The sequence below is a fragment of the Pistacia vera genome, unplaced genomic scaffold (assembly GCF_008641045.1).
Source record: "Pistacia vera cultivar Batoury unplaced genomic scaffold, PisVer_v2 Contig259, whole genome shotgun sequence".
Classification (NCBI taxonomy): domain Eukaryota; kingdom Viridiplantae; phylum Streptophyta; class Magnoliopsida; order Sapindales; family Anacardiaceae; genus Pistacia; species Pistacia vera.
In genome coordinates this window covers 1,038,611-1,110,699 of record NW_022196067.1, presented here as the reverse complement: position 1 = coordinate 1,110,699, position 72,089 = coordinate 1,038,611, and the positions used below count along the sequence as shown (strand labels likewise).

Sequence of the window (72,089 nt, the reverse complement as noted above, 5' to 3'; positions counted from 1 at the left end):
TACTGATTGACCCGAACAGCCATCCTCGTTTCAAATTGGTGGGCCGCCATTTGCTATACAATAACAGGTTAGTATTACCTAATCTGGACCTCACATCCAAATGATACTCCACGAATTTCATACTTCCCCATTGGGGGCCACTCTGGATTTTTTCGCACATATAAACGGTCTCGAACGTGTTGTTTTGGGAAGGAATGAAGATATTCAGGCATTGTAGCGGCCTGCAGTGTGTGTCACACAAAAATATACATGCACTTAGTCCCACAGGTTTGCTTCAACCATTGCCGATCCCTACTCAGGTATGGGCTGATGTCTATGGATTTCATTCTGGGGTTACCCAAAGCAAATGGGGTTGATACCATTCTGGTGGTGGTCGATCGTTTGACAAAATACAGCCATTTTCTCACTCTTAAACACCCGTACACGCCAAGGTGGTGGCGATCTGTTCATAAAAGAAGTGGTAATATGCATGGTTTTCCCCGAAGCATTGTTTCCGACCGAACAGAATTTTCATGAGCAATTTTTGGGCTGAATTATTCAAACAGTCTGGGACACATTTACACATGAGTTCAGCTTACCATCCGCAGACAGATGGTCAAACAGAAGTGGTAAACCGCTGCTTAGGACTACCTTCGATGCTTTGTTAATAGCCACCCACAACAGTGGCCTAAATGGGTTCCCTGGGCAGAATTCTGGTTCAACACCACTTACATAGTTCCACAGGTATGTGTCCATTTAAGGCTCTCTATGGCCGCGACCCTCCAACAGTGCTGCGCTATGCTGACCACACATCTTCCGTTGAAGACGTTGACCAGCAACTTCAAACTACGAAACGGGTTCTTGAGGAGCTAAAGGCCAATCTTCTCAAAGCTCAAAACCGCATGAAAGTGTATGCCGATCGCCATCGCCGGGAAGTGACATTTGAGTGCGGCGACTCTGTCTATTTGAAGTTACAGCCATATAGATTACGTTCTATAGCCCCTCGGTTTAATGAAAAATTGAGCCCCCGGTTTACGGTCCTTTTGAGATCACGGACAGAATTGGGCGTGGGCCTACAGGCTGGCTCTACCTTCTTCAGCTCGTATACACAACGTTTTTCATGTTTCACATTAGAAAGCAACTTTCCAATTCCAAATAGTCAACCTTAACCGGCAGCCCTCAATAGATTTAGTGTTACAATTGGAACCTGAAGCGATTTCTCAAAAAAAGAAACTTCTGAATGGCCAGTGGAGTGTTGATCACTGGAAGCTTACCGTCCTATGAAAACACATGGGAGGATTTTGACATCATTCACAACCAATTTCCTTCTTTCCACCTTGAGGACAAGGTGTTTCTCCTTGGGGAGGTAATGATGACAACCAGGAGACTGGTATACCGTAGAAGAGCGGGGGTAAAGCAGAAGAATATTGCTGCACTTGTGCGTAAAAGGTTGAGTTTGTTAGAAGGACAGATGGCTTGAGGGAGTGAATATAGGAGAATTCAGTTAGGAGCACAATAGGTGCCAGGAAAGAATAAAAACAGGGGAGAAAGTAAGAAAGGAACTTTTGGAAAAGTAAATTGGAAAGGAGGCTGCTGACCCTCGAAGTCAGTATTTGGAGGTGGCTGACCCTCGAAGTCAGTCTGTTACTTATCCTTTGGGTTGTACTCTTTACTGCATTACGGATTATTTCTGAGTTGTTTTGCTTATTATATCGACTAGGATTGTTGAATATCCATTTTTGTCTGTGGATCTTTTGTCTGCTGAGATTAATACAACAAGTTCCTTACTTGTTTTTGAGTCTTTGGCTTGTGATGTGTATGGTTTGCTGGTATCTGAGTTTTGCAGACAGGTTCTATCAGAATCCAAGATGAATAATTAAAGTTTCAGCAGCACATAAAAAGGAAGACTCACCAAAAGAGAAGAAAGACAAACAAATACCATATAATCCATTGTCCATAGAGATTCCTACAGAACTTTTAAGGTTTTGGAAAGAATAGCATACTCCACATTAAATTTGTCAACACAAGCACATTTCAAAAACACAATGGAACACATTGGGCAGTGACCACAAAAAAGAGGGACCTTCAGCTGTTTAATCCAGACTGTGTGCTCAATCCAATGAAGATGGTCCAATAGATATCAGATCCCACCCTAATTTGAGTAATACTAAAAACAAAAATGACAAGTTTGAATGTTGCCTATAATGTTTCTCACATTCATAATAATAAATCAAATCATTAGTTGTAGTTGGCAGCATCCCCACATGCCATAGATTGAACATCCAAATTTATGAGGATTAATTTAAGATTGAGGTGAGTCAGGAAAGGCATTAAGCTTATCCACAACCAACTTTGTTTTTAATTTCCTTTCCCATCATACTATGGAATTCCAACACATAAATCAATCCAACACGTAACCAATTTATTTAACTTTTATTTTTAATTAACCTGTCAATCCAGCACATAAATCAATCCAACACAAACAAGATTCAAAGAAATCAAACACCAAGAATTACACACTCAATCTGCCGAATCAGAGCAATGCTTTAACCCAAGCCTAATCACTCAATAACTCTCTATAACCTGCAAGAAATCAGAGACCTATCCTAGCCTCAAGAAGGAAACGCAACCCTCTCACGAATCTACCCAGATTACAACGAGAAAGACCCCAGCAAAAAGCCCCAAATCAATTGCTCATTCAACACACAAGAACCCCAACAATATCAGACTAAAAAACCCGATAGTTGTACACCTTCTAGCTATGGTTTGCCTTTAGATTGAAAAATGTAAAGGGTGTTAACTTAAATGTAAAGGAGCGAGGAATGACGTACCTGGGTCGAAGAATGGAGCTATCTTCAACGAATGAAGTTGTCGCCGTCGATTTCCAGCGAGGAACGGAGCTGTCGTCGTCGATTTCTGGCGAGGGAGGAAGACGTCATCGATTTCCGACGAGGGAGGAAGACGTCGTCGATTTCAGAGAGTTCAAATGCGATTTAGGTGGAATTTCAGAGAGAACAGAAGACAGAGCCGAAACCGTGACAATTTTCGCAGAGAACAGAGTGTTTGCTTAGAAATTTTCGTGAGAAAAGAAAGATTGAAAGAGAAGAACTGAAGATTGAAGAAGACGAGAAAGGGGTGTGAGAATGATTGCGTCGCGCTTAGGATTTAGGGATTGTTAATATGGACCAGTTTTTCTGCCGATTCTAATATTATCCGATTTTATCCGGTTTAAAACGTTTTAGTGCTTATAATGGTTTTGAGAGTGAACCGAACCGGATACGTGACCGGTTCACGGTCCAACCGATTGGACTGACCAGTCCGGTCTGGTTTTTAAAACAATGGGCAGGTCACACTGTTCATTCCGTTTGATAACGGGTTTAAACGGTTTTTAATTAATAACGGGTTTTATATTAGTTCAAACCAGACACACAACCGAATCCTGATTGAACCGGTTAGACCGGCCAGTCCGGTCCAGCTTTTAAAACAGAGCAGAGCCCTTGGCTAGTTCAAGGCCCAATTCGGTTTTCAAAACATTGATTAGCATCACTTATAATAACAGAAAATTCAAAACGTAAATATGAAAATTTTGTATTGAAAAGATGTTCAAAATGAAATGATACGCAAAAATGCAACAAAATATGAGTTATACTACAGTATCACAAAATACTAGACATCAATTTGTCTGAAATACGAAACACAAGCATACTCTACCAAAAAACCAACATATAACCACAACCACTTAGCCAGAAAAATAAGTTTTAAGATTGATCACTTAAAGCACTTGGCGTCCAATAGAGCCTCTTCCTCAAAAGGCTCTTGATCTTCGATCATCTGATTCACCCGTTCCTTTTGGGATTCATCTGAGATGTCAACCTTCTTCCATTCATACAACTCCATGTCATAGCACTCATCAATGACAAATTGTGGAATTTCTTGTCCACGGAACAGCCACAACCCCTTGACTTTGAATGGAGGCTCAGAGCCGATCACTAGCATCTTTCCAAATGCATACTTGCGAGCGAGATCCATTCTTTGAAGGAATCCACCAACCTTGTTCAAAGTGACAAATGATACAGTGTTTTCGTCATTGTATTTGTAATCACAGAACCATAGTGAATAACCCTCAGGATCGTACATGTCCCAGAATCCTGAACACAAATTAGGTTCAAACAATGAATAACAATAATTTGGAGACATTACTTATGTAACTTATGTCTATTTCTATAAAAACAAAAAAGATGAATTCCAATAAACTAGGCCACAGAAAACAGGTAAATACTATGTGCATATATTTTGAAAATAGTAACCAGCATCACCGTTAAGCGTGTTAAATGATAAGGGAGGACAGAGTCAAATACCTTTAATAGCAACTTCACGGAAGTTGGTTTTGGTGTTCGAGTACAGTCTCTTCCACTCATCTAGTATCATCTTACTTGGGGGCAGCAGATCAAGAGGGTTCTTTGGCTTGGGCTTTGGTGCCTCTTCCTCCTCAGCAGCTTCAGCTTTGGGTTTCGATGCCTCCTTTTCTTTCTTTGGCACCTCTTTGGGCTTTGGTTTAGTTTCCTTTGCTGAAGCAGGCTTTTTTGCAGACTGAACAACTGGGACAGAATCAGTTTGCTTTACATCACCCATAATCTTCTTAAAATTTGGTTGGTTAACCAAGGTCCAAAAGTATCGCTCTACATGTGGGAACTCAGAGGTGAAACTCTTAGTCATGATACGAGTAAATCCCCAGTACAAGTTGCAAGTCATGATAATGTCAGCCAGGGTGACAGAGTGCCCAACCAAATATGTGTTTGAAGCCAAATATGAATTCAAAGCAGCCAATGCTCTCTTCAGAGCAGTAATAGCTGCTTCTTCAGCCTCCACATGTAAAAAAGTTAGACAAAATTAGGTCAAATTAAGTAGACAATGACATATTGAATAAGAAGTGGAAGATATATTTAAACATTTATAAAGTTTTCAACAAAAAATAAACTACTTAAATAGTGATGGAAACAGCGTGCTCTGTTTGTTTATATTAAACGCCCTTCGTCAACATTCTATAACTGTTTAGCTCCTTTTTTATTCATCCATTTAAATAGTAAGGGAGTATTGGGCTATTCTCTAGCTCTCTTTTATCAATATAACTTTCATAGTTTCTTAGCAGAAAAAATTTATATATATATATATACTCCCACAAAATAATAGTTCATTCAAAAGGTCCAAGTAGAAGCAACACAGTTGACATTTGAAAACACCATCCATGCAGCAATTGACTCACAAGTAGAAGAAATCCCGACAAAGCCAAATTATGAAAGCCTAAGTTAAGATCCAATGTAATATTATAAAGGAACAAGAAGGCAAGCCTTTTTTTTTTCTAATACAAAATTGAACTAGCAGACAAATTCATTCCAACGAAAAGAAATATGGTCAACTAAAATTCCAATAAGAAATAAGAGATAGAGAAAGGGGGGAAAGAGAGAGAAGAATGGCACAATTTAAAAATCTAAATTAAACACATAAGAAATAAGGGTGCACTTGGTTCATTATTCCGATACTTTTTAGATTAATATTTTGAAAAAAATAAAATTGGATGGTTATTACGATGTAGGATTTGAAAATTAACAAAAATACCCTCCTAGGTTTGTTTATTTACTAAACACCCTAATAATAAAATTTTGAAAATTAACAAAAACATCCGCACCCACCCATTAAATACCGACAGCCGGCCATCACCATCGAAGGGTGGCCGAAGTCGCTGTATCAGCGCACGACCAGCGGGATCTAGCCGATCGTGCGCCGATTTGGTCTTTTCCGACCAGATCCACGGTGGATCTAGTTGGAAAAGGCCAGATCTACAACTAGATCTAGCCATTGACGGAAGATCTGGCCGCATTTGGTCGTTAACGACGGCCAAAGATATGGTGGATCTGGTCGAGAAATGCCAAATCGGCAGCTAGATCTAGCCATTGACGGAAGATCTAGCCGCATTTGGTCGTTAACGACGGCCAAAGATATGGCCATCGTTGACGACTGGCTATAGCCAAAGATCTGACCGTCAACAACCAGATCTTTGGCCATAGATCTGGCCTTTTCTGGCCAGATCCATAGTGGATCTGACCACCTTCTAGTGGTGGTGGCCGAAATCTAGCAAATGTGGGTTGGTGGGGTGTTTTTGTCAATTTCTAAAAAAAAATTTTGAGGGGTGTTTAGTTTAATTAACAAACCTAGGGGGTTTAAAAAGAATTGAATAAAGTAGAATAATATTTTGAGAATAAGGAAATAAATGTTTATTTTGGATAGAATAGGGAATAGAGTAGTGAAAAATTGTGTACCAAAGGGGCCCTAATTATTTCTGGATATTTAAAAAAAAAAAAATTTGTTATTTGATTAAACCTTAGAAGGTCGAGAAAAACCCCTTTTCAATATTTGACATTAGCAAGATTTTTTTTTTTTAATTTTTTGATAGTATGTACTTAAGATAATTACACTATCATGAAAAAATTCCTCTTTGATTTGTATTTATCATTTAGAGAACACTTATTTTAAAACCTAAAAAGAGAAAAAAGATACAAGTTATATTTTATTACTTCATAAACACTTTAGGGTCGTTTGGTTCAAGGAATATTGTATTACTGGAAATGTTATATTAATGGGAAAATAGATTACCTTGAAGATTATTGAGAATGTTATTTTAAACATGTTTAGTCAGATTGGAATAAACTGATGGGTATATCATATTGATATGTTTGGTTGGGAGGAATAAAAGAATTATGTGAGAAACCTTTTACTGAATTGCCCTTCTTTTTTAATATTATTATTATTTGGATTATCTTTAACCCCCCACATTTGAGAATTTAGCTAAAACACCTTTGCCACAATAAAAATTTAAAATTTAACAAAATACCCCTAGCCACCCAAGACCATTGCCTGCTGTCGTTGGAACGGCACACGACCAGTCAGATATGGCTGGACATGCACCAATTTAGTCGTTTCCGGCCAGATTCATGGTCATTTCTGTTAGAGTATGTGTCTTAAAGCCAATTGTATATTGTAAATTGACTCTATGTATTGTGTTATTCTATTAATAAAAGACATTATTTATATTATATAAATCATATTCTATATGTAATAATAGATGTCCTTAGAGTGGTGGAATTGTGATGAGGGAACCAAGCAGTTATAAGTCTTGATTGTGAGATCCCTATGAGCACATATGGTAACCGTTCTAGAAACATCTATAGCCCCATTATTATTCTTGTTAGAGTTGGTGCCCTAGAGTCAATTAGATATTGTATATTGACTCTATGCATCGTGTTATTTTATTAATAAAAGGTATTGTTTATATTATGTAAATCATATTCCATATGTATGTGATAATATATGTCCTTAGAGTGGTAGAAATGTGACAAGGGAATCAATCAGTGATAAGTCTTGATTGTGACATTCTTATGAACATATTTGGTGGCCATTCTAGAAACGTTCATAACCCCAGTATTATTCTAACTTAGGGAACAACTAATACAGTAAGGCTATCATAGCGTTAAACGACTCCGCCGGAAGGTATTGACATATCTCGCATGTCAAAGTTGTTTGGTGACAATTTGGTGTGACACATAAGTGCTTGTTATTCACAAGTTCACTAGATTGGCCCATATAGAGGATTCCATATAGATGGTAGCCTCAATGTCTATGGAATACATCCTCTAACGGATGGTGGTGCATTTGATCCTTAGACTTGAGATCACCAGAGCGCCATGTGTAAATATTGGTGTAGTTTGACACTATCTAAATGTAATCCTATCTAATGTTATCAGTATGGCAATGATTGGCTACATTAAGAGATACACTATGGCTATGGTGGGTCGACAAATGATTCATCACTCTTGGGTATAGGAGAAATTATCTCGGTGAAATATTCAATAAAAGGCAACGACTTAAATCTGTGGCCACAGTGGAATCGAGTTGTTGCTCGTTTGGTCGATTGATCCGATAACTGAATATGAATATGTTAAGGTGGTTCATACTTGATGCTGACATTATTTTTGTGCTTCAAATCTTGATGAGATAATAGATGATTAAAGGATTGGATTGCCTGGTAACCATACCGTTGACAGGTAGCGAATTCGCTGAATTCAAATATGTCGGGTGGCCATGATGCCTTGCTAAAGGCAAATCTTGGTCTATGTGTGATGAGACGATTAATAGGGTGTTAATCGCAATATTACTCATTGTCAATATGATGAGGAGCCTATGGGTCACACTCTTAAAAGACAATTTAAGGAAGACAACGAATAAGGGGCAATTTTGTCTTTTCAAGAGGAAAAGGTATTTTGGTAAATCTTATGGAGCAATTGAATTTGCTGGAAATGTTGTCGCATGTATCCAATTTCATATTGGATTTAATTTGTAAGATTGAATAATTATTTAAATATATATATTGGTGTATGTATACTTTAAATAAATAGAGAATCATTATTTAAATATATATTGGTATATATATGTTTTAAATATTGAATTATTATTATTGAATGAATAAAATAATAATTCTTAAATCCAGTCTAACTTCAATTAAACCCCAAGAATTCTTTCTTGGGGACTTAATTATATCTAATTATTTAGGATTAAATATTAGATGGGGGATATTTTTGGAATATATCCCAAATGGGAGATTAGTGTTGCCTTATAAAAAGGGCAACTTTCCCTAATCTCTCATAACATTGAGCCTTGCCGCCCAAGCCAAGAAAGAGAGAAAAATTTCTCTTAGAAAATTTCCTTCTCTTTATCTTCCTTGAACCACCTTCATCACTCTAGCAAATTGATCTTGTGTGGATTCTTGGCTTTGTGTGGATTTTCATTCGTTCACTTCTACTCTTGAAGTGGTAGCGTTTTCTACAATCAGTTGAAGGAGCCACCAACGTTTGGTATGAAATTGAAACCTTGAATGGTTTATTATTATCTTTATGGGATGTAAATAGCATTTAATCTCTTATAAGGATTTTGGGCTTTAGGTTTTGATCAGTAAATTTTTGTTTTCCACTTCGTATTACTATGATTAATTCCTAATAGTGGTATCAAAGCCTCTTTTATCAGATTATGTTATTTAATTTTTGCTTTTAATTGTGTGATTTGTTGATTACATGATTTGGGTTTTAATTTGATTAATTAGATTAAAATTGATTTTGTTGTGTTGATTGAAAAATTGCATCTGTTCTAGATTATTTTAATTTTTGTTGAAATTGAAATTGTTGGAAACCCTGGATGCACCATTGTGTGTAGTGGTGTTGGCTGTCGTGCGTGGTTACGCACGGAAGTGGCATGACAAAGGCAACAACAACGCTCTTGTGCGCTGCTATTGAAGCCAACACCGCGCACAGTCGCGGGCAATTGCTGTGTGTTGGCGCATGCAGCAGCCGTGAGCTGCCATGCGTAGTGGGAGTGTTGATCGCACGTTTTAACAAGCGGCCTTGGCCAACGCCCATTACGGCATTTAGTAGCCATGTGCAAAGGCACATGACCACTACTCCAGTAGCTCCGCGTCACCACGCGGGACTGTTGTTACTTCCACATTTAACGCTGCCGCGTACGGAGGCTGCCTTGGGCTGAAAGTTGTCGCAAAAGGCTCAGTTTTGCTGGCTATGTGCTTTTACATATAGACTTGACCTGCACTTATGTATTCATACAAGTGTTAGACCCGTTGTGTGTTTTTACGCACAACAGTTCTTTTTGGGCAGCCTGCTATTCTCTCCAGGGAAATCGCCCCAATTTTCACTACGGTGCATATTTTTGAGTGATTTAAAATTCCACATCGCTGCATGTATGAGGATCGCGTTGGTTGGTTTTTGGACTTGTGTAGCATTTTCATTTTATTTACAAACAGTCAACGTTGGTGCGCTTTAATTCACTACGTGTTTGTAAATAGAACATAGCAGATGCTTTAATAATAAATAATTAGACTTTACTTAGTACCCAAGAAAATGTCTTTTTGGTATTTTATTATTATTGCTTTAATCATACAATAATAATTCACTATTTAAAAAGAATATACACCAATATATTAATTTAAATAATTATTATTTATTCTTTTAATATATATACACTAATATATGTATTTGAATAAATATGTAATCTTACAAATTAAAATCCAATATTAAAATCGGACATGGCCACAACCTTCAGAAAATTTAATTACACCGTACGAATTATCAAAATACCCTTCACCCTAAAATGACGAAAATGCCCATACTTCAGATCTTCTTTGATTTAGTCTTTTAAGTGTGTGACCCGTAGGCTCCTTATTGTATCGCCAGTGGGTAATATCACAATTGACACTCAATCAATTGTCTCATTACACACCGACTTAGATTGGCCTCTAGCCAAGCATCAGGGCCACCTGATAGATTCGGATTTAGCGTATTAGCTACCTGTCAACGGTATGGTTATTGTGTAATCAAATCATTTCATTATCTATTATCTCATCAAGGTTTGAAGTACATAAATAATGTCAACTTCAAATATGCTACCTTGATAGTTCGTATTCAGTCATTCAAACTAACAACTTAATCGAAGAGCACTAACTCAATTTCACTGTGGCCACAGTTTTTGCGGTCGTTGTCATTATCAAAATACTCAGCAAGATAAATTCTCTTGTACCTAAGAATGATGAATCTTGTGTTGATCCACTATAGCCATAGTGTACTTCTCAATGTAGCCAATCACTCTCGTACTGATAACCCTAAATAGGACTACGTTAGGCAACCTTAAACTACATCGATATTTACACATAGCGCTCTGGTGATTTCAAGTCTAAGGATTACATGCACCACCATCAGTTAGAAGATATATTCGATAGACATTGGGGTTACCATCTATATGTAATCCTCTAGTCGGTCATGTCCAATGAACTTGCCAATTGCAAGCACCCATGCGTTGCACTAAGTTATCACCAAACAACTTTAACATGCAAGATCAGTTACTATCTTTTGATAGGCTCGTTCAACACTATGATAGCCTTATCATATTATCTATGCCCTTACTTCAGGATAATACTAAGGCTCCAAACGATTTCTAGAATGGCCATTTAATGTGATCATAGGATTCTTACAATCTAGATTTAAAGCACTTGATACCCCCATCATAATTCTATCATTCTAAGGAGATATATTATAACATATCTGAAATATGATTTACATAATATAGTTAGACAAAATAAAGTCAAACTGCCTTTTATTAATATCAATATGTTTTTACAAGTAGTCAAATACTACAATTTGATTGGCTCCTAGACACATACTCTAACACATAATACATCTTTTATGTAGGAAATTGAAGTCAAGAGACAAAATCCTTCAAACCCTACAAATTTCTTGTAAGTTGTCTAGGAGGATCTATGTCAAACAAAGACACTGTATATTTTTAAATATTTTGCATTTTCGAAATTTGATTATTCTACTGAATTTTTGGCTTTAATTTTATAGTAAGACTACACTTACTGAGTTGCATACCGACTATTCAGTCCTGACTGACGTGGCAAATGCATTGCTTAAAGGAAATAAAAATTAAAGGCAATTTTGAATTTGGGATTATTCGACTTTTGCTATTATGTTAGTCCTGCCACGTGAGTCGGGTTTGAAGAGTTGGTATGCAGCTCTCAGTAAGCGTAGTCTTATTGTTAATTTTATAATCCTGATCACCTGAAACATTTTTAAGTCATGCATACTTTCACTAACTAGTTGGATATTTGGCTCCCACACCTTTTCTCCACAAAATTTTGCCCTTTGATCTTTTTAATTTGACTTTAATGATGACAAGGCTACAACAAGACGTTCCTTGGAGTGGGCTCTTGTAAGGACGTCGCCCATTTTAATGTTTTATACTATGTGCTTCATGCATTAATGCCTAAATTTGTGAATACCAGAGGAGATGAAAACATATATAACGTTTCTCAAATCAAGAAATTAATTTAATAAAAAGGCATCCATGAAATACTCTTGCATAATATTATATGAATAATGCAAAACTATTTAATGACACAATGATCAACTTTATTCCTTCTTATCTAATCTTGAAAAAAAAAAAGAAAAAAAAAAAGAAAAAAAAAAGAAAAAAGACCTTCATTCACATTGACATTGCAACATTCGTACCCTAAAATTTTGAAATTAAAAAAAGGGTATTCAATGACATCAATCATATTCATATATCATCATTTATCCAACATCAACATCAACAACAACCTAACAACATCAAACTCGAATTACAAAACCGCAATCCTTTTACTATATATAAACCCTAACAAGTACATTAGAGTCCATACATGTTCTGCCAGAGACAATAGTGAAAAAAATGATGTTTTTTCGTTTCTAAATAACATGTTATACAATATTGTCTGGATTAAAAATCACATGTTAAACAGGTTCTTTAACAAAATAAAAAAAAATTCATGTGCAAATTTAATACTCGCAGGCGCACGAATCACTAATAGCTAGCAATAAGTATACTCCCAAGGTCGATCTCTCGTAGAATTGCAGTGGTCTAAATCCTTAATTTATTTTCTTTAACAACTATACTAAACAATTAATTAAATCTTAAACACTTTAACCAAAAGATTGATGAAATTAATCTAAAATAAAACTGTAAATTAATTAAAATTAACTAATGCAATTTGTTGAATGTGAACTAAATCAATGAGAGTGATAGTAGGGATTTAGCTAACTTCTCAATCATGTATTGAAATATTTTGCAAATAAAACAATTAAATCCTAAGTTCAGATTGTTGATTTTTCCACTAAGCCATAGAGTATTCCAATGATCATGTTCATTCTCCGTTTATAATTAACTAATTAACTTCTATGACTAAGTTGTTAACTAATTAATCGTAATCTACACAAGGAAATCACACAACCATCCAAATCAAAACAATGATCATGTATTCAATTTGAACTCTTGTTTAATAGAGTTTAATTAAGGCAAGATGATCACTAGAACCCTAATTCTCAATTTTAATTATAAAAAGTAGTTGGCTAGCCGACAAATTATAATCAAGATCATGAAGCATAATTAAACAAGAAACAATCTAAAACTTTCATAAAACAAATCACCAAATACCCAATACAATCATGATTGTTAGGGGAGTGAGATGAGAAGAAGAAATACATAGAGAATTTAAGGGAGGCAGGACATGCAGATCCTATTTATTTAGAAACTTACAAACAAACCCAAAAAATAAAATTAAACAATAGGTCTAAGGCTCGTGTACCAGACACCATGCAATTATCAAACAAAAACATTGCATATATTCAAAAACAAATATTTTTGAATTGGGTGGGTGAAATTATTAAATTATCTTATTCGATATGCAGAATAATTATTGGCTTCAAAGGTTTTGAAAACTGTAGTTTGGTCCCTACGCTTAAAACACAAAATTGCTCTAGCAGCTTTCTCGCCGCAACTGCGAAATCCCATCACGATAGCACAAAGGTCAAAAACACCATGATCGCCGCGACAAAGGTTTATTTCGCCACAGCGAGCGTAAACCTATAGAAAGCTCTAGGAATTCCAGAATGCATCTTGCTGCAAATAAGTTTTACTTTGCCATGGCGAGACTCACTTTCTCTTAGTTCACTACAGCGAATTGTTATTTCATTGCGGCCAGAGGCCACAATCTACGCCTTAGATCTATGAACGTACAATTCACATTTTTTTTGCAGTTTTTCGCATAACGTCATTGGTGTAGTTTGACACTAGCCCAATGTAGCAAGTGCACTAGTCGTAAAAAGTAATATAATGATGAATATAGTATCGTTCCCAAGAGGACTGAGTACTAAGTACTGATTTTCCTAATTTTATAACTAAGTGAAGGACACAAAAATATTTGGATTTGTGGGAAACTAAAGCAAAATATAAACCAACTAAATTTAAAACAACTAAAGTATTCTAAAAACGATTCCCAATTCACGAAAAGAGGTTAGGGTTTCGCTTTTATGAAGTTACTCCAATACAATCTATAATTCCTATTATTCTCAAATTCACATGCAAGGATTACAAATGAGACTCCCTAGGTTCTAAAATATACCTTCTCAGGCTATATTTCCCTACTTATCCCTATTAAACTTCCTCACCCAACAAAATGAAGTTCAATAGTTTAAAGTCTATTAAGCAAGTGGAATCCTATCAAGATTTCATAGATCCCATTTGTCTATCTCTAGTTTTCACTCAATTTGTGGTGTTTTTCTCAAGAAGCTACAACATGAATAGCTTCTCAGTCTCATCATGTTCAACACTCATTTGAATAAAAAACCCAACATTCAAATGCATTAAGAACAAAGATAAACACTTAATCCATGAATAGAATCCAAAAACAATAAGATATTATAGATTAAATCATTGTAAACTAAGATCCATCAAAACCCTAACCCAAAAATGAGCGAGTTCATGTTCAAAATGAAAATAAACAGCAAATACATAAAGAAATCAGAGTTCAACATCATAATAGAAGAAAGGGAAAAGAAATCTTCTCTAATTTGGAGACCCAAATCCTTCCAATCTTCTTCTCCTCTCCCAATTTCCTAAAATGTCGACCTCCCTCCCAAAATGGGCTAACTTTTCTCTATATAGTACCCTAAAACCCTAAGACAAAAAGCTATAAAAGGAAAACGCCCTGTTTTTACAAAACTAAAATTCTGAATTTTCGCCGTGGTGAAGCTTTTTCTTTACTGCGACAAAGTTAAACAAAAACGCAACACTTAAGCATTCCAGGGGAGACTTTGCCACGATGAAGAAAAACCTTGCTGCGGCAAAGTTATGAATTTGAGGCTTGAATTTATGAAACTATCCTATGCTTGTCTTTTCACTTGAATCTTCACTCTTCTTGGTTTCCAGTCAGATCAAGCTTTAGGGGTGCTTCCAGTCAACCTCAAAACTTCTTTGATCTTTTGAACAACAATCAAAACTAGGTCAATGAGCTCAATTTTGTGTTGTTTCTCTCCAAAACAGGATTTAGGCCTGAAACAATAAAATAGACTAAATTAAGTAACAATTCAGGCCAGAATCCGATGAGAAGTATTAAAAATCCTACTAAAATCATAAGAAAAACAATATAGTCTTTACGATTATCAAATAGCCCCAAACTTAATGCTTGCTTGTCCTCAAGCAACAAAAACAAAATGCAACACAAGAAAATAACAAAAAACATTAAAATGTTTTTAATGTTTTTGTTATTTTCTAGAGTCTACAAACATTATCAAGACTTCACATAACCACATAAAATGTTCCTAAGTATGCCAAAGAATGAAAATGGTGGTTAAACCACTGAATGAACCTCTAGCTAAATCAAGTCAACCATCATTAACTTGAAGCAATGCTTTACATTTTCCATAAATAAAAATCCAACAATAAAAAAAAGTCATCATCAACTCATGCTAATCATCTGGGAAAAAACGCAAATAAAAACTACACACAAAAACTTAAAACAAAAACACACAAAAGCTAAAATAATTTCACACAAACAAAAATTTCAAGTTTTTCTCTACCCCGTAATAGAAAATGACATTGTCCCCAATGTCAAGCAATAATCACCCAAGGAATAGAAAAACAACATTAAAGGGTATGAGATACTCCCCTGATTAACCTTTGAAGATTGAAATGGGTGCAAATCCTGGACATCCCTTCATCGTTTTCCTCATCATCAGAATCTGTCAAAACACATAAAAACTCAAGGATCCAAAATGGGTTAGAAAACCTTTCATAATATAGAAAAATTACATCTCAATCTCAAACCTTAACAAACTAAACCTAAAGCCTAAAAAGAAATAAAAGAACTAAAAAAAAAACAAGAAAATAACATAAGGTTCAAAGTACAAAATAAACACAAAAACATGAAACAAAAACAAAATGTGTTTCAAGCTTTAGTCTTCCTCATTAGCTTCATCATTTTCCTCGTCTTCATCTTCCTCCATGGCATCATTAGGAATTTGATCTTCATCGTCTTGCCAATCCTGCCATTGGTAGTTGGACACATCTATGCCCAGACTGGTGCAACACTGGCGCTACATCTCGTACAACATTCGTATTTGATTTCCCACACAAACTTGGCATTTCTCTATTTTGTTCATGCTGGCTTGAAGTTGTTGCAATTGCTCTATTGTGGTAGCAGGGGCTATAGTTGATGTCGATTTTCTTAAGCTTAAGCTTGCTTCCTTTTGAGTCTTCTTTTTGCTTTGGAGCTTGTCCAAAAATTTGTTGTTCAAAGATGGAGCTAGATGAAGTTTTATTTCATCATCTGTACTCTCAACCCCTACTATTTTGCACAAAGCAGTGATGAGATGGGGAAATGGGTAGCTTGATCGAGTGGGTTTTGCTGTATGCCTGGTATTTTCCATTATGATATGCCCCACATTCATCTTCTTTTTAGTGTGAATGGCATAAATCAGATTGCCCATGCAGCGTCAACAATGTTATAGTGGGTTGCAAGGATCAATCTGGCACATACAAAGTATTTCCATATTATTGTTTCACTCCGCAAGGAGCTTCTAGGAATTTTCCTTATTCCCTTTTTTGTGAGCTGCTAATAAACCAATATTTGTCCTAGTATTTTGTTATTGTTTTTTTTTTTTTTTTTTTTTTTTTTTTGTTGTTATTTGTATTTTACCTTAACAATATGTTACTTTGAGGTGGTTTTTACTATTTTGAAGGTACGTGAGCTTTTGGAATGCATTTGGAAGAAATCGTGCAAAATGGGTCGAGAATCGGAGTTGAAAAAAGGAAGAAAAATGCGAAGCAACTAGATGGTATCGTGGCATACTTTTTCTGTGTCGTGGCATGGCTTTTCTATGTCACAGCATGAGAAGCTGAATTTGGACAGAAATTTCATGCCACGGCGTGAAGAAGTTAGCACCGCAGCGTGACAATGTTTTATGTTTGTGGAAGAATTTGGAGCTGCGGCGTGGATTGCGAGAAAAATAAAACTCTCAACTTCTCCAACTCCGACTTGAATTTGTACTTTCCCCAAAACAACCCTTGCAAAGAAAAACTATAAATAGGACATGTAATTTATTTTAGAGAGAATTCTCTTTGACCTAATTTGAGACTTTTATGCTTTTGAGAGTGTTGTTTTATTGAGAGAAATTGTGAGATCTCAACAAGGGAGAGAAGGAAGTGGATCAATCTACTTCAATTCCTAGGTGACTTCTTTTCAATTATATCTTATTTTACAATATGATTAGCTTTTCATTCATTGAGTTCATTGGTTGAGTTTTATTATGAACAACTAAATCTATTGTGGGAGTTTAGTTTAACTATCATGATTGTATTGGGTATTTGGTGATTTTTTTTATGAAGGTTTTAGATTGTTTCTTGTTTAATTGTTCTTCATGATATTAATTATAATTTGTTGACTGGCCAACAACTTTTTATAATTAAACTTGAGAATTAGCGTTCTAGTGATCATCTTGCCTTAATCAAGCTTTATTAAACAAGAGTTCAAATTGAATACATTATCATTGTTTTGACTTGGATGGTTGTGTGATTTCCTAGTGCAGATTACGGTTAATTAGTTAATAACTTGATCATAGAAGTTAATTAGTTAATTATAAATGGAGAATAAACATGATCATTGGAATTCTCTATGGTTTAGAGGAAAAATCAACAATCTAAATTTAGGGTTTAATTGTTTTATTTGCCAAATATCCCAATACATGATTGAGAAGTTAGCTATATCCCTACTATCACTCTTATTGGTTTACTTAACATTCAACAAATTGTGTTTGTTAGTTTTTATTAATTTATAGTTTTATTTTAGATTAATTTCATCCAACTTTTGGTTAGAGTATTTAGGATTTTATTAATTGTTTAGTTTGGTTGTAAAAGAAAATAAATTAAGAATTTAGACCACTGCAATTCCACGAGAGATCAACCTTGGGAGTAAACTTATCGCTAGCTATTAGTGATTCGTGCACTTGCGAGTATTAAATTTGCACATCAAGTTTTTGGCGCTGCTGCCGGGGAATTGGCATTTAAATTCTATATTTGTTTTCTTAGTTTGGTTTGAATTTTTTTCTTTGTTCTTTGTTTTGTTTTATTTGCATTTTTCTTGGTTTTTGTTTCAGGTATATGCAAGGTCAAAGATCTTTAGGAGGAAACCTCGCACCACCAATTGATAATATTCATAGGATAAGGGAGAAGTTGCAGAAGTTAATTGAAGAACATCAGCTACATCCCGAGGACATCTTTGAAGAAAAGCCATTACATTTCGAGGACGAAAAGGAAAGCTTTGAAGAAACAAAAAATATGGAGCCAGCAGGGAACCAAAGGATGATGAAGGAATATGCAAGACCAATCATTGGGATTGCCACATCTTGCATACAATTGGGGGAAGCAGTAAGGAATTATGAGCTGAAGAATATCCATTATAGCATGTTGCCTTCATTCTATGGAGTTCCTAATGAAGACCCTTTGATGTTCATAAGAGATTTTTATGCCACCGTTTAGACCTTTCCATTGGAAGGACTCAATGAGGATCAATTGAGGATGAGGTGTTTTCCCTACACCTTGAAGGATAGAGCTAAAGCTTGGTTTATGACTCCCTAACCTGGTTCATTGACTACATGGGAGGCGGTTTACAATAAGTTCATGGGAAAATTTAACTCTTATCAAAAGACTATTGACTTGAGGACCAAGATCGTGATGTTTTCTCAAATAGAAGGAGAGCCTTTTCATGAGGCATGGGACAGATTTAAGTTGCTTCTCATCCAATGTCCTCACCATCATTACCAGCTTCAACTACAAAATCAGTTTTTTTATGATGGATTGACACAACAATGTCAATATATGGTGGACAACGCCGCTGGTAGAGCAATGGGTGAGAAAACTGCTACAAAAATGTTTGAGCTATATGAGATGTTAGGTGCTAATTCCTAACAAAAGAGCATGAGAGGAAAAAGATGTTAGAGTAGATGCCTTAAAGCCATTCAATTATTGTAGAATTGACTCTTTGTAATAATGTTCATTAATCCACAAATTTCAAAAATTGATTGTTTTTGAAATGTATGCTTTGTACTTGTTTGTATATTGCATGGTGCCAGGTACATGAGCCTTAGACCTAAGGGTGAATGTTTTAAAATATTTTTTGGGTATGTATGGTTGTATAATTTATTAAATAAGGTCTGCGTGTCCTGCCTTTCTCCTATTCTCGATGTACACTCTCTTCTCATCTCATTCCCCTTGAATGTAAATCGAGGTTTCTAAATTTATTGATGTAAAGAATTTGTATAATTATTTATTGTAAATTTAGAATGATATTTTTGTAATGTACTTGAAGACGGAGCAAAGGACGAGGCAACCATATTTGAAGACTCAAGATGTTTATTACAGGACCCCTAGGTGACCACCAATTCCTCTAGGCTCGAGGAAATCAGTTTTAGTTGGGCCATGTACCGGCACATTTTAGTATTTTGTTTAGAATGCATGATAAGGTTGAATGTTCAATAACATGCCAAACAATGTCATTCTAACAAAGATAATAATCTGATGAGACATTAAATAACAAAACCCTCAATTAAAGTATATTAAGTCACGTAAGCCTTCCATCAACATGGTTTTAATCAAACCACTGTTCGTCGAAACCTTGTTCGCCAAAGCGAAGGGTACACTTTTACCAGTGGGAGGTTAAAATGCATTGGAGTGTTCCTTAATGGTGATGGGTCGACTTAAAATGACGGTTTTGCTTGTTTACCAAAGCAAAGGTTGATAAACGCATGTCATAGGCATAGTAGAGCAGTACACATATTGTGTGTACGTGGTGACATGCAGTGTCCACTCTACTGATACTGAGAATCACACTTGAGGATGATGGCATGTAGTGTCCATTGGATTGTGTGATTGGCTTGTTGGCTTTTTCAAATTTGAGGTTGATGGTAGGAGCTATCAACTGGTGTGGATTAAGTTTGTTGGCCTACCTAATCAACTCATTTTGGCTTGTTTGCCAAAGCGAAGGTTTGAAATGGGCAGGATGGGATCTCGGTCCACTAGGAAAGTCAACGGACTTTCCCGAATTAATGGTGAGGGCTATTGACTTGAGCAAAATAGTGGGAGCTTCGTTTAATAAAAGACCATATTAAACAATAATAATGAACATGGTAATAATGGTTACTTTTTCTGCACTTGTAGATTCACTTAAATTTGAGCAAAATGATCCCAACATCACTGCGACAAATCATCGAACTGGGAGAGAAATGGAATGGTGAAAATTTCGTTGACTGGTATAGAAGTATAAATAATATACTTCAGTCAAGCGATAGATTATACACCATTGAGCAAGCTCTATCACCAGAGCCTGCTGATAGTTCTATCCATGAGACTGGGTATGTATATGTGAAGCATACACATGATGCAAAAGCAGAAATGACTAGATACATTGTGCTTGCATCAATGGCACCATTACTGCGACAGCAGTGCCAGAAAATGGATTTAGCTTCTATTCTTCATTTTCTTCGAAGAAATGAGAAGCATATGGTGTCTCGGTCATTATTCAGATGTAGGATGGAAGAGGGTACCAAAATTGGCGATCATATACTCAAGTGGATCGAGTATATGAACAAGCTTGAGATTTTGGGATGTGGACTTAGAGAAGGTTTAGCAATAAACCTAATATTACAGTCATTACCGGATTCTTATTCTCAATTTGTCTATGACTTTATTGAGGAAGATAAGAAGAATACCCTTTCCGAGCTTCTGGATTTGTTGAAGGCTACTGAGTCAGGCATGAAAATGTCAGAAACATTGACGTTGGTTGAAGCCAACTCAAGTGAAAAGGAAAGGGCTCAGAAGTCGATGGAAAGAACTGTTGCAGAAAGGAAAGGTGTTTGTCCTCACTGTGGGAATCCCAGTCACTGGAGGAAACATTGCAAGGCCTTCCTAGCAAAAGGGAAGAAGAATGTTACTTCTTCGTCAGGTACGTTATTGAGATTAACTTCTCCCGTAAACATCTAGTTGACACAAGATGTGGTACTCACATTTGATTGATGTGTAGGAACTACGGTAGAGTAGATTGCTCGCCGAGGGAGAGGTGGACCTACCAGTTGGAAATGAAGCACGTGCTGCTACATTTGCTGTAGGATCTTATCGTCTGATTTAGCCAATGGGCTTGTTTCTTAGAACTCATGGATCATTATGATTTTTCCTTCAGTTTCTAGAAATTATATTTCTGTGTCCATTTAGGACAAATGAGAATATTAGTTTACTAATGGATAATTGTCCTTGAGTGTAAATAATATTCTTTATGGAACTATTTCATAATAATATGTTCTTAAGAAAGACAATAAGGATAATCTCAAAAATGACAATTATGCCAACTTTGGCAAGTTGAGCTAAACATACCTGAAGGGATGTGGAATAGTATCACAATTCACCCCCTTATACACCCCAATACAAAGGAGTGTCAGAAAGGAGGAATAGGAACTTACTTGACATGGTTAGGTCCATGATGAGTTTTAGTGATTTACCTGTATCATTCTGGGGTTATGCCCTAGAGACTACGACTCACGTTTTGAACCGTGTGCCATCAAAGTCTCTAGATAAGACTCCATATGAATTATGGAGTGGGCGAAAGCCCAACTTGTCTTATCTAAGGATTTGGGGTTACGAAGCTTATGTTAAGAAATTGAATTCGAACAAGCTGGGCCTAAAATCCTTTAAATGTATATTTGTGGGGTATCCAAAGGATACTATTTCTACCACCCAGAAGAGCGCAAAATTTTTGTTGCTCGATCTAGTGTCTTCCTAGAAAAGGAATATTTTCTAAGAAGTACTAGTGGGAGAAAAGTAGAACTTGATGAAGTTCTAGAACCACAAGATATACTAGACGAAAGATGGAATGATGTGCCACAGGAAGTGGTTGAGCATCATGAGGAGGTTACTCCATAGCTTGTGGATCAAAGTGAACTACCTCAGGTAGCACAGGAGCTTCGTAGATTTGGGAGAGTACGCCATGAGCCCGAGAGATATGGTTATCTCGTGACTCAACATGGTGACGTACTAGTCTACCAAGATGATGAACCCAGAACCTACGAAGACACTATATCAGATCCAGATTCCGTTAAATGGATTGAAGCCATGAAATCTGAGATGGACTCCATGTACCAGAACCAAGTGTGGTCTCTGGTGGAACCACATGAAAGGGTAAAACCCATAGGGTGTAAATGGGTCTTCAAGAAGAAGACTGACATGGATGGTAACGTGCATACTTATCAAGCACGGTTGGTTGCCAAAGGTTTCAAACAAATTCATGGCATTGACTATGAAGAAACCTTTTCACCGGTTGCCATGATTAAATCCATCCAGATGATGCTTGCAATTGCTGCATATCATGACTATGAGATTTGGCAAATGGATGTCAAAACTGTTTTCCTGAATAGAAACCTTGAGGAGGATGTGTACATGACACAACTTGATGGTTTCGTTCTTGATAGTCAAGCCAATAAGGTATGCAAGTTACAAAGATCCATTTATGGACTCAAGCAAGCTTCAAGAAGCTAGAACATTTGTTTTGATGAAGCCATAAAAGAATTCGGTTTTATCAAGAACGAAGATGAGCCCTATGTTTACAAGAAAGTGAGTGGGAGCGTATTAGCATTCCTAGTGTTGTATGTCGATGACATACTTCTAATCGGGAATGATATATCGAACTTGCAGTCGGTAAAGACTTAGTTATCTAAGTGCTTCTCCATGAAGGACTTAGGGGAAGCAGCCTACATCCTTGGTATAAAGATCTATCATGATAGATCGAGTAGGTTGCTTGGCCTAAGTTAGAGTGCATATATTGACAAAGTACTAAAGAGATTCAGTATGGAAGAATCCAAGAAGGGATTTCTTCCAATGTCACATACTGTATATCTCTCTAAGGAATTGTGTCCTAAAACACAAGATGAGAGAGATAGGATGAAGAGGATCCCATATGCGTCAGCAATTGGATCCATTATGTATGTCATGTTATGTACTCTGATTGATGTCTCACTTGTAGTAGATATCAATCGGATCCAGGTGTGCGTCACTGGATGGTTGTCAAGAACATTCTTAAGTACCTGAAGAGGGCTAAGGATATGTTCTTGGTTTATGGAGGGGAAGATGAGCTCACTGTAAAAGAATACAATGATGCTAGTTTCCAAACTGACAAAGATGATTATCGATCGCAATCAGGGTTTGTATTTTGCCTCAATAGGGGTGCAGTGAGTTGGAAAAGCTCCAAGCAAAGTACTGTAGCGGATTCTACAATGGAGGCTGAGTATATTGCATTGTCGGATGCAGCCAAGGAGGCAGTCTGGATTAAGAAGTTCATTACTGAACTTGGTGTGGTTCCTACGATTGTTGATGCTATAGATGTCTATTGTGACAACAATGGAGCAATTGCTCAAGCCAGGGAACCACGGTCTCATCAAAAATCCAGACACATACTCAGACGATTCTATCTCATTAGAGAGATTATTGAGAGGAAAAACGTACAGATTAGTAAAGTGCATACTGACGACAATCTCGTAGATCCATTGACGAAGCCTTTGTCACAGCAGAAGCATGACAGGCATTTGAGATCATTTGGTATTAAATACATGAATGATTGGCTATAGTGCAAGTGAGAGATTATTAGAGTAGATGCCCTAGAGCCAATCAATTATTGTAGAATTGACTCTTTGTAATAATGTTCATTAATCAATAAAAGACATTTTATTCTATATCGCGTAAATCATTATTATTGCAATATGTATTGATATATGTCCTTAGAATGGTAGAACCATGACGAGGGTATCAAGTGTTTCAAATCTTGATAGTGAGAACCCTATGAGCACATATGGTGGCCATTCTAGAAACGTCCGTAGCCCCAGTATTATTCTGAAGTAAGGGCACAGATAATACGGTAAGGCTATCATAGTGTTGAACGACCCTGTCGAAAGGCAGTGACTGATCTCACTTGTCAAGGTTGTTTGGTGACAACCTGGTGCAACACATGGGTGCTTGTTGTAGGCGGATATACCGCAGCAAGTTCACTGGACTAACCCACCAGAGGATTCCATATGGATGGTAACCCCAGTGTCTATGGAACAAATCCTCTAACGAATGGTGGTGCATGTGATCCTTAGACTTGAGATCACCGGAGCGCCTTGTGCACCGATTGGTGAAGCTTGACACTAGCCTAACGCAGTTCTTTTCAGAGTTGCCAATACGGTGGTGGTTGGCTGCATCAAGGAGTGTATCAAAACTATGGTGGATTAACAGAGGATTCATCACTCTCGGGTATAGGAGAAGTTATTAATTCTCTTCTCATCTAAATCCCCTCAAATGTAACTCAAGTTTTCCTTAAATTTATTTATAAAGTAGAATAGACTTTGAAGACGAGGAGAAGGCATGATGAATCCCGAAGATGTTTCAATCTTTGTAATAGAATAATAAACCTAGGTGACTTACCAATTTCCTTTAAGCTCGGGGAAAATGGTGTTAGCATGGCTATGTACCAACACAAGTTTGTTATGTATCTTATTTGTAGAAGCATGCTAAGGTTGAATGCCTAGACAATCACATGCTAAATAAGATAATAAAATGGTGAGACTGTTTAAAGCATAAACCCCTCATAAAAGATATTAGGTCAAAAATAAATCGAGCCTTCCATCCCATAGGATTAATCAAACCATCGTTCGTCGTGGTCTCACTTGCCCCTACGAGGAGCCACTTCTACCTTTAGGAGGTTAATCATCATTGGAGTTTTTCCTTAATGGTGATGGGTTATGACTTAACTAGGCGTACTTTGCTGGATTCGCCTCCGCAAAGGTTTGATAAGTACAACTAGAGGCATGGTAGAGTAGTGCATATTAAAAATGCAGGAGTAGGCATGTAGTGTCCAAACTCACTGATCCGAAAGTTACACTTGAGTCCAATTGGTTAGTGCCATTGGCTTGTGTAATTGGCTTGTCTCTTTTACTTACATTTGAGTTTAATAAGTTTGATGCTATTAAATGGTGTAAGCTAAAGTTTGTGGCCTACTTACTCATCCTAGTTTGATCTACTTGCCCACGTGAGAGGTCAATTAGGAATGAACAGATTTTGGCCCATTTAGAAGATTGTCACACCTTCCTAAGTTTAATAGCTACATTCTAGATGAACTTGTTATAGAAGCGCTTGAACATGAAGCTACTCAAGAAGCTATAGATGCTTATAGAAAGTATCTGAATGATGCTGATATTGTACAGTGTATTGTATTAGCTTCTTTGGCACCTGATCTGGAAGAGCAACATGAGAATTTGGATGTTAGCTCCATCATCACACATCTCAAAGAGCTCTTTCAAAAATGTGCTAGGCATGAACATTATGAGGTTTCAAAGGCATTATATAGATGTCGATTAACTGAGGGAACCCCAATAGGCCTGCATGTAGTCAAGATGATTGGCTATATACATAAGCTTGAAATGCTGGGATTTGGTATGGAGGCAGAACTATCAATTGATCTTGTTCTATAATCCTTGCCTGATTCCTTCTCCCAATTCATAATGAACTTCGATATGAATTCTATGGAGAACTCTCTCTCAGAGCTGCTGAATATGCTAAAGACAGTAGAGAAAGACATGAAGAAATCCAAGTCAGTAATGGTAGTTGACGTTGCACCAACGAAAGGAAAGGGGAAGCGAGGTAAAGGAAATGCCAAGGGAAAATCCAAAGCTCAACCCCAAGATGTCCTTAAACCTACTGGAAGCGTGAGCAAAGATGGAAAGGTTGTTAGCTTCCATTGTGACAAGCCTAGTCACTGGAAGAAACATTGCAAGGCCTTCCTAGCAAGCAAGAAGAAGAAGAAGCATGCATCTTCTTCTAAAAGTATGTACATGATTGAAATCAATATATCTCCTATTACATTTTGGGTTATTGACACAGGATGTGGTTCTCATATTTGCACTTATGTGCAGGGACTGCGACAGAGTATACTACTCGATTGAGGAGAGGTGGACCTACAAATTGAGAATAGAGTACGTGTTGCTGCATTAGCTGTAGGAGTTTATTATTTAAATTTGCCTTCGGGCCTTGTATTGGAACTTGCAAATTGTTTGTATGTTCTTTCAATTTCAAAGAATATTATTTCTGTGTCCGTTTTGGACAACATTGGATATCAATTTATGATAACTAATGGATTGATGTCAATTAGTTTTAATGGTATTCAATATGGAATTGCAAGATTACATAATGGCTTGTATGTTCTAGAATTAAGTAATAATGAAATTTTCAATCTAGAAAATAAGAAAGCCAAGGTTGATGGCTTTAATCAAACTTACCTATGGCATTGTAGGCTTGGTCATGTGAACCAGATTTGCATAGTAAAACTCCATAAGGATGGAGTTTTGGACCCATTTGACTTTAAGTCTTATGAGGTATGCAAGTCATGCCTAGTAGGCAAAATGATCACATCACCTTTTATTGGACACAGTGAAAGGGCAAAGGAATTGTTAGGCATCATCCATAGTTATTTATGTAGACCACTACCAGTACAAGCCAGAGGTGGATATTCTTACTTCATCACATTTACTGATGACCTCAATAGATTTGGATATGTCTACTTAATGAAACATAAGTCCAAATCCTTTGACAAGTTCAAAGAATTTAAGAATGAAGTACACAATCAACTAAGGAAGAATATCAAGGTTCTCTGATCCGACAGGGGAGGAGAATACTTGAGCTCAGAGTTTGATGCATACCTTAAGGAAAGTGGGATTATATCTCAACTCACACCTCCTCAATGGAGTGTCTAAGAGGAGGAATCAAACCTTGTTTGATATGGTTCGATCAATGATGAGTTTCACAGATTTACCCATATTGTTCTGGGGCTATACCCTAGAGGCTACAACATATACACCAAATCGTATACTATTGAAATCAATGGATAAGACACTATCTGAAATATGGAATGGGTGAAAACCCGTTTTGTCTCATCTAAGAGTTTGGGGTTGTGATGCTTATGTCAAAAAATTGACTTCGAACAAGCTTGCCTCAAAATCAAAGAAGTGTATCTTTACGGGTATCCTAAACAGACAAGGGGATACTATTTCTACAATCCAGCAGAGCAAAAAGTTTTCGTTGCCCGAATTGGAGTCTTCTTAGAGAAGGATTTCCTTCAAAGAGAAGATGATGTAAGAAAGGTAGAACTCAAAGAAGTTCTAGAAACACAAGATGCATCAAACGACGGACAAGATGATGTGCCATTGGAGATGGTTGAGCATCACGAGGAGATCACTCTATAGAGAGTGAAGCAAAGCGAACCTCCAGCTCAAGAGTTGTGTAAGTCTGGGAGAATACGTCACGAGCCCAAGAGATATGGTTTCTAGTGACTCAAAGTGGTGATGTATTAGTCTATCAAGACGATGAACCCATAACCTATAACGATGCTTTGTCGGATCCAAATTCAACAAAATAGCTTGATGCCATGAAATCTTAAATTGACTCCATGTACCAGAACCAAGTTTGGGATCTGTTCGATTCACCCGAAGGAGTCAAACCCATAGAATGTAAATGGGTTTTCAAGAAGAAGACTGACATGGATAGGAATATTGGTGTGCTGTTGTAGGCACCCAGAATTAAAACCCTAAAAATACACGTAGTAGTGTGAGTAGGGATCGTTCCCACGAAGAGTGTCTAGCCAAGTTTTATGTTACGTGAACCAGTATGGGGGGGATTTGAGTAAAAACAGAAACAATTTCAGGAAAAGAAATTCAACCTAAATTACCGAAATCAATCAAAATAACAAAACTTGGTCTAAGTCAACATCCACCATCGGAATCTTACAACTGATCATTGATGCAAAAATCAATCAATTCTTACTCTGAGTATTCACCGTTGGAACTATTTTCCTATCTCTCCTTAGTTGTAGTTAATTAGGAAACAAGCGATCTAATTAATCTTACTACTAAACAACCCTAGACAAGCGCTAAAGATTTAATCTAGTGGCAGCCTTAAGAACTAGAGAGATCGATGAAGCTAAACAACACAAACTCAAGCGGTTGTATTTAATTTAGTTGAATGTTCTTCTTAAGACTTAATAATTCCTAACGCAGCAAACTCTTAAACCTTAATTACTTCACAAGATAAAGGGATCAAACAGTTACGGATTTGATATCTAACTTAGCAGTAGATTGCAACAAATAATAAACTAGTAGGCCTCCTAGTAATTAAACGCAACAATCATGACAATATGCATAGAAGAACATCCAATACTCAAAACATAAATTGAACACTAAAAACAGATAGATCTCACAGTTTTATTGATTCTAAGGCCTCCGTTTCCTTCGACCAAGTTCTAAAAGTTTAGCCGCTCATGGCTATGAAAAACTCAAGAAAAACGAATTCCAGAAGAGAGAAAGAGAGGCGTGCATGTGTCCTACTATAACTTGATGCAATAGGTCTTCAAATCTTCCAATAATAAACTGCCTAATTGACTTGCAAGATAGGGCAAAATGTTCCAGAATGTCAGCAGTGTAGGTGTGTCAACTTCAAGCCCAATTATAACCTTGATGCGGTGAGTATTTCTCCAAAATCAAACATAAAAGTTGTAGGTATCGTTCTTAGGGTTCCACAACATTTTGAATCATCTCAATCAGAGCTCGGATGAGAGAGTTATGCCCAGATTACGAAGTGATGTTGAAACTGTCCGAATTCACCTAATTAGTTCCGCTTTGCATTTAACGCCTCCATTTGCATCCTAAATCAAAATAGAATAATAATGAGTAGATTTAGGCAACAAATAAGTATAAAAGACTAGACACTAAGGGGGGTAAATATGATATTTTGCATTCTCATCAAATATTCAAACCTATAAAGCACGGTTGGTTGCAAAAGGTTTCAAACAAAAGCATGGGATTGACTATGATAAAACCTTTTCTCCAGTAGCAGTGCTGAAGTCTATCAGAATTATGCTAGTTATTGCTGCATACCATGATTAAGAAATTTGGCAGATGGATGTCAAAACTGCTTTCCTAAATGGAAACCTTGAAGAGGACGTCTATATGACGCAACCCGATGGTTTCGTTCTTAATGGACAAGCAGGGAAGGTATGCAAGTTGAAGAGATCCATTTATAGACTCAAGCAAGCATCAAGGCACTAGAACATTCGTTTTGATGAATCTGTAAAGGAATTCAAGTTTATACAAAACAAAGACGACCTTTGTGTATACAAGAAATTTAGTGGGAGCGTAGTGGCATTCCTAGTGTTGTATATCGATGACATATTAATAATTGGGAATGATATACCAAACTTGCAAACGGTAAAATCTTGGTTATCCAAGTGCTTCTCCATGAAGGACTTAGGGGAAGCAACCTAAATCCTCGGTATAAAGATATATTGTGATAGATCTCGTAGGTTGCTGGGCCTAAGTCAAAGTACATACATTGACAAAGCATTGAAAAGATTCAGTATGGAAGATTCAAATAAAGGTTACCTTCCAATGTCACATGGTGTGTATCTTTCTAAGGATATGTGTCCTAAAACACAAAGGGAGAGAGATAGGTTTGGTGGTATTCCTTATGCTTTGGCAATAGGATCCATCATGTACGCCATGTTATGTACTAGGATTGATGTCTTATATGCCTTGAGCATTTGTAGTAGATATCAATCGAATCTAGGTGAAAAACATTGGATAGTAGTCAAGAACATTCTTAAGTACCTAAAAAAGACTTAGGATATGTTCTTAGTTTAAGGAGGAGAAGATGATCTCACTGTAAGAGGATACAGTGATCCTAGTTTTCAAACTGACAAAGATAACTATCAACCACAGTCAAGTTACATGTTCTATCTTAATCGGGCTATAGTGAGCTGGAAAAGTTTAAGACAAAGCATTGTAGCGGATTCTACAATGGAAACCGAGTATATCGCATTGGGTGATTGATGAGAATGCAAAATATCATATCTACCCCCCTTAATGTCCAGTCTTTATACTTATTTGCTACCTAAATATACTCATTATTATTCTATTTTGATTTAGGATGCAAATGGAGGCGTTAATTGCAAAATGGAACTAATTAAGTGAATTCAGACAGTTTCAACATTGTTTCGTAATCTGGGTATAACTCTCTCATCCGAGATCCGATTGGGATGATTCAAAATGATGTGGAACGATAAGAAAGAGATCTACAACTTTAATGTTTTGAGTTTGGAGAGATACTCACCGTATCAAGGTTGTAATTGGGCTTGAAGTTGATGCACCTGCACTACCAACGTTCTGGAACATTCTGCCTTGTCATGAAATTCAAATAGGCAGTTTATTATTGGAAGATTTGAAGACCTATTGCACGTAGATTATAGCTGGACACACCACTTTCCTATTTTGTATTAAGACTTCATTTTATTTTCAATTACTCATATTAGGATAAAGGTTATTTTGGGATTTTAGAATATTTTTAGGAGATTTAGATTTAGTAGAATTAACATTCGAATTGGATATTGAGAGAGGGAGATCAAATTAGGGATAACACATATCACGCACGCCTCTCTCTTCTCTCTTCTGGAATTCGTTTTTCTGGAATTTTTCTTCTTCGTGTTCTTCTTGAACTTTTCCTTTGAATTTTCGTGATAGCCATGAGTGGCTAATTTTTATAACTTGGTCGAAGGAAACAAGACCTCGGAATCAATAAACTGTGAGATCAATCTAGTTTTTTTCTTTAAGTGTTCAATTTATGTTTGAGTATTGGATGTTCTTCTATGCATATTTTCATGATTGCTGCGTTTAATTACTATGAGACCTACTAGTTTATTAATTGTTGCAATCTACTACTAAGTTAGATATCAAATCCGTAATTGTTTGATCCCTCTAACTTGTGAAGTAATTAGGGTTTAAGAATTTGCTGCATCAAGAATTATTAAGTCTTAAGAAGAACATTTGATTGAATTAAATGCAACCGCTTGAGTTTGTGTTGTTTAGCTTCATCGATCTCTCTAAGTCTTAAGGTTGCCACTAGATTAAATTTTTAGCACTTGTTTAGGGTTGTTTAGTAGTAAGATTAATTAGATCGCTTGTTTCTTAATTAATTACAACTAAGGAGAGATAGGAAAATAGTTCCAACGGTGAATATTCAAAGTATGAATTGATTTATTTTTGCATCGATGATCAGTTGTAAGATTCCAATGGTGGATGTTGACTTAGACCAAGGTTTGTTTTTTTGATTGATTGATTGACTAATTTGAATTGTTGTTTTCCTGAAATTGTTTCTGTTTAACACAACCCCCCCTCCCCCCTCCATACTGGTTCACATAACATTAAACTCGACTAGGCACTCTTCGTGGGAACGATCCCTACTCACACTACTACGTGTATTTTTTAGGGTTTTAATTCTGGGTGTCTACGACAACATGCCAGTGACGCGGCCAAAGAGGCTGTTTGGATCAAGAAGTTCATAATTGACCTAGAAGTGGTTCCAAGCATTGTTGATCCAGTTGTGCTTTACTGCAACAACAGTGGTGCTATAGCTCAGGCTAAAGAACCACGATCTTACCAAAGATCCAAGCACATACTCCGGCGATAGCATCTCATAAGAGAAATAGTGAAAAGAGGTGACGTACAAATTGATAGAGTACCTACTAACGATACATCGTAGACCCATTAACAAAAGCTCTATCGCAGTAGAAGCATGATAAGCACATAGCATCATTTGGGGTCAATAGAATAAATGATTGGCTATAGTGCAAGTGGGAGATTGTTAAAGTAGGTGCACTAGAGGCAACATTGTAGCTCTTGTAAACTCATATTTTATATGAATAAAAGGCCAATGCTTCTTTATAAGCAATATACTATAGTATCTATTTATTGCACGTAAAGAATCTAGCATATATCCTTAGAAAGGTTGAAACTAGTGATGAGGTTATTAAGTGTTATAAATCTTAATTGTGATAACCGTGTGAGCACAAATGGTGGCCCTTCTTAAACTGTCCGTAGTCATAGTATAAATTTGACCTTGGACACAGATTATACGGAGAGACTATCATTGCATTGAACGACCCTATCGAAAGATAGTGACATGTCTCACATATCGAAGTTGTGAGCATCAACCTGGTGCAACGCATGGGTGCTTGCTTGTGCCAGTCCACTAGACTGACTCATTAGAGGATTCCATACAAGATGGTAACTCAGTGTCTATGGTATATATCCTCTTATGGATGGTGGTGCATGTGGTCATTCGACTTGAGATTACCAAAGCACCGTGTGTAAAGATCGATGTGATTTGACACCAACCTAACGTCGTCTCTCTTTGGGATTACTAGAACGGTCATGATTGGTTATATTGGGAAGTATGATGCGTGATTCCTACAACATGCAAATATAGCAAGTATACTAGTCGCACAAGTAATAGAGTGATGAGTGAGTATCGTTCCCACGATGATTGTTGCTGAGCACTAATTTTTCTACCATTTTCAAGTTGAAGCAATCGAATTCTTTCGGATTAAAGGAAGCAATTTAAATTATAACTAAAACAAAATTTACTAAACTAAAAGTAAACTATGAAAGCAAGATTTAAAATATGGATAAAATCAATTCAAACAAACGGGTAGGGTTTTGACTTCATTCGGACTCTATAGGTTCTTTCTAAAGAATTAAACTAAATTCATATTCACATGTATTGATTGTAAATCGAACTCTCTAAAGTGTCCAACATACCTTCTCAGGCTATGTTTTCCTACTCTTCCCTGTTAACCTTCCACACCCAACAAATTGAAGGTTAATAAATCTAAGCTCATTAAGCACAAGAATCCTAGATTGATTTCATTGGTTCTTGAATCTATCTCTAGCATCCAATACTACAATGGTGATTACCCAAGAAGCCTAACATGATTCATTTCTCAATCCCATCATGTTCATCACATATAAACAGTAAATTCAAAGTAGTCACACAATCAAAGCAAAATCATATGAAAAGAAGAACAATCTATTACTTAACCCATGAAATTCCGAATTACAATCAAAACCCTAACCCAAAATATGTTAGTTCATGGCTAAATCAACAATACAATCAAAAGAAACGAAAATACCAAAATTCAACATAATGCAACAAGAGAAAAGACAAGAAATCTCCCCAAATGACGAATCCACTAGTTTAATCTCGAATCTTCACCCTTTTTAACTCCAAGTTCGCCCAAAAATGAATCTAAGAAAATGTAAATAACTCCAAACCCTACTTCAAGATGAACCCCTGGCAAAAAGACTAAGTTTTTCTTTTATACCTCGCCCAAAATCCTAAGAAAACACTAAAAAGTAAAACTGTGCGTTTTATGAAAACTGGAAAATGCAGACTTCGCCGTGGCAAAGAAAGAATCTCGCCGCGGCGATAAAAGAAGCTGAATCTGGTGCGTGGCTGGCTCATTTCGTCGCGGCAAAGCTTCTTGAAGAATTCTTAAATTATAGAATTGCCCTCCGCTTGCTTCTTTGCTTGAATCTTCGATCTTTGGTGCTCTTCGTTGGGAACAAGCTTCATCGTGCTTGACTCTGCTTCAGAACTCTCCCAACTTCTGAGATCCGCTTACTTCTGAGTCCAGAAACTCCAAATCTGTCTTTATTCGCTCAAAATGTTCATTTTAATCTGAAACACAAAATGTAAGGAATTAAGTAGCAATTCAGGCATAAATGAACTAAGAAGTATCTAAAATCCAGCCTAAAAGCTTAAATAAACTAGTATAATCCTCGGATTATCAAAGTACGCTATGGCTATGGTGGATCAACAAAGGATTCATCACTCCTAGTTACATGGGACTTTAATCTCAGCAAGATATTTGGTTAAAGAACTACGACTACAAAGTTGTGGCCACGGTGGAATCGAGTTGGTGCTTGAATCCAATCTCATATAGTCGTCAGATTCAAAAACCAAATATAGAACATATCAAGGTAATAGTTTTGAGGTAGACACTACTTTTGTACCTCAAACCTTGATGAGATATAAGATGATGAAATAAATCGAATTGCACGGTAAACATACCGTAGACAAGGAAAGCTTGATCGTTGACTCTTTGCTTACTGGGGAATTATGATGTCTTGCTAGAGGCCAATCTTGATTAGTGTACGAAAACACTAAGCTAATTGGCTGATAACTAATTAGTTGTTGGGACATTGCCGACAAAGTTGAGAGCCTTCGGGTCACACACATAGAAGGTAGTTAAGTGAGGATGGAAATGGAAGGACAATCTTGTCCTTGGGCCAAAAGGGTAATTTTGAATTGGGGTTCAAGGCATTTTCGTCATTTTGGGTGAAAAGAGCACTTTGGTAATTTTGCTAAAGAGGTTGACGCCATTATCCAATTTATTGAAAGAGTTTTTAGCAAAATTAGATTCATATTAATTTAATTAATATGGAGATATAATTTAATTTAATTAAATATATATCAGAAACCCTATATATATATATATATATATATATATATAATATATATATTATATTATATATATATATATATTTTTATTTATTTATTTATTTATTATTATTGATTGAATTAAATAATTATTTATTTATTTAATTTAAATATTTAAGTGGTCCTTTCCTTATGGATTGGTGCTATCCTTTCTTGATAGGAATTCTAGGATTTCAATCCTTGTTTGAATTCCTTTTTGGATTGACACTATATAAAAGGAGGAGGGTTTTAGATGGACACAATGCATTATCATTCAAGAAAACATTGGAAGAAAAATAAACCTTTTCTTTCTCTCCCAAACATGTAAACCCTAGCCACCCAAGAGAATTTTATTCTCTTAATTCCGCCCCCTTATTTAAGCCCTAAGATTGGTCTAGCAATTAATCTTAAGGTGATCCCATGCCTGCCTTCATGTGGATACCGACGGACTCAATCCTGTGTTGGGTTGATAGCGATTAATCGGAGATATCAAGAGAAGGAGCCACCAACGAAGGTATTAAACTGAACCTTGTATGGTTTTGATTAATTTTATGTTGATTATCATGTCGAGATCATGATCTTGGGTAAAAGGGATTGTGCCATGGCAAGATTTTTTTTTTTATAATCCCGCACTTGCCACGACACGATTCCTTCACACCTATCCTAACATTAATTAGGTAGGCCAACGAACTCAATTCACATCAGTCATTGGCACCAACCAATGACCTCAAATGTAAATTGAGTCAACAAACCAATTACACAATTTGATGGTGTCTACCATTATCCTTAAGTGTAATTCTCAGATCAATAGAGTGGACAGTACATGCCCCATGTACATTTTGTAAATGCACTTCTCTATTATGCCGCTAGTGTACTTATCAACCTTCATTGAGGCGAATAAGCAAAACACACCTACTTAAGTCAGACCCATCAACATTAAGGAAAACTCCAATGATGTTTTAACCTCCTACTGATAGAAGCATACCCTTCGCTGATGCGAACATGGTAACAACAAATAGTGGCTTGGTTAAATTCATGGTGATGGAAGGCATCGGGTTATTTAGGTTTGACTTAATATCACTTGCTAGGGTTTTTGTTATTACGTCTCACCTTTTAATTATCTTTATTTAAGATCGTTATTAACATAACCCTTAGCATGCATGCTAAGCATAAATAAAACAATTTGGTGCATTGCCTTGACTAAAATCAATTTCCTCAAGCCTAGAGGAATTGGTAAGTAAACCTAGGTAAAAGAAATTAGAAGGAATCCTCATTTCTCCTTCTTCACTCCAAAGCTTCTTCTTTTCGATCATTAAAAAAATTCAAAATTTAATTTTACATAATTGAAAAGAAACTTCGAGTTACATTTGAGGATAGTAAGATGAGAAAAAGAAATTACAGTATAATAGGAGGTAAGGTAGGATACGTAGGCCCTATTTAAATTGAAATTACAAATAAAATTCGTAATACTAGGTTCAGGGTCAATGCACCATACACCATGCCAATTCACATACAAGAATAATCATAGAAAAAATCAAAATCAAAAGTTTGATTGGGTTGGTAAATGACAAGTTACCCCTTGATGTTTAGCTTTTAAACTTTGCAGTTTAAATCCTTGCTGTCAGGCCTCACTCAATTAGGCCTTCAGAATGTCTATAATTTGCATCAACATATTATAGAATTTTGTGGATTACGTTTAATGCACGACAATGCGAAAATGGCCCAAAATACAGCCCATTAGACCATTACGAAGTTGCCCGTTAAATGAATTTTGTGCGCACCAACGCACTTGGGCAGCAACATTTCAAGACTAGCTAAATGTGCTCGTACATGTCAGCAATCTAACGGTGTATTACGTGAGTCAAATGGCCCACACAGCTTCCGAAATTATCAATTTACGAACGGGCAGTCAATGTTTTCGCAGCAACGTGTCAAAAGACTGCTCGTTCAAAAACTGAACGAAACCCCATGTTATATTAGTCCAAAAATGAATATAAACACATCATCACGATCCTCGCACATTAAGAAACATGTGGGATCTGATCCCACTCCAAAATTCACACTATAGTGCAAACAAGAGCGGTTTTTTGAAGGTACAACAGGCTGCCCAGTTTAGCAATTTAATTTGCCTGTAACGCTCATTAAATCGCACATTTGGTAAAATTACCAAATGCATATCAAGGCCATGTGTTGACACACTTGGCCATGTCATTTTGGCCATGTGCGATAACGCACGATCACGGGAAACCGCCACACAAGGCGGCGCTAAACGGGGCAGCAGCGAGTGCGCGCGACAATGCGTATCTGCTGCATTTGGTGGTCGTGCTGCTGCACTTGGCCACCAAAACACTATTTGCGGTAGTGTGTGGCAAGGTTGCGTGCAGCAGCATGCGGCCACGGCCCCAACCGCATGCTCTTGCATGCGGCAACAGCTATAGCAGCACGCAAGCTCCTTGCTGCTACTGCTCCTTCGAACGCCGCTGTGCGTGGCAACACAGCTAGCATCAGGCCTCAACAAAATCGAAAGTTTAATTTAAAAATGTTTTTAAAACAAATCAAACAGATCATCAAACCCAACACGTCAACCAAACATATTAATCAATTTAAAATCTTTTAAACTAGTTTTAATCAACAAATTAAAACCTTAAATCACATGTTCATCAAATCAAAAGATTCAATCAATATTTTAAATAAATTAATCGAATACAAGAGACTCTGATACCACTATAAGTGATTTGATCAAAGAACATGTAGCAGAATAAAACAAAAACAATCACTAAAAACCCCATAATCCTTGCATAGATTAGTTTATTTAAACATGAATATATACGCATTAAATCGAAAGAACCGATTTCTTACCAACGTAGACGGCTCATTCACTTTTGAATTGCGAATCCTTTCACTCCAAAGTAGAAATGCGCTAACAATGATCCACACGAAGAGGATCAAATTCCAATCAATCTATTTGCTAGAATAAACTTGATTGGCTCAAGAATCAATCGAGCAGAATTTTTAGTTAAAAAGCTTTTCTCTTTAGCAAATAAAAAACCCTTTTCCTATATGGAATAGTTCCAACCTTATTCCTATATATTAGAATAAGATTCACCCTTGTAGCCAAACATGGCTAAATTAGTATTTTCAATTTTAGTATTATTATTTTTAAAACCACAAATATTAATATATTATAAAATATATTAATATTAAATAATAATAATACATTTAAATATATGTACACATGTATTTAAATAAATATGTGATTTCACCAATTTTAATTTCAATATTAAAATTGAAAGCAGGCAACAACCTCAGCAAATTTATTGCACTATGAGATTACAAAAATACTATTTCATCTTAAAAGACGAAAATACCCATTTTACTTACTGATTTTTAAATTGTCTTTTAAGTGTGTGACCCGTAGGTTCCTTATCATATCGACAATGAGTAGTATCGCGATTAACACTCAATTAATCGTCTCACTATACACAGACCAAGATTGGCCTTTAGCAAGGCATCATGGCCACCCAATAGATTCAGATTAAGCAAAATAGCTTCCTATCAAGGGTATGGTTACTGTGCAATCTAATCCTTTCATCATTCATTATCTCATCAAGGTTTGAAGTATATAAATAGAGTCAACAAATGAACTACCTTGATATATTTGTATTTGGTCACCGGACTAATGAAAAAATAAAATTGGACTTGAGCAACAACTCAATTCCACTGTGGCCACAGATTTGCAGTCATTTTCCTTTACTAAATTACTCAACAAGATAAATTCTCCTGTACCCAGGAGTGATGAATCCTATGTCGATCCACTATAGCCATAATGTACTTCTCAATGTAGCTATAATATATTTCTCAATGTAGCCATAGTGTACTTCTCAATGTAGTCAATCACTACCATACTGATAACACTAAACATGACTATGTTTGGCTAGTGTCAAACTATACCAATATTTACACACGACATTCTAGTGATCTCAAGTCTGAGGACCACATGCATCATCATCCGTTAGCGGATATATTCCATGAACATTAGGGTTACCATCTATATAGAATCATCTAATGGGTCAATTCAGTGAACTCGTGAATAACAAGCATTCATGCGTCACACCAAGTTGTCACCAAACAACCTTAAAATGCGAGATTTGTCACTACCTTTCGGTAGAATCGTTCAACGCTATGATAGTCTTACAGTATTATCTATGCACTAAGTCATGATAATACTGGGACTACGAACGTTTCTAGAATGACCATCAAATATGATCACAGGGATCTCACAATCAAGACTTATCACTACTTGATTCCCTCGTCATAGTTCAACCACTCTAAGGGCATATATTAATACATACATATGGAATATGATTTAAATAATATAAATGATGTCTTTTATAAATGGAATAATCACGATCCATAGAGTCAATATACAACAATATGATTGACTTTAGGGCACCTACTCTAATACCATGTGTTGCACCAAGTTGTCACCAAACAACTTTGACATGTGAGATCTATCACTAACTTTCGATAGGGTCATTCAATGCTCTGATAGCCTTACTGGTCTTTCAATGCTCTGATAGCCTTACTGTATTATTTATGCCCTAGTTCAGAATAATACTAAAGCTACGAACAGTTTTAGAGTGGCCATCACAATCAAGATTTAAAATACTTGATACCCTCATTACGGTTCTACCACTCTGAGAGCATGTATCAATATATTAAATAATATAAGCACAATGATATAGAGAATTTGCCTTTATTAATATTAATATGTGTTTTACAAAGAGTCAATAGCTACAAACGGATTGGCTCTAGGGCACCTACACTAACAGGTCATGCACAAGAAAGAATTGAAGTTGGAATTATGAAATACGTAAACATGCCGAAAAAGCAAAAACAATGAGAAAATAAAATATAAATGACAAAAAATGGTTAATTTAAATCGTAGATTTGTAGGTTTTCTAATACTTGTAAAAAATAGGAAATCACAAAAAAAAAAAAAAAAAAAAAAAAAAAAAAAAAAAAATTTTCATGTTCTATGAGGTCATAACACACTTAGGGGTAGTTTGGTCATTTTGTATTTTTGGCCTCTCATAGGGTAAAACAATAATTTTGCTTCCCATATCAATAGAGAATGATTTTTTATTACTAAAATTATTTTTGGGAGATTTTTTTTTATTTATTAAAATATTTTTCATCTTGGATTTTTATAAAAACGAGATTTCACACCTATTAAACTGAAATATCTAATGAGGTACCCCTCAAACAAACATAATTCAAAAAAAAGTTTCCGCTTAATAGGCCTTCTTGGATGCTTTAATGCCTTCATATCATAACCCACAATAATTGCCCCATTGAAATAACTTGAGTCTACCGACCTTCAAGAAAAGAAAGAGATACTCTTATATACCTAAAGTATAGACTGTTGCTTGTGAAATATGTAAGGAAAAATTGTCATGTGCTGAGATGAGTTAAGAAAATATGTTTATAGAGCCTTGGATTAGAGTGGACTTTTGAGAGGGTCATGGGCTTACATGAGATAATGTCATAGGCTTACTTTTAGGGGTGGGATAAATAATCCGAAAACCAAACCGAACCGGTAACCGATCCGAAACCGAACCGAAAATTAGGTTTTTTTATAAACCGGTCGGTTTTCGATTTGCAAAATTCAAAAAACCGAGTTTGAAAAATATTTCAAACCGGTTTTTAAACCGATTTTACCTTAAATATAAAAGCAAAAAAAAAAAATTTCACTCCTCTCTATTTTCTCTTCACAGTTCGTCTTTCTCTGCCTCCAAATCTGAAATCTCCATCCTCCACACTTCGTCACTTCCAAAGTTCTAGTTCCAGTCTTCCACAATCCACACCGTGAGCTACTCCATCCACAGTTCCACACCGTGAGCTACTGAGTAGAGCTGACTCCAGTACTCCACTCCACTTTTCAATCTTCATCAGACATCAGTCCCTCTACTGTCCAGTCACTATGAGCTACTCCATCCACACCGTGAGCTATGTTCGTCGTTCACCAGCACCCAGCACTCTAGCAAACTCCACTCTCCAGTCAGGCAGTCACGCCATTGTCCCACAGTGAGCAAACTCTTCTCTCCAAGGTTCGATTTGGCGATCTTCACAATCCACAGATCACTCTCTAGTCACACCATCGTGAGCAGACTCCATCGTGAGTAGACTCCACCCTGAGCATACTCCACCGTGAGTAAACTCCACTATGAGCAGACTCCACCGTGAGCAGACCCATCGTGAGCAGACTCTTGATTAAATGGATTCTTTGTTTGTTTGTTTTGTTATTTACATGAGATACCCACCAGTTTTTCAGGGTTTAGTTTATGTATTCTGAGTTATTTTGTGGCTAATGGTTGATTTTTCTTATTAATTTCGATACCCAGAAGCCCTTTTTTCGTGGGTTTCTTGTATTTAAATTTAATGATTGAGTAGTTGCTTAGACATAGCAAAGTGGCTGCTTTGTGATTAGAGTATATTGTTTTTATGGATTCATGCGTGTTGAGGGACGTTCGGTTTATGTAATGTATGTTGATGTTCAGCTGAAACTGGTTTTTCTTGATCAGTTCTTAGCTTTCTTGATTTATAGATATCAAACGGGTCAAGCCATAAATATCTTGGCTAAGTTGTAAATTTGTGATGAATTTAAGATTGAGCTTAATCTAATATGGGATTGTTGGTATTATAGATATCATAAGGTCATGTGTAAGGTATTTATGGGTTCAATAAAATTAAGGTCGAATTAAGAGTAGTCTTATTGTACAGGCTGTAATGTCATTTGTTGATGTTGCAATTCAGGTGTAGATTATGAATTAGTTGGCGAATTGTGGCTGCCTTTTTTTTTTTTTTTTTTTGGTGAAAGTCTTGAGTCTTCCCATATTTGAAAGTTTGGGTTAAATGGACAGTCATTTTAGTTTTTATTAGAGTTTGGCCTACACAATATGAGCTCAATTAGACAATTGGGATATAACCTCACCTAAAAGAAGATTATTTTTCACTTTTGAGCAACTTAATTAGAATAATTATGGGTGATTGAAAAAGATGATTTTTCACTATGTGTAAATTGGTGGTCTTATGTTTTATTATCAATTGATGGATATCTTTATAATTTACATACCCTAAATTTTCTCTTTTATTTTTAGTTATTGTCAATAAATAAAAGAATATGATTTATATGGATGTCTTATTTACTTAATGCATATTTTTATTTGATGGAATTGTAGATGTCATCGGTCGCAGACAATACTGGTGAGACACCAACAAGTATTACTCCAACTCCAGCTCCAACTCCAACTCCAACTCCAAATTCTATGGCACCACCAGCACCTTTAGCCCCCAAACGTGCAAGGGCAACAATTTATAGGAAGAATAGATCTCAAGTGTGGGATCACTTTGTTAAGAGTGATTGTGAGCATAAGGATGATTTGACTGCGATATGTAGTTATTGTGGGAGTGTTCTAGCATGTCCGACTAAGAGTGGTACGAGTTGTCTACGTAACCACTTAAATAGATGCAAAAAGTATCCTCTAAATGTGGTAGACAAGAGACAGAAGACCCTAATTTTTCAACAAGGATTACATGATCTCTCAAGCGGCATTGCTCCCTCCACACAATCTTCATTGGTGTCATGGAAATAAGATCCAGATCTGATCAGAGAGGCTATAGCAAAAATGATCATTGTTGATGAGGTACCTTTTAGTTTTGTGGAGCGTGAGGGGTTCCGCAATGTGATGAATGTGACACAACCTAGGTTTCAAGTACCTTGTCGGAAAACCGTGACTAAAGATTGCTTCAAAATATATATTGCAGAGTGCCAAAAGTTGAAGAAGTTTTTTAGTCAGTTTTCGCATAGAGTTTGTTTGACGACTGATACATGGACAAGCATTCAGAACCTTAATTATATGTGCCTTCCTGTGCATTTCATTGATGATCATTGGTAGCTGCAGAAAAGAATTTTAAATTTCTGTCCAATCACTAGTCATAAAGGTATAATGATTGGCAAGGCAGTTGAGAGATGTTTGCTTGATTGGGGTATTTATAAGGTATTCACAATCACAGTAGACAATGCTAGTTCTAATGATGTTGGGGTAAGCTATCTGAAGACTAGACTAGCAAGTTGGAAGGGAAGTGTATTGGACGGTGATTTTCTAGACATGAGATGTTTTGCACATATTTTGAGTTTAATTGTGAAAGAGGGTTTAAAAGAAATGGATTACTCCATATTTAGAATATGTTCAGCAGTGAGGTATGTAAGGTCTTCTCTATCAAGGTTACAGAGATTTAAGATGTGTGTGGAGAAAGAAAAAATTGCAAGTAAAAGTCATTTGGTTCTCGATGTAGAAACCCGGTGGAACTCTACATACTTGATATTGGAAGCGGCATTAAAATTTCAGAAAGCTTTTGAGTTGTTGGCATTGGAAGATAGCAAGTATGCAGATGAACTTACTAGTGGTGATAGGTCACGAGGTTTGCCTATGAGTACTGATTGGGAGTATGCTTACTATTTGTTACCTTTCTTGAAAGTATTTTACGATGCTACTCTACGTGTCTCCGGGTCTCTTTATGTTTCTGGTAATGCATACATGCGAGAGATTTTCAGCGTTGGATTGAAGATTTCAACATGGTGTAAAAGTCCTAATCTTGGCTTACGTAATATGGCAACACGGATGAAAGGGAAATTTGATAAGTATTGGTCAAATGTTGATAATATCAACATTATGTTATTCATTGCAGAGGTACTGGATCCTAGGCACAAATTGGATTATGTGGACTGGATTGTTAATGAGGCCTATGATGTTGTTGTAGCTGACAAGTTGATGAAAAAAGTGAAAGAAACTTTGTTGTCTTTATTTGAACAATATAGTTTGCTTATGGTGGATGACAATGAGCAGTCAAGTGAGATATCTCAAGTTTCAATTGACATTGATGTGCATGATGCAAATGTTGCTAATGAAGACTTCATAAGGGTTATGTATAAGGAGAAAAAGGCTGCAAAGAAAGCTGTTCAACATAGAACGGAGTTGGATAAGTATTTAGCGGATGATTGTGAGGATGACGACGACAACACTTTTGATATCTTGAATTGGTGGAAGACGAATTCAACAAAATATGTTGTACTCTCTATGATAGCACAAGATGTGTTGGCTATGCCTATTTCAACGGATGCATCTGAATCGGCTTTTAGTACAGGGGGTCGTGTATTAGATCCATTTCGTAGCTCCCTTACTACTAAGACGGTAGAGACTCTTATCTGTACACAGGATTGGATTAGGAATACGCGAGGACCATTGACCATTGAAAAAAGCTTGGAGGAATTATCTCAAATTGAGTCAGGTGACATTTTTTGTTAACTTTCAATTATAATTATATATTTTTCATCATTATTTATGATTTTAGCTAACTTGTTTGTCCAATTTTGTGTAGAGGTTTTTTCTTCGGGAGTGGAAAGTAGTCTAACTCATCTTGATGATTGAAGGGTATTCCAAATTTCCAATATATGAGGTATATTATCATTAAAGTTATCACAACATATGTTTTGTTTTAAATTTTTGGAGAGTTGCTAACTATAAGCTTATTAATGAGTATTGACTATTGAGTAATGTGCAATTGAATTATACATTAGTTGCTATTTTTAGTTTTTATCTTTAAATTTTATTTTTTGATGGTCAGATTTTGTGTTTCTTTATTTCTGGTTGCTTTAAGGTAGTTTTTGCGTTTATTAGAATCAATTGTTGGTGATTTTTTTATTTATTTTTGGTTTTGTTTTGTGGAGTACCGGAGTGTTAAGTGTATTTGGAGGATTTGTTCTTGATTACTAGCCTTTCTATTTTTTATTTTTTATTTTTTATTTTTTTAATGTTTGGTGATCGAGTGCATAGAAAGTGTTTGGTATCTTAGTAGATATTGAAGTGCAAATGTTGATAATGTGGATAAATGGATGAGTGTAAGGGGGCTATGAGTGTTATGATTTTGGACTTTGGGTGGAAGCATTTTGGATGGTTAAATGGAATTAGCGGGAAGAGGGTTTTATCAAGTTGAAAAGAGAGAATCTGGATAGATAAAATATGAATTTAAAGTTATCACAGCATATGCTTCATTTATATCACTACATTCTTTAACGGCAGTGATAATAATATTTCATATGTTTTATTATTTTCATTTATTAATATTTATAGTTATTAATTACAGATGATGATCTTCTTTGTGTGCCATTAACTAATCCGGGGAGTGTGGAATTAAGAAACTCCACTAACACCAACATTGTGGGATGAAGATGATTTATGTTATATTAAGTTTTTTTACTTTGTAATTTTATGTTATGTATTTGAGTTTATTAATGAGTAATGACTATTGAGTAATGTGTAATTGAATTTTTTATGTTTTTATTTCATATTCTGGATTTAGTATCTGCAAATAAGTAATTTAATGTATTTTTCATACAAAGAATACAACAATAATACAAAATAAAAGAGAAACATAGTATGAAATTATATATAAAATAATAAATATTTGAATTTAAGAACTTAAATGAAACATTGAAGAATTTTAAGGATTAAAGATTAATTTGAAAACTGGTTAACCGGTAATCGAACCGAATATTTAGTTCGATTTACATTCAGTTTTTAACCAAAACTGATCTGGTTTTTGGTTTTGATAATCCGGTTTGGTTAACCGGATTATCCCACCCCTACTTACTTTAGAGAATGTCAAGGGTTTACATTAAAATTGTTATGAGATTTAATCGAGGTCTCAAGAAGCAAAAATTTAGGCCTAAAGTGGCGTCTTGAGGCTTGATTTGTGGCGTCATACCTTGATTGGGCCTTGATTATGGTATTAAGCCTCCTTGATAAAAGTGACGATCAACAATCGTTTACCCAAATCCAACCCATTAAAAACTTTTCTTAATTTGTCTTTCATTTTTTTTTTTTCTAATTAAGTAATGAAATATAATATGATTGAACTCTTATAATTAATTTTATACTTATATATTAAATTATATACTTAAACACTTAAATATTGAAATGTATAAAAACTTCATAATCATGTAGTCTCGCACATTATTCTTAACTTTTTTTTTTTTTCTCACTATAATGATACAAAAATATTCAATACTAAAGTCTCATTGTCAAATTTCAAGGTAGTGTACAAATTATAAATAGTCTTTCAACTAAAGTTTTATCATCAAAACCAAATAAAAACCTTAATAAAACATGACATATTACATCTTACCATTAAATTTTATAAAGTTATAAGTAAGAGATTAAGGGCAAAAAGATAATGCTTTTTTTGTTTTTTAAGTTAATCATAGAAATAAAGAAGATTACCAGAGCAAATAGATTAAAAAATTTTAAAAATAAAAATAATAATAAAAATATTGCATCCTATTTACATACTTTTAAAATAATTTATCATTAAAATTACAAAAAAAAAAAAAAAAATGATTAAATCAAACTCATCAAACATATTTTAAGGAGTGGTGCTATATGTACAAACTGAATATACAAACGATTGTATGCGAACTGATATGGTACCACTCTTTCATTGACAGGTTATTCATCTATATTTCAACTATTGTATAAAATATTTTATACAAAAATTTGCATATCTAATATCATTCTTTTTTAAGATTAAATTTTAACACATGGCCTGTTAGATAATTGGGTAACAATGAGAAAGCACCCATAGATCCGCCCCATCCACCACCACCAACCCCCAACACCCACCCGCGCACCCCCCCTCCCCCCCCCCCCCCCCCCCCCCCCCCTTTTTTGTTTAACTTTTCCTATCCTATCCCAGTATCTAATCCAGTGAAATACATATTTGTTTTAATATTGACTATTCAATTCAAAATCCAATCATATTTTATTCAATTCAAAACATTTAACAATTATTTTTTCTCAATAAAAGTTTATAAATTAACAAAAACACCTCCACCCACTCAACTATTACAGGCAGCCGACCACTACCACCGGACAGTAGTTGAAAGTCATCAAAATGGTGCACAACCAGTTGCATCTAGTCTATCGTGCGTCAATCTAGCCATTTCTGGTCAGATGTACAGCCAAAGATCTAGCCATTGACGGCTAAATTTGGCCACTTACGACAGTCATATCTTGGCTGTTGATGACGACCATGTCTTGGCCGACCATATCTTTGGCCGTAAATTTGGTCGGAAAATGTCAAATCGGTGCATAATCAGCCACATCTAACTTGTTGTGCTCCATTCCAGTGACTTCCAACCACCGTCCGACGATGGTGGCCGGCTGTCGGCAATAGTTGGGTGGATGGGGGTATTTTTATTAATTTATAAACTTTTATTGTGAGGAGTATTTAGTTAAATTAACAAATATAGGGGGTTAAAAAATAATCTAAATATTTTTAGAAAATATTTTCCAAAAATGTACCAAACACATTTTCAGAGTCCTATTCTATTAGATTAAATCTTATTCAGAATGGAATACTATTATAAAAACTTACCTCCATTTGGTTCACTATTTTGGGAGTTTTTAAAATAGTCTTTTGAAAAAAGTTGAGTTGAGTAGTATTCTAAAAAGTTTTTTATACATTTTTTAATAACAATGTTTCTGAAAATATTTAGATTATTTTTAACCCCATAGATTTGTTAATTTAACTAAACACCCCCAACAATAAAGGTTTATAACTTAACAAAAATACCCCTCTCACCCACATTTGCCTGATTCCGGTCACCACCCGAAATCTACTGTAATGGCGCACTACTAGCTAGATATGGCTGGTAGTGCTCCGATCTGGCTTTCGGCCAGACTACGGTCACTAGATCTGGCCGTTGACGGCCAAATTCGGCCACATCTGGTCGTTGACGATATGACCATCATTTGGCCGTCAACGGCTAGAACTGATGATCTGGCCAGAAAAAACCAGATCAGGGTAGTGCGTATTATGGTAGATTCTAGTCAATTTCTAATGGTAGTGGTTAGAATCTGGTAAATGTGGGTGAGTGGGGGTGTTTTTGTTAATTTATAAACTTTTATTGTTGGGATGTTTAGTTAAATTAACAAACCTAGGGAGTTAAAATAATCTAAATATTTTGAGTTGAATTTAAAAAAAAAATTGAATATTGAAACAAATATGCATTTGCATATGATTGTATATAATAATGGAATAAGATAGGATGAAAATAATGAACCGAAGAGGCCCACAAACCGAGCCTTAGTTAAGAGGTTGTTCCGGTGTTTATAGATTTGGATAACCTGGGGCTAAAATTATTTATATAGGTAATTGTTTTACTTTAGCTTTGCTTTTAATTGTTGAATGGGACCACATAAGCCGAAGCTAACAAGCCAACGTGACTGAGTTTTGACAATCCATAATACGCCCCAGGAAATTGATACTCGCTATAAAACGCGGCACACAGAGTGACCTTACACTCTCTCTCCTTCTCTCTGTTATTACCTTTGTTTTTATTTATATCTTTCGCTTCGTAAACTTTTCAAAAACGATGAAAGAAGAAGTTATCAGCTCCGGAGGGACCATGGATCCCACTCCTGCTGCAAGGTGTGTTTAATCATCTCTCATACTCCCTTTTCCCCATCTTTTTCTTCTAAATTTAGGGTTTTTCCTACTATTTTACTGGCTTTTAGAAACTAGGGTTTTTTTTTATCTGGTCTCTGTTAATTTGGTTAATGTGTGTTAGGGTTTTGGGAGTTTTAGTGGTTGAACTTGTGGGTTTCTGCTTTGTTTGATTGCTGGGATTCTCAAAGCCAACTCAATGGCTGTTTATGTTTTCGACTCTGAAATTTTGTGTTTGTGGGTCGAATTAGATTAAAGTAATTCAATTTTATCTTATTTGGAGCCTTGCTTTATCTGACAAATGCAGGCATTGACTAGTAGGGAAGTAGAACAGCGAAAACAATCATAATGTTCTCATTTTTGGGGAAAAAAAAAAGAAAGATAATTGTGGATTAGTATTTTGGGTTTTTGGGTGTTCTTCTGTTAGGACTGGTAGCTGTAGCTTGTGTTTTGTTGCCTGGAAAATGAGGAAATTAAATTGAGGTTAAATATGAGAGCTTTTAACTTTCTGCTGATTGGTTGTTGCAAGATGAATAGCGTTCAAAGTTAAATGAATTTTATTAGTTTTGAAGACTTAATTAAGCTTATGTATTTGAAGCTGTATGTATTGAATGATAATGCTTTAGTTCTGATTTTTAGGATCTCATTGTTGTAGGGTTTTGGATCTTTTTGTGGTCAGTTGGTGGCTTGGTTTTTTTGGGTTTCTATGAAATGAGACTTAGATTTGAAGTTGTACATATGTAATGCATTAGTTTCGAATGGTCTTGGAAACTTCGCTGAGATCATACAATTGTGCATGTATGTAGCTGTGACTTTCGGTTGAACTAAAATTGTGAGAATCTATACTCCTTTTTTTTCTTTTAATTGCAGTTACTTTTTTTCCTTGGATAAGAAACTATAGAGTTATATTAAATTAGTCAAAGGTGAGGAGATGCAGTTTTTTATTGAACTAAGATTCTTTACAAAAAAAAGGTATACAAGACATGAAAAGGACAAGCTGTCCCTAAACCCAAGGGTTCATACAGTACACAATGAAAACAGCTCTCCTATTCTAAAATGTTCAACACTAAAAATAAAAATCCCTAATCAAATTTGCACTAAAATCTTCAATAGCTAGGTAATTGAAGCTTCCCAATTTTGTTGAGTAAAGGAAATAAGAAGATGCCCAGAGAGAAGCCCTAAATTTTACTTTATCCCACATGGACCAAATCTCTTCCTCACTTGTATCCTAAAAAATTCTCCTATTTCTTCCAAACCAAATTACTCAAAAAATTGCGATAATTGCACCATTCCACAACAGTAAATCTTTTCTTCTGCCTCCCAGGGCAACATGTCTCTCTAAAAAAGCCAAAGAACCACTTAAGCTGTTTGTTCCACAAAAATCTAGCAGAGAGGTAGTGCAAAAATAAGTGGTTCTATCCTCCCAAAGTCTTCTTTGCACAAGATGCGCCAGTTCGGTGATAAAGAAATATGAGGTCTTCTAATTTGAATCAAATCATTAGTGTTAGAATTTCTTTAGCACAACAGTCCACACAGACACCTTAACTTTGCTAGGAACTTTGGCTTTCCAAGTCACTTTAGAGGGCTCAAAAAAAGAAAAATCAAGATTATCAATAAGACTATTGATAATAGAAGTAGTGGAAAACTTTCATGACTTGTCAATCAACCAACTTTTATATCCAATAACATCCACTAGTTTCACATGAGAGAGGAACAAATTGCTACCTCGAGAAATAGATGACCAAGGGCATTTATTACAATCTCTATTGACATTTTTGGTATCCCAACCTTCCGTGTGCAACCCGTACTTGCTTTTGATGACTGAGTGACAAAGCTAGTTAGTTTCAAGAGGGAATCCTTCCAAAGCCAATTGCTAAGCAAGGCCTAGTTTCTTTTTAACAAGATTACCAATCCCAAAGCCACCTTTATTGTGAGGTTGAGTCACGAAAGTCCATGTCACTTGGTGAGTTTTTTTCTTTTCTCCAAATCCTTCTCAAAGAAAGTCTCTCATGGTCTCTTCTAATCTTTCAGCAATCGAAATAGGCATCCGAAAGAAGGACATATAATAGATAGGAAGGCTAGATATATTAGATTAAATGAGAGTTTGTCTCCTTCCTTTAGATAAACAAGCTTTCTTCTACCCAACCAACCTTTTCTCCACCTTCTCTAAGATTGGATTCCAAAAGGCCAATGCTCTAGGTTTCTTCCAAGAGCTTGTCTAAGATATTTCATGGGCCAACCTCTCATTTCACAACCAATGGAAGATGCAAGGTTGACAAGTTTTATCTCTCGCAAGTTGATGCTTGAAAAAACACTTTTCTTCAAATTGAGTTTCAAACCAAAAATAGCACAGAACAGATCTACAACTTTAAGAAGGTTGTGAAACTTTGTTTCACCCTTAGAATGGAAAAAATAGTGTTAGTTGCAAATTGTAAGTGAGGGACTGCAACTTTATCTTTTCCTAAGACAAAACCCTCAAAAGTCCTTAGCTTTATCAACAAGTTCACTAAGAGTATCCCCCACCAAAGTGAATTAAGAATTGGGATAGAGGATTCCCTGTCTAAGCCCTCTTGAAGCCTCAATCTTCCCTTTGGTCCGAATTCTGATCCAGATCTTGGTGATCATGGTTGTCCCTTTTTTTAACTAATTCCTTTTTTACCATTTAGAAAGATAGAGAAATTAGTAGGTTTAAAGCAGCCCCTAATTCATTTTTACCATTTTTGTCCAAAACCTTTTGCTTTTAATACAAAGTCTAAGAAATCCCGTCTTCATAATCATAGGCTTTCTCAAAGTAAATCTTGAACAAAAATCCATCTCTCTTAGCCTGTCTATGCTCTTCAACAATCTCATTGGCAATTTAGTTAGCATCTAAAAATTTGTCTGTCCCTAACCAAACGCTCCTTGGACTAAAGCGATTGTGTATACAAGCACCTCCCAAAGTCTCAAAGATAGAACTTTTGCAATGATCTTATTGAGATTAGTCACTAAACTGATAGGCCTATAATCACTTGTGGACTAGGTGAGTAGATAACAATTGTGGACTAGGTGTCTACAAAGAAAGGGTAAGCTAGAGAAAGGATACAAATCTATGCCCTTTTTGCTTTGAGTAATCAAACTTCACCTCTATAAAGTAGATCACAAACTAAACAAAATTAACTCAAAATCCCTTCCCAATTGAGATTAATAAAAAAGAAATAAGAATCCTAAAACTCCTTAGCAATTGAAGCCCAAAGTGATGCGAAAAGTTGCACTCTTTTCAAATTATTTTTTTCTAGCTGAATCCTCAAAAAGGAGTTGAAAAAATATATCTTCAAGGTTTTGGGTTAGTTTCTTCTTCCAAAGGCAACTACATTCTCCCCAAGATGTGAATCACAAGAGTGTAGGACAGCTCAAGACATCTTAGCTTCTAAATAAGCTCTTGCCCATAAATTTAAAGCCCTCGAACAATGAAGGAGAAAGATTCATCATAAATTTTTCTAATATGGGAAATTCTAAAGGTGAGGAAAAGATCCATACACGGCAAAGTCTCCTAATAATTTTTCTTGCCAAATCGGATAATACTTTCCATCCCCTCAATTAAGAAAATGTGAGTAATTAAAGGAACTCGTAATGCCCCTCGTGAGTTCGGAAGACTGTCTTAGGCACATCTACTTCCCGTACCCTGATTTGGTGGTATCCCGATTTTAAATCCAACTTAGTGAATACTGTAGTCCTAGCCAATTCATCAAGCAACTCCTCAATCGTTGGGATTGGGAATTTGTTGGGTACTGTGAGGTTGTTTAATGCCTTGTAGTCCATACAAAAGTGCCAACTCCCATCTTTTTTTTTAACTAATAGGATAGGGCTTGCATAAAGGCTAGTGCTCAGTTGAATAATTCCTGCAGTCAACATCTCCCTTACCGGTTTTTCGATTTCGTTTTTTTGGAAGTATGGGTACTTGTATGGCTTGACATTAAGGGGTTTGGATCCTGGCTGAAGTTCTATGGCATGGTCGTGGGTTCTATGGGGTGGGAGTTCGGTGATTTGATCGAAAAGATGGTTATAATTTTCTATCACCCTTGATACTATAAGATCTATTCCTTCTTGCACTGGTTCTTCTTTCAGTCCTATAGCCCCAAATTCGACTACATAGCCAGTCCCTGTAGCTTGCAAAGATCGGACCATTGCTTTAAATGAAACCTCCGCCTTCACCAACGAGGGATCTCCTTGCAATATTACTCTTTTTCCCTCCTAGTCAAATTCCATGGTTAGCCTCTTCCAGTTGGAACTCACATCTCCCAAAGTGCTTAACCACGTAATCCCCAACATTACACCTGCCCCGCCTAGCTTAAAAGGAAAAAATTCCTGTTGGATCTCGATTCCCTAGAGTTTCAGCCGAACTACTCTACAGATTCCTTCTCCCCAAATGGTACACCATTTTCCCACCATTACTCCAAAAGATCTCCCCTTATCCACCTTCAATCCTAACTTCTGCACAAGCTCATAAGAAATGAAATTGTATGATGTCCCATTATCAACCAACACAACCACGTTCTCAACTCCAATGTGGCCCTCAAGTTTCAGAGTTTTATGAGAAGAAATATCCACGATAGAATTCATTAAGAGTGCTAATGGATTACCTTCGTTATTGGACTCATTGTTTGGTTCTTTCTCGGGTTTTGGTTGATCTAAAGCTTCATCATCCATGAGCAGAAGCACTTGAAGTGACCTGTCTTACACCTATGATTGGGACCAAACTTTTCATCACAGCGGTAGCACAACCCACGTTCACACTTGTATCGGATTTCCGCTTCAGGGAGTCGCCGGAAATTATCTCCCCTGTGATTGGATGCTGTCGTCTCAGTTGATCGTTCTTTATGATCGAAACTCTTGCTGGGGGTTGACGAAATGAAGCCTGGACTTGGCGATTTTGAATTGGTATTCCACCAATTTGGGCGTGGCAGATCTGGGTTTAGGCTGACCCGAGTGTAAGACTTCATTCTCCCAACTTGGTTTTTGTTAATTTTGGGTCTATTTCTCTCCATAACCCAATTCCTCTCTTCCACTAGATGGGCTTGATCCATTAACCCAAATAATGTGTTGGTTTGGCTCAACCTTAACTTTACCCTGTTATCCTCCTTTAATCCGTTAGTAAAAATTCCCTTTAGCAATTCTTCTCCCAACTCCTTTAATGGCGCAACATGAGCTTCAAATTGCTCTTTATATTCAGTGACCGTTCCTTCTTGTCTCAAAGACACTAGAGCTTCATACGCAGATCCTTTAAATGATGGGCGAAATCGATCAATCAGAGCTGCCTTGAATGCTTCCCAAGACAAAAATGGAGCTTTGGATTCAACCCATTGATACCAACTCAAAGCTCGACTTTTCATGCACACCGCTACTGCTTCTACGATCTCCGCTTCTTCATAATGGTTAATGGCGAAGTATCAATCCGCTTTAATGGACCACCCAAATGGGTCATCACCATTAAAGATTTGCAGCTCTAGCTTACGACTCTTTTTATCCTCTTTCTCAATTTCACCATTGACATCACGTTCTTGGCCCTTGTCATCGTCGGAATTCCGATTCTCAGAGGTCGATGACGATTTCTCCTTCTCTCGGTGACGTCTTTCATCTCTTTCTTCCCTTATTCGCATTAACTCACGCATCTTCGTTAGGTACTCCTTAACACTACTCAGATCGGTTTTTAACATACCCATGTCGTCCTTCACAGTCTTTATTTCCTTCTCCACATTATCCATTCTATTTTCCATCTTAGATTTTACCATTCCCCAACCTGGCTCTGATACCCAATTGATAGAACTACCTGCAAATCAATTCAACACACAGCCAAAATACAAGAACTGAAGCTGAAACAAAGAATTCTGAATAATCCTCAATCTGTATATTAATCAAACAATCTGGAAATCACGATTAGAAGAAAATGAAATAAGAACATTAGCCGGATAATCCTAGCATTTCGAGGAGCTAGGGACCTCCATTGTTTACTCTTAAAAGAATGGTTGACCCTCTCTTGCTAAATCTCAACAATATATACTAAGTTTTCCCGTAACTACCCCTCACTCACACAATTCTCGCACCCACATCACACATACAGCCACGTGGACCTTAACTTCTTAACAAACTATCCTCAATGCCTATTACGTCTCTTAAGTGTGTACATCTTATGCACAACAGGCCTATCACTCTCCTCTACCTTCCATACAATGAAGAGGTTCAGGGCTTATTTCCCCATAGTATTATCTGCCTATTATTTCATTGAATATCAGGGGGTTTGTTTTGTTTATGCATGATGACTGGTGACAACATCTCAACTATGTGAGTACTTGTGACATCCATGTCTACTTTAGAGTTTGTTGAATTATCCAATTACTCTTCTTTTAAAGTAAAAGGAGATTGAAAAGAGGTTACCTTATCTCAAAATCATTACTTTGGTCTCGTGAATTCCATATATTGTTTTTGAAGCTTGTGAATTCTTAAAAAATATTAGAGATTGTGTGGGGACGGATATTCAGTAGATTGTTGCTATTGTGGAGTGGAAGAAATGTGTACATTAGCAGTTCGGGAGTACTTTAGGGTATATAGGTCTATTCAAATTTTGATTTATTTGTTTATTTAGTCTTTTTTAAAGCATTATAAATATACTTATATTCTGCATTGTAATGTTCTGGTTCATAATACTTTATTCGTGTGCCTTTTCTTAGTTCTGCTGGGGCATCGTCTCCCGCTGTTCCAGCCAATGTTGGCAGTATAGAATGGTCTGGTCATGGACATAATTCTAAAGCAGCGTCTCTATCTTGTGTTGGTTCCCAACCACCATGGACTTCATTAAGCACGAGCGTTGGTGGTTCTGTTCTTGGATCATCACGGCCTTCATGTAGACCATGGGAGAGAGGGGATCTACTAAGGCGCTTGGCTACTTTTAAGCCTTCAAATTGGTTTGGAAAGCCTAAGGTATGGGCATTTCTATTGGTATGAGGGAATACTATTAGCCAGCATTAAGGGCATCTTACTGTTTGTTTCAAATTTCTTGCAGGTTGCCAGTTCACTGGCTTGTGCTCAAAGAGGTTGGATGAATATTGATGTTGATAGAATTGCCTGCGAATCATGTGGTGCATGCCTGAATTTTGTTATGGTACCATCCTGGATGCCTACTGAAGGTTAGCTATTGTAATCCGAGTATTCTTCATTATTTGAATACTTCTTTCTCGCTCCTTTAAAGCTTCCTGAAATACATCATCTCTGTGGGATGACCTGCGAAACTTTGAAAAACTGTGGGCTGTCTTTCCAATTGGTGTAGTATGATGTTTTTTGAATTACTGGGAAGAGTAGTAGGATAATTGTAGAATTTTTGGGAAGACATAAATGGACTATTGCCATTAGATGGTTGGATGAGAGAGAAGCTATTTGGTTTCATTGAGTATATTATGAATGAGATCTTGATGGAGTTCTGTAGGAGACTGAGAGAATTTGAAGGAAGAACATTTGAAAGAAAGAGCTTCTGAATTTGTGGCTTTTTGCTGTTGCTAAGAAACATATCCTGATAAGTGTTCATTTGTGTTTGAACTATGTGTGTATTAGTGTATGGCTACTTGCTGAGAGGAACAAGCTTGTGATGTGTCAGTGTTTGGATTTGTTTATGTATTCTATTTTATTTTATTTTTTAAGCCACAATTTGGTTGTTCAAGGAACAAAAATATTGTACTATACTTTTATTTGGTTATGATAAGTGAAAAAATCCGAAAGGTCATTATTGCATAATTGACATCCAACTGAAATTTTCTTGTTTTCTCTGGGGACTATTTGATTTGGGCTTCAGGAAGTCAGTGCTCTTGACAGTTATAAGTGATTCATATTCTAGGATACCCAAGGACAATTAGCTTTTATTATTTTCATTTGCCTTTTGTAAGGCCATGTTGCTCTTTTTGTTCCTTTCTCCCTTCTAAAGCTTATTTTCTAAATCAATATCTGCAACATGAGCTTGTCCTTTGCTAATTTTGATTCTTTTAATCTTCTCATTATTATCTACTTTTTTCCACCTACAAAATTTATGGTTGAAGTTGAAGAGGCTGGTGAAGCTTTTGCCAAGCAGCTCGATGGCGGTCACAAGGTCAACTGTCCTTGGAGAGGAAACAATTGTCCAGAAAGTTTGGTGCAGTTCCCTCCAACTCCCCAATCTGCCTTAATTGGGGGATATAAGGATAGATGTGATGGACTTCTACAGTTTCAATCTCTTCCTATTGTAGCTACATGTGCAATTGAGCAGATGCGAGTCTCGCGAGGCCCACAGGTTGATCACTTTCTGTCCCAATCACAGAATCTGACAGCTGGGGAAGTAGATGTAAAATCTGATAGTATACCAGAACTTGAAACCTCTCGTGATGGAGCCTACTACCTGTATTCTCGAGTAAGATATATTTATGTTTTTGCTCCTGCTGGTAGTTTATTATTTTCTTATACTTCTAAGCTTTATAAAGTTCTAATTCTGCCTCTTCCATATTTTATTTTCTTTTGCAGGCACAGAAGCTTATAAGTCTATGTGGTTGGGAACCAAGATGGCTGCCAAATGTTCAAGATTGTGAAGAACATTCTGCTCAATCAGCTAGAGATGGATGTTCCTTTGGCCCATCTGAGGCACAGGTCCATCTATCAAAGGATCCAGGTCGAAGCAAAAATACACTTTCTGCCTCAGCCCGAAGGGACACTGGGAAGAACAAAATATTAGCTGTTGAGTCCAGACTTGAATATAGATCACCTTTGTTGGATTGTACTTTATGTGGTGCAACTGTGAGAATATCAGATTTCTTAACTGTTCCTCAACCTGCCCGATTTACGTCAAACAACATTGATATCCCTGATACAAGCAAAAAGATGGGACTGACCCGTGGAGTAAGTGCAGCCAGTGGAATTAGTGGTTGGGTTGCTGCTGATGATCCAGAGAAAGAACAAACAGAGGATCGTGATGAAGTGGCAACAACAGATGAGAGGAAACTGCTACAAAATACTGAATTTGATTTGAATTTGACAATGGCAGGGGGTCTACCTTTTACTCAGGTGGACAGGACAGCTATGTCAGAAAATGTTCATGATGTAGACATGGGAAGGGACCTAATGATTGGGCAACCAGCAGGCAGTGAGGTTGGTGATCGTGCCGCATCATATGAGTCACGGGGCCCTAGCTCTCGTAAGCGGAGCCTAGAAATAGGTGGCAGCTCAGATGATAGACCACATTTAAGGATGCAGCAGGCTGATAGTGTTGAAGGAACAGTCATTGATCGTGATGGTGATGAAGTTACTGATGGTAAACAATATTCAGCTGGCCCTTCAAAACGTGCTCGTGACTTTGATATTTTTGACACTCACTGTTCACCATATTTGAGAGCATCATCTGGAGCTGGTCCTAGCCATTCAGTGGGTTTGGAAATTCATGCAGATGGCAACAGAGGTTCTTTGTTTCGACAAGGAAGTGACCAAGCTGCAGGAGTCCTATCAACTAGAGATTCAACGCGTGCATCATCTGTCATTGCAATGGACACAATATGTCACAGTGCTGATGATGATTCCATGGAAAGTGTAGAAAATTCTCCTGGGGATGTTGATGACATTCATTTTCCCTCCTCTAGTACATATGGATTTTTTGACATGAATGACACTTCGGAATTGAATTATAGTAATCAAGCTCAGCAGAGTATTTATTCCCGACGAGCTGCTGAAGCAGTTCCTGGAGAAATGGGTATCAGTAGTACAAATGACGGTGAAGAAATTTTCAATGCAGAAACTGTGACAGCTCAGGCTAGGGATGGATTTAGTTTTGGAATTAGTGGGGGGAGTGTCGGAATGTGTGCTAGCCATGAAGCTGAAATCCATGGTGCTGATTTCTCTGTCCATAGAACCAATAGTGTGGTTGGTGATGTGGAACCAAGAACAGAAGATGCTGAAAATCAGGGTCAGACAGGTGAATCTGCTCCAGATCCTGGTTTAATGGATGAGATTGTCCCTGATGAAATAAATAGGGAAGACCCACATGGTGACAGCCAGGAGATGCTGTCTCGTTCTGTTGGACGAGCTGATAGTGGCTCAAAAGTTGATGGTTCTGTCAAGGCAGAATCAGTTGAAAGTGGAGAAAAGATAAGTCAGAGCGGCAAGTTAGCCCAGGAAAATAGTGCCCACCCTTCTCTTTCTTGTAATGCTAATATCTATTCTGGATACAATACAGCCAAAAATGAGGTTACAAAGACTGGAAAATCATCATCTACAAACAATTGTCCTTATCCGGAGTCTGATTATGTGGATGCAAATGGGATAGGTAAATATTGCATACCTTTTAATATGGTTAATATATGGGTAATATTGTATTGATGCTCAAATATACGGCTAGGCAGTTAAGGCGTTCCACTTTAGGGAAGGAGAACATAGGATTGTCGTGTGACCACTAAGTCAAAAAACTTAAGTTGTAGGTAATAGTCCAATTATAATATTTAAGCTCTAACACAAGCTGTCAGATGAGCTTGTCATTGGATCAAAGCCCAAACAGAAATGTATCAGGTGATTTAGATAGATTAGGTCAAGCTGGCGTTTAAAGGATAGGGGGTGGGTCACTGTCCAAAGCATATTTGAACCCTATCCTACCCCAGGCTTAGCATGGTGGTTACCAGCCACCCAGGGGTGTTGATACTGTGTTAAGTAGCCATTAGTGTCAGAAGTTTAAGTTGATAGAGGACCCAAAAGATGGTAGCAAAGTATAACATTCTCCGTAGGATTTGTTTGTTTATTTTTTTTGATGTATTTATTTAGGTTTTGGATATGTAGAAATCACATTTTTCTAAACCATTTGACTAGTTTTGATGGTTAGTACTGTTATTGACCATTTGATTTTTCATGTATCATAATGCAACTGCTATTAGTGGAACAGTTGTTGATCATGTCACTCCAAGTACGATATAAATCTGTCCTATTATTCTTTATATTGCTAAGTTAAATAAACTCTCCTTCATGCCAACGTTATTTTCTCTTCAAGCTGTTCCCAGTTAATATGGACATGCAAATTTGAAAAAAAAACCATTTGAATTGGGTTCCAACTTCTCCTGCATTCAGCATTCTTTTAGTAAGAGGGTTTGGTTAAGGGTTGTGCCATTTACAGTTAAGGCAGCTATTATATCTTGAGATATTAGCAGGCAGTTCCTTAAAATTAATAATTTGAGTGAATTTTGTTTAATAAGTCTATCTTAGGAATAATTGAATATTGCTATGCAAAACTCTTATTTCAAAAAGAATTTAAAAAATGGGAACAAAAAAATTGAATTTTGCTTTCAAGATTTGAGAATGCTTTTTTATACTATTTTTAGAAAAAGTTTCTTTGATTTGCGAATACATTAGGTAATGATTTCTAAAATTTAAGAAAATGTGTTTTTAAAGGTATAAAAAATCAAGTCACGATTACTTAACAACAAACTCAATAAAACATTATACAACTTTTTCTTGTTTTCCTGGGCATCTTCTTTATGATTTACTGATTGCTAAATCCATAATTAACGATATGTCATGTTCAGCATATAATTGAGCTGAACTAATAACCTAGTACATTCTCATCCCTACTTGAGAGACTGTTAGTGATGTACCACTTGTTTTTACATTAGTTCTAAAATTATTATTGGTTCAAATAAATTCATGCTTATGTTCATTTTTGCTGATTCAAACTTCGCAGTTGTTTTCTGTTTTTTCCTCCTGCCATTGACATGTTATTAACACAAGAGTTTTCAGGGCCTCCAAAAGGGGAAAGCAATTATGAAGAAGCTACAGAGTTCGATCCCATTGTCCATCACAACCAGTTTTGCCCCTGGGTGAATGGGAATGTTGCTGCTGCTGGCTGTTATGGATCTAGTAACAATGCTGATGCTGTTGCCCTTTGTGGTTGGCAGCTGACCTTGGATGCACTGGATGCTCTGCGATCACTGGGGCATATTCCTATACAGACAGTACAGTCTGAGTCAGCAGCCTCTTTATACAAGGTTTGTTGTCTTAATTGCACCAATGCCTTGTATTTAAGACATAATTTTTTGTCTCCGTGTGATGCTGATTGAGGAATTCTTTCATTGTCCTCATTCATGGCCAGAGGATTGGGTAGATATGTTAACTTAATTGGAATTTGGAGTTTCCATTCCCAGGTGCCGCGTGTTGAATCTGGTTTGCAGTTAAGCATTAAGTAGTTAGGTGAATTGCTGATTGTTACATTGGCCTGACCAGGCGATTGCTGGACTGTAATTTAATGGTCTGTTAAAATTTTTCCTTTGAACTTCTGATTTCTAAAGCACAATAGATAGAAACTTTGTGTTTATGGCACTTGACACAGTTCTTTTCTCTTGAAAGGAATACACATATGCTACTCACAGTGAAAAACTACTATGAGAAACAATTGATATTAGGCATCTTGGTAACTGGGTTCCCCTTGTTACATTTCTCATAGGATACCCAAGTCTTATAAGGTCTTCAGTAACTGTATACTTTAGTATTAATTTTTACGTCTGTCCTAGAAGAGATTCTTCTGTGAAAAGCTCACTTTAATGGAGAAGCAATTGATTTGCCTTGTTGATTTTATTATTTGAAATCCCCTTTTTTAATAATTGAATGTGTCAATTCTTCTTAAAGCAAAGTTTATAGTTTATTTGGAAAGAAAAATAAAATAAAGTTCTTTGAAAAGCTATGTTGGTAATAGAAGGCCTTACGGTTAATATGGGAACATAAAAGTTCCATTCTGCTTTTCTTTTAGAGAGGGGACAAAAAAATTGGGATAGGAAGATATGGAAATAGTCAGACAGTTTTCATTTTTCTTTTGGCCAACGTTCATGTTTATGATGTGGCAAATTGATGAGCTAGAATACATAAGTTTGATTTTGGAAAAGAAATAGGAAACCATGTAGACTAATTACAGCATGACTGTTATTTCTTTCTCTTTGTTCCTTTGTAATGTGGTTGTCTATTTCTGTATTACTCTATTCAAAGATTGTACACTCAGATTTTTCTTTATCTTTATATTATAATATGTATTTCTCATGATTTCCATATGCAGGATGATCACCAAACTCCTGGTCGAAAGCTCCTTCGACGGCACTCCATGAGCAAAAGCCATGGGCAGCATTAATATAAATCTGGGTAGCAAAATTGCGATAGTTATTGGTAAGTGCATTTTCTAATTTCACATAATGAATGCTCTCATCTTCCTGTAGCATGCATCGTTGTTAACGTAATCGCAGCACTTTATAATGAAAGCATAATGGACCTAAATTGACTTGCCACAAACAATCATTACATTTTTTTTATTAAAAAAAATAAAAAATTGAATAGTTTTTTCTTAAAGATTCATCATGTAAGTTTCATAGTTTAGATTATTTGGTGTGTGGTAAGAATCCCTTGAAATTCAAGTTTACTTGTAAATTTCATTATGTATTATATCATAGAAGCTGCGCTTTTTGTGGTAAATGTGTTTGATGAATGCAAAATTAGTAATGGCACACGCCTCCAATCATATGTGATGTGTAGGATCAGAATGGCATTCCATGTTGGAAGCATATCGGAAATTAATTTCACTGGTTGCCATAAGAGTTGCTGGTGCTGTGGAACTTTCTGGCATTTACCTTTTCCAAAAGTTTCCTTTCTTTGTGGCAGGATAATTATGCCATTCGAGAAGATGCTTGTCCTCCCTACATAACTTATCCATCTCTCGTATGTTTTCTTCAAAAGTTTGTTTTGGTTATTTAAGATTTAATGGTTAGTGAGAAATGTGACCGGGAACATAGGATCAAGAACTTAAATAAATTCAGTGCCGAAATTTCTTTTGTTTGATTTTCCAGGATGATAGATTAAACATTGGCATTCAATTACAACTAATAATTGTAAGAATACAACACTACCATTTAGATCTGAATGACTGTTAGCTTGAGTTAATCTGTAAAATGACATTTAGGCTTATTCTTCTTTGCCCATAAGAAGCCGTGGGAGGCTGATAGTTTGCATGCAGAAAATGCTCCTCATTGTTTATATTTTCATGAACATGCCTTGAATTTAATCTTAGGTGTGGATGACTGAAGATGCTCCGGTGATCCCATTCGTCAAATAAATTAAACATTGTTACTAGATTACAATATTTGGAATTTATTAGGTCTGTTGCCATTTAATACATCTATACCTGAAATGGCCCAAGTGAGGAAGCATGTATTAATTCTCAAAACCTTGGGTTCAAGCTTTATTTATGTGCTCTTATTAGCAATGGAAAGTGGTTCTGTCAAATAATTTTTTTGTCATAATTATCAAGGTCAAACATGTCTATTAAAAGAATATAAATAATACTACGGTAAGAAGGTCTTTTCAACGTTTTTAAAGTTGACTATGCGTGGACACTAAGTGTCAATCAATCTTTTGTGTGTCTAGTAAATGATTTATTTTTTATTTTTCTTTGTGAGATTCTTTAGAATTAAATATATCAAATTCGCATTGTTTAGAAAGTAGTACAAATCTTTTTATAATTATCAAAAATGTCTTTAAAAAATATTAGAAATCCTTTAAAAATAATCAAACCATTGTTTGCAAAATTATGAAAAACTAAATTAAACGAACAAGTATAATAATATTAACTGATCTCGTAAATCAAAATAATATTGTCTAATAAAATTTGATAACTTAAAAGGAGGTTTCAAATTTTCAATGCAATTAACCCAAAAAATATAAGAAAGATCAAATAGGTGGATAACAAAGTAAACTCAATGAAAAGGGGAACACCAGGTTCATCCCGGTAATTAAAAAATAAAAGGAAATCATGTTGTTGGAAACAGCGGATCTCCATTATCCACTCAAATCCATCACCAAATAATCTACAAAATCTGAATCTGAACCAATCAATTTTGCGTAAAGCCACATATAAAACCAATGGGATTAGATTTTAAAGGAAAGAAGAACCCTATCTATCTCTCTCTCTCTCTCTCTAAACAGAAACACCATGTCAGCAACAGCTTTACACTCATCTCTTTGTATCTCTTCTTCACAATCACAATCACAATCATCTTCTCCCTCAAATTCCCAGCAGCAACTGAGTTTCCACTTGGCTACCAAACCCAAAAGTCTTCTCCAAAATCATCCACTCTACCTATCAGCCCATGCGAATCTCTCCCTCCAAATCCAAGAAAAAATCATCTTTCTTGAAATCATGGGAATTGAATCAGGCAAGGTTTTGTCTCTTAACCCTTCTCTCCACTCAGCCCCTCTTCATTACATTCATTCCATTATCTCATTCCTCCGATCCAAAGGCATCCGCCACAAGGACTTGCCCAGAATCTTCGGCATGTGCCCAAAACTCCTCACCGCGAACATCAAAACTGACATTGACCCCGTTTTTAACTTCCTCTCACAAGACTTGAAAGTCCCAGAACACAACTTCAGGAGGGTCATCAACAAGTGCCCAAGATTGCTTGTTTCCAGCGTGAGAGACCAACTCAAACCGGCTTTGTTTTTTCTTCAAAGACTTGGGTTCAAGGACTTGGAAACTTTGGCTTATCAAGACTCGATTTTGTTAGTTTCCAGTGTAGAGAACACCTTGATTCCCAAGCTTAAGTATTTAGAGGGTATTGGGTTGTCGAGGGATGAGGCGTTGGTTATGGTTTTGAGGTGTCCGGCGCTGTTTACTTTCAGTCTTGAAAATAATTATAAGCCCAAATATGAGTACTTTGTTGAGGTGATAAAGGGGGATTTGGAAGAGTTGAAACATTTTCCTCAGTATTTTGCTTTTAGTTTGGAAAAGAGAATCAAGCCTAGACACATTGAGAGTGTGAAAAGTGGGGTGAAATTGTCTTTGCCAGCCATGCTTAAGAGCACCGATGAAGAGTTCAATGAATTGATAAAGCGAGGCAGTTGATGAGTCTCCTAGTCATAGCCAATTGCGTCTCTGTAAACAGTAACAGAAAGCTAATGCTATTTTGGCTTTGTAATTGTGATTGCGTTTTTTTTTTTTTTTCTCGAACAAGGTAGCGTATGTATCATGGCTTTGAAGCCATCAAGTTGGCTAATGTGGCTGTTACTTTATGGAGATCGAGCTGTCAATAAAACACATCGAGTAATAATCAAGATTACCGAATTGGCCAATATGATACTGTAAACAAAATGATAAAAGCTAATTCCTGTCTCCCTGCTTCTCATTTATTGCAAAGTGTATTGTATTGGTCTATGTAATAAGAACAAAATGACTATCTAACTTTAATCTTCTTTGTGTCGCAACTATTATTAACAAGGAAATTATATTGATTAGCCCTTTTTCAGGACTCGATTGAAAACTAACATCAAACTCTAAAAAAATAAAGAAATTCAAAACAGAAATGTCCATTCATATATAAGCAAGTATTACACACATTCTCTTTACAAGTCAAAGGCACTTCTCTTCACACATTAAAGTCTATTAGTTTCGCTCTCATATTCCAAATTTCTACACATCAAAGTTGAGGAGATTATTTTTCATTTACGTAGATAACGAAGTTCAAAGTTTGCTATGATGAACAAGAATGGTAGGTAAGGGTTGGACTGTAAACGAGCCGAGTCGGCTTGCGAGCCTGCTCGGCTTAGCGCGATAAAAGCTCGTTTAGAGCTCGGCTCGATAAGGCTCGGTTCGACTCGACTCGAACTCGGTTTGTTAGCCGAGTCGAGTTCGAACACAGTGAAGCTCGGCTCGTGGGCTCGCGAGCCTAGTCCGGCTCGATTAAGCACTGTACACTTACGCAAGGTGTTTTGGTGATTTTTTAAACTATCAGTATTAAACTGATATTTTCCAGTGAAAAAAGTTTTAAAAAATGACAGTTTCCCCCCCAAAGTGCAAATTTGAAATAACACGAAACACCAAAACAGAGCATCAATTTCAGTTCCCCATCCCAGTTGCCCTAAATCCCAAATCGCAATCAAAGACCTCCAAATCCCAAATCGCGAACCAAACACTCTAAAATCGGTAATCTCCGTTGCCATCTCTAATCTCGGCAACCGGAAAAGGAGGCCCAAAATCGCAGTGCAGACACTCTGAAACTTCCAAGTTAGTTTGCTGTGCCTATGTGTGATAGTTAGTTGTTTGTTTGTGAGTGGATCGTCTAATTGTTGGAGTTGGAGTTGGGTGATGAGTAGATTGTTTGATTTGGGTTTTGTTTTGCCATTTTTGCCAGATGAGGAGCAGCAGCTGCGACTTTCTCTTTCTCTTTCTCAATCTCATCTTCCTTTTCTTTGTTGCTTCCTCTTGTTTCTTGTTTTGTTTGAATGTAAATAATAAATTAATTGATTGATTGATTAATAAAGAAAGAAAGGAAAAGTCAGATAGTGATGGCAGCTGTTTGAGACTTTGAGTAAGAGTAAACACTTTGTATCTCTGTTGCTTCATGACGCTCCGTTTGGCAAGTGGGCTATGCTAATCCACGGACTGAGTTACCATAATTTCTTTAAAGTTAACCTAAATAAACCAGCTGCAGTTTTAAACAAAATTTACTAGAATAATTTCTCATAAACCTGACTGAGCCTTATCGAGCTCGAGCTCGAGTTCGAGTCTCAATTCTGAGGCTCGACAGGCTAGAGCTCGAACTTGAGTTCGACACTGTTGTAAACGAGTCGGGCTCGATAAGCCCAAAGCTCGGCTCGACTCGACTCGACTCGGCTCGTTTACAGCCCTAGGTAAGGGTGAGCACATGAAAACCCACTGAATAACCCGAAGAGGTATTTAAGGTATGAACTGATTATGCTGCTTTAAAACACCCAATCGGTTATTTATATGCAGAAACCGAATTTGATCGGGTGGTTTTCGGGTTTAAAGAAAAACCCGAAAACCAACCTGTAACACCCCACTTGAGGTACATAGTTAAATTGTGTTGTATTGCTTGAATGTTTATTGATTTGTTCTCATTTGAGCTTGCATGTTGTTATTTTAAGTTGGTTGACCCTTAGTGGGATTGATGAGTTGGTTTGGTTCAGTGTTTGCCTTGATTTTGGTTGAGAATTGGTGAATGTTTGAATTTCATTCTTCGCCGCGGCAACGCTGACTTTGTAATTGCGGTGTCGGTTCTGTAATTCTTCACCGGGGCGACGGAAAGTTCTTTGCTGCGACGACGATCCAGTTGAAAAGGTTAATGAAGTTTTTAGATATTTTTTCATGGGGGCAAAATGACCATTCTACCCCTAATTAGCAGGAAAAGTGGGAAGTGAATTGTAAGAAAATTTTCTGGAGAACAGTTTAAATGGGGGGTGCATTTGCAAAGAATTAAAGGGCAAAGGTGGGATTCCTAAGAAAGAGTAAGGGTAAAATGGGAAAGAGTGGAGAAAATATGAGATATTAAGGGTTTAGCTTTAGAAACCCTTTCTTTCATTCTTCTCCACCGCCTCTTCCATCCTTCATTTCTCTCAAGTTTTCATTCCATTTTCCAAGGATTTTTGGAGGGCTTTTGACTAGAAGTTGATTCAAGTTGATCCTAAGCACTTAAAGGTTTAAGAGAAAACATCAAGCCATTAAGAGTAGAGAGCTTAAGTGGATTCTACTTGAGTATAAGGTAAGTAANATCAAAGTTGAGGAGATTATTTTTCATTTACGTAGATAACGAAGTTCGAAGTTTGCTATGATGAACAAGAACGGTAGGTAACGGTGAGCACATGAAAACCCACTGAATAACCCGAAGAGGTATTTAAGGTATGAACTGATTATATGCAGAAACCGAATTTGATCGGGTGGTTTTCGGGTTTAAAGAAAAACCCGAAAACCAACCCGAACTAATACATTTAAAACATTTTTCTGTTTCCAGGTGACAGGTTGTTTATCGTTAAGTATTTAATGTCCACCACACACGCAATCTCACCCTAATGTAAGCGCCAAAAAAAAAAAAAAAAAAATAGAGAATGTTATAGCCACCACGGCCAATCTAGAGTCGATGACGCTATTGTCTAGCCCATGTCACTATGCTATCGTACTGGTCCAAGCTTTCAACCACCGAAATCTAGTCCAGTTTTTGACATAAACTTTTATCTTATTGTTGATGCGAATTTTCGCATTGGCTAGAGCACTGGGACGAAGACACGCATCAACCAGAAGTACTCGGTTGACTCTGAGAAGAACCAAGTGAGATAGGTGTTAGAGTAAGTGCTCTAAAACCAATCGTATATTGTAAATTAACTCTATGTATTGTGTTATTCTATTAATAAAAAGACATTATTTATATTATGTAAATCTTATTCTATATGTGATAATATAGGTCCTTAGAGTGGTGGAACCATAACGAGAGAATTAAGCGATTATAAGTCTTGATTGTGAGATCCCTATGAGCATATATGGTAACCATTATAGACACGTCCACAACCCCAGTATTATTCTAACCTAGGGCACAAATAATACGGTAAGACTATCATTGTGTTGAACGACCATATCGAAAGGTAGTGACAAATCTTGCATGTCAAAGTTGTTTGGTGACAACTTGGTGTGACACATAGGTGTTTGTTATTCACGAGTTCACTAGACTGACCCATAGAGAGGATTTCATATAGATGGTTACCCTAGTGTCTATGGAACACATCCTCTAACGGATGGTGGTGCATGTTGTTAGGAAACGACCCGGTTGCACAACGGAAAACAAAAATTTTTACAACCATGGATCGTTCCTTAAAGCCCAAAATCAGGGCACAAAAATTACAGTTTATGTTTTACATCAAGAATCTGCAGAAAAGTAAATCTAAAGTTTAGATTCATACCCATGTTGGAGGCTCCACCAATATTGTCTCTGAACGTGTTTGCTACCGATCCAAGTGTATGATCGAACCGTGGAAGTCCACACGAAGACAATCACAAGGAACCAAAGAGGGATTTGCTAGATCTTCCTTGGCCTTAAGAAATCAAGAAGAAAAACAATGATTTTGGCACAAACCAAAGTTGGCGTGGGAGAGAGTATGAGTTGTGTTGTGTTTTCTTTTCTTTAATCAAAAGGCAAAAATAAAATAATCATCAAAACAAACAAACACTATTCCTTTTATAGGCAAACTTAATTGCCCTATTCTCACATGGAATGAGCTTGGGCTCCAACCCAAACACCCCATGTTGCCAAACACTCTCAATTAGATATTTTAATTTAATTCATCATTATCTCAATTAAAATCAATTAATATTTAATTAACATTTAACAATAATGATGATTTAATTAAATATGTGTGAACACACATTTAAACGTAATTTCACTTATTTAATTTTTTTTAACAAATTAAATAAAGGCTACGACCCCAACAAATTTAATTGCACTGTGAAATTACCAAAATACCCTTTCATACAAAAAGACGAAAATGCCCTTCTTTCTTCTTAGCTCTTAAATTATTTTCTATGTGTGTGACCCATAGGCTCCTCATCATCCCGGCAGTGTATAGTATCGCGATTAACACCAATTAATCATCTCATTGTACACAGACCAAGATTGGCTCCTAGCAAGGCATCATGGCCACCCGATAGATTCAGATTCAACAAAGTATCTACCTGTCAACGATATGGTTACCGTACAATTCGATCCTTTCATCATTCGTTATCTCGACGAGACAAAGGTATAGAAATAGTGTCAACCTTCGGTTACGCTCGATATTTTCCAGACCAATGACCTGTATTATAATCTGGATAGAGCAACAACTCAATCTCACTGTGGCCACAGTTTTAGTGTCATTGCCATATACTGAATTGCGCCGTGAGATAACGTTTCCCATACCCAGGAATGATGAATCCTCTATCTATCTACCATAGTCTTGATACACTCCTCGATGCGGCCAATCACCACTGTATTGACAGCTTTGAAAAGAACTGCGTTAGGCTAGTGTCGAATTGCACCAATCGGTGCACAAGGCGCTCCGGTGATCTCAAGTCTAAGGATCATATGCACCACCATTCGTTAGAGGATTTGTTCCATATACACTGGGGTTACCATCCATATGGAATCATCTGGTGGATCAGTCCAGTGAACTTGCTGCGGTATATCCACCTACAACAAGCACCCATGTGTTGCACCAGGTTGTCACCAAACAAACTTGACAAGTGAGATCAGTCACTGCCTTTCGACAGGGTCGTTCAACACTATGATAGCCTTACCGTATTATCTGTGCCCTTACTTCAGAATAATACTGGGGCTACGGACGTTTCTAGAATGGCCACCATATGTGCTCATAGGGTTCTCACTATCAAGATTTGAAACACTTGATACCCTCGTCACGGTTCTACCATTCTAAGGACATATATCAATACATATTGCAATAATAATGATTTACGCGATATAGAATAAAATGCCTTTTATTATTGATTAATGAACATTATTACAAAGAGTCAATTCCACAATAATTGATTGGCTCTAGGGCATCTACTCTAACAATCTCCCACTTGCACTATAGCCAATCATTCATGTATTTAATACCAAATGATTTCAAGTGCCTTTCATGCTTCTGCTGCGACAGAGGCTTTGTAAGTGGATCTGCGAGATTGTCGTCAGTATGCACTTTACTAATCTGCACGTCTTTCCTCTCAACTATCTCTCTGATGAGATGGAATCGTCTGAGTATGTGTCTGGACTTCTGATGAGACCGTGGTTCCCTAGCTTGAGCAATTGCTCCATTGTTGTCACAATAGATGTCTATAGGATCAACAATCGTAGGAACCACACCAAGTTCAATGACGAACTTCTTAATCCAGACTGCCTCCTTGGCCGCATCTGACAATGCAATATACTCAGCCTCCATTGTAGAGTCCGCTACAGTGCTTTGCTTGGAGCTCTTCCAGCTCACTGCACCGCCATTGAGACAAAATACAAACCCTGATTGCGATCGATAATCGTCTTTGTCCGTTTGGAAACTAGCATCACTGTATCCTCTTACAGTGAGCTCATCTTCCCCTCCATAAACCAAGAACATATCCTTAGTCCTCTTCAAGTACTTAAGAATATTCTTGACAGCCATCCAGTGACGCTCACCTGGATCCGATTGATATCTACTACAAGTGCTCAAAGCACATGAGACATCAATCCGAGTACATAGCATGGCATACATGATGGATCCAATTGCTGATGCATATGGGATCCTCTTCATCCTATCTCTCTCATCTTGTGTTTTAGGACACAATTCCTTAGAGAGATAAACACCATGTGACATCGGAAGAAATCCTTTCTTGGATTCTTCCATACTGAATCGTTTCAGTACTTTGTCAATATATGCACTCTGACTTAGGCCAAGCAACCTACGCGATCTATCACGATAGATCTTTATACCAAGGATGTAGGCTGCTTCCCCTAAGTCTTTCATGGAGAAGCACTTGGATAACCAAGTCTTTACCGACTGCAAGTTCGGTATATCATTCCCGATCAGAAGTATGTCATCGACATACAACACTAGGAATGCTACTGCGCTCCCACTCACTTTCTTGTAAACACAGGGCTCATCTTCGTTTTTGATAAAACCGAATTCTTTTACGGCCTCATCAAAACGAATGTTCCAGCTCCTTGAAGCTTGCTTGAGTCCATAAATGGATCTCTGCAACTTGCATACCTTATTAGCTTGACTATCAAGAACGAAACCATCAGGTTGTGTCATATACACATCCTCCTCAAGGTTTCCGTTCAGGAAAGCAGTTTTGACATCCATTTGCCAAATCTCATAGTCATGATATGCAGCAATTGCAAGCATAATCCGGATGGATTTAATCATGGCAACCGGCGAAAAGGTTTCTTCATAGTCAATGCCATGAATTTGTTTGAAACCTTTGGCAACCAGCCGTGCTTTATAAGTATGCACGTTGCCATCCATGTCAGTCTTCTTCTTGAAGACCCATTTACACCCTATAGGTTTTACCCCTTCAGGTGGTTCCACCAGAGACCACACTTGGTTCTGGTACATGGAGTCCATCTCAGATTTCATGGCTTCAAGCCATTTAATGGAATCTGGATCCGATATAGCGTCTTCGTAGGTTCTGGGTTCATCGTCTTGATAGACTAGTACGTCACCATGTTGAGTCACGAGATAACCGTATCTCTCGGGCTCATGGCGTACTCTCCCAGATCTACGTAGCTCCTGTGCTACCTGAGGTGGTTCACTTTGATCCACAATTTGTGGAGTAACCTCCTCATGATGCTCAACCACTCCTTGTGGCACATCATCCCGTCCTTCGTCTAGTATATCTTGTGGTTCTAGAACTTCATCGAGTTCTACTTTTCTCCCACTAGTACTTCTTAGAAAATGTTCCTTTTCTAGGAAGACACCAGATCGAGCAACAAAAATTTTGCGCTCTTCTGGGTGGTAGAAATAGTATCCTTTGGTCTCCTTTGGATACCCCACAAATATACATTTACAGGATTTTGGGCCCAGCTTGTTCGAAGTCAATTTCTTAACATAAGCTTCGCAACCCCAAATCCTTAGATAAGACAAGTTGGGCTTTCGCCCACTCCATAGCTCATATGGAGTCTTATCTACAGACTTTGACGGCACACGGTTTAAAACGTGAGTCGCAGTCTCTAGGGCATAACCCCAGAACGATGCAGGTAAATCACTAAAACTCATCATGGACCTAACCATGTCAAGTAAGGTCCTATTCCTCCTTTCTGACACTCCATTGTGTTGGGGTGTATAAGGAGGGGTGAGTTGTGATACTATCCCACATTCCTTCAGGTACTCAGAAAACCCTGAGCTTAAGTATTCACCTCCTCGATCCGACCGAAGAGCTTTAATACTTTTGCCCAACATATTCTGTACTTCATTCCTGAATTCCTTGAATTTATCAAAGGCTTCAGATTTATGTCTCATAAGGTAGACATAACCATATCTACTGAAATCATCAGTAAATGTGATGAAGTATGAATATCCACCTCTGGCTTCAACTGTTAGTGGACCACATACATCACTATGGATGATGCCTAACAGTTCAGTAGCCCTTTCACTTTGTCCTGTGAAAGGAGACTTGGTCATCTTGCCTAAAAGGCATGACTCGCATACCTCAAATGACTGAAAGTCAAAAGGGTCCAAAACTCCATCCCTTTGAAGTTTTGCAATGCGGGTCTTATTAACATGACACAATCTACAGTGCCAGAGATATGTCTGGTTTTGATCGCTATGTTTAGCTCTCTTGGTTTCAATATTGAGAATATCTTTATTGTTTAAATCAAGAACATATAATCCATTAT

At 36.7% G+C, this 72,089-nt stretch overlaps 3 protein-coding genes and 1 non-coding gene across 5 annotated transcripts; 2 read left to right on the top strand and 2 right to left on the bottom strand.

Moving 5' to 3' along the window:
• Nucleotides 1–3,563: 3,563 nt before the first annotated feature.
• Nucleotides 3,564–4,869, bottom strand: LOC116132667 (elongation factor 1-gamma-like). The gene is made up of 2 exons (XM_031418335.1): nt 4,338–4,869; nt 3,564–4,127 (listed from the first exon to the last, which is right to left on the bottom strand). The coding sequence occupies exons 1-2, from the start codon at nt 4,729–4,731 to the stop codon at nt 3,748–3,750; spliced, it is 774 nt and encodes a 257-aa protein (XP_031274195.1). The 5' UTR covers nt 4,732–4,869; the 3' UTR covers nt 3,564–3,747.
• A 13,749-nt stretch (nt 4,870–18,618) lies between these two features.
• On the bottom strand, nt 18,619–18,725 carry LOC116132727. Its single transcript, XR_004128450.1, has one exon. It is a non-coding gene; the product is annotated as a small nucleolar RNA R71 (small nucleolar RNA).
• A 29,030-nt stretch (nt 18,726–47,755) lies between these two features.
• LOC116132656 lies at nt 47,756–62,193 on the top strand. Of its 2 annotated transcripts, none has more exons than XM_031418324.1 (8): nt 47,756–47,892; nt 54,612–54,861; nt 54,944–55,067; nt 55,968–56,314; nt 56,425–58,213; nt 59,668–59,915; nt 60,974–61,080; nt 61,570–62,193. In XM_031418324.1, exons 1-7 carry the CDS (start codon nt 47,837–47,839, stop codon nt 61,043–61,045), a joined length of 2,886 nt encoding a protein of 961 aa, XP_031274184.1. In that variant the 5' UTR covers nt 47,756–47,836; the 3' UTR covers nt 61,046–61,080; nt 61,570–62,193. The 2 variants fall into 2 exon arrangements, with proteins under 2 accessions (XP_031274184.1, XP_031274183.1); XM_031418323.1 differs by having other exon boundaries at nt 61,444–62,193.
• A 490-nt stretch (nt 62,194–62,683) lies between these two features.
• On the top strand, nt 62,684–64,037 carry LOC116132671 (transcription termination factor MTEF1, chloroplastic). Its single transcript, XM_031418338.1, has one exon. It carries the CDS (start codon nt 62,897–62,899, stop codon nt 63,806–63,808), a length of 912 nt encoding a protein of 303 aa, XP_031274198.1. The 5' UTR covers nt 62,684–62,896; the 3' UTR covers nt 63,809–64,037.
• Nucleotides 64,038–72,089: the final 8,052 nt, after the last annotated feature.

Bases quoted from the DNA above. Each gene is read 5' to 3' on its own strand.
- LOC116132667 (XM_031418335.1), bottom strand. From the start codon at position 4,731: ATGACTTGCAACTTGTACTGGGGATTTACTCGTATCATGACTAAGAGT. The intron at 4,128-4,337 runs GTATTTGACTCT...ATTTGTGTTCAG, and splicing joins CCGTGAAGTTGCTATTAAAG to GATTCTGGGACATGTACGAT.
- LOC116132656 (XM_031418324.1), top strand. From the start codon at position 47,837: ATGAAAGAAGAAGTTATCAGCTCCGGAGGGACCATGGATCCCACTCCT. The intron at 54,862-54,943 runs GTATGGGCATTT...AATTTCTTGCAG, and splicing joins ATTGGTTTGGAAAGCCTAAG to GTTGCCAGTTCACTGGCTTG. The intron at 58,214-59,667 runs GTAAATATTGCA...AAGAGTTTTCAG, and splicing joins TGTGGATGCAAATGGGATAG to GGCCTCCAAAAGGGGAAAGC.
- LOC116132671 (XM_031418338.1), top strand. From the start codon at position 62,897: ATGTCAGCAACAGCTTTACACTCATCTCTTTGTATCTCTTCTTCACAA.